Below are 72,089 nucleotides of genomic sequence, written 5' to 3'. Positions count from 1 at the left end.
GGTCTTGCAAGAACGAAGAATGTCGTCGACCACTTTAGACAGGAAGCAGCGGCCGCGGTCCGTGATTAACTGACGAGGAGCACCGTGGCGCCGGATGACGTCGTGAAGAAGGAAATCGGCTACATCAGTAGCACAGCTGGTGGGAAGTGCTCGTGTAACAGCGTACCGCGTTGCGTAGTCAGTAGCGACTGCAACCCATCTATTGCCAGTGGTTGACATGGGAAAAGGCCCTAGAAGATCGAGTCCCACCCGGAAAAATGGTTCATGAGGGATGTCGAGGGGCTGAAGGCTGCCAGCAGGCAGTAGGGCAGGAGTCTTGCGTCGCTGGCAGTGGTCACAAGCCGCAACGTACTGTCGCACAGAACGGTAGAGACCAGGCCAAAAGAAGCGCCTACGGATGCGATCATACTTGCGTGACACGCCTAGGTGTCCGGCCGTCGGTGCATCGTGAAGCTGGCGCAAAACAGTAGAGCGAAGATGCGCGGGGACAACAAGCAAGAGCTCAGCGTCGTCAGGCCGGGCGTTGTAGCGGTGTAAGGTGTCATTGTGGAGCGCAAACATCCCTAGGGAAGGGTCAGGGTGTGGCGAGTTGAGACCGTCTATAATAGGCCGCAAAGATGAGTCGCGGCGCTGTTCGTCAGCTATGTGGACGAAGTCTGTAATGGCCAGAACAAAGGTGTCAGATTCATCTTCCAGTGTATCGGGGGGACCGACCGGGTATCGTGACAAGCAGTCAGCGTCTTGGTGAAGCCGTCCAGATTTGTAGAAAACAGAAAATGAGTACTCTTGCAAGCGGAGTGCCCAACGGCCAAGGCGACCAGTGGGATCTTTGAGCGAGGAGAGCCAGCAAAGCGCATGGTGGTCTGTAATAACTGAAAAGTGCCTGCCATACATGTACGGACGGAATTTCGCGATGGCCCAGACGAGTGCTAAGCACTCGCGTTCTGTGATAGAGTAATTTTGCTCCGATGGCGACAGAAGGCGGCTTGCATAGGCGACCACGCGGTGGAGGCAGTGCTGCTGTTGTGCAAGGACGGCGCCTATACCATGGCCACTGGCGTCGGTACGAACGTCCGTGCTGGCTGACGGGTCGAAATGTGCTAGAACAGGTGGGTTCGTTAGGATGGCAACGAGCGATGAAAAGGCGTCCGCTTGGTCACGACCCCAAGTGAAAACGACGTCCTTCTTGATTAGGCCAGTTAGAGGGCGGGCCACTTCCGCGAAGTTCTGGACAAAACGACGGAAGTATGAACACAGGCCAAGAAAACTGCGGACATCCTAGGCCGACCGTGGAGTAGGGAACTGACTAACCGCGCGGACTTTGTCAGGGTCTGGCTGCACGCCTGCAGCGTCAACAAGGTGGCCGAGTACGCAGATTTGACGGTGCCCAATGCGACATTTCGACGAGTTAAGCTGAAGACGAGCGCGGCGAAAAACATCAAGGACGGTGGACAGGCGAGTGAGATGGTTTTCAAACGTAGTCGAAAAAACGATAACATCGTCCAGGTAGCAAAGGCATATGGACCACTTGATGCCTCGAAGAAGAGAGTCCATCATGCGCTCGAAAGTAGCAGGGGCGTTACATAGGCCAAAAGGCATCACTTTAAATTGATAGAGGCCATCAGGAGTCACGAAGGCGGTCTTCTCGCGGTCTTGGTCGTCCACAGCGATTTGCCAGTATCCTGAGCGCAGGTCGATGGAAGAGAAATATCTGGCGCCGTGCAAGCAGTCCAGTGCGTCATCAATACGCGGGAGAGGATACACATCCTTCTTGGTAATCTGGTTAAGGTGGCGGTAGTCTACACAGAATCTCCAGCTATTGTCCTTCTTTTTCACGAGTACGACGGGAGAGGCCCAAGGACTGCATGAGGGTTCAATTATGCCTTTGCCCAGCATTTTCTCCACTTCCTGTTGGATGACAGCACGCTCCGGAGCTGACACACGGTAAGGCCGTCGGTGAATAGGACTCGCATCGCTGGTATGAATGCGATGGGTGACGACGGAAGTCTGGCCCAAAGGACGGGTCAAAGATATCCTGGTAGGAAACCAGCACGCGGCGAAGGGCAGCGGACTGTGCCGGAGCGAGGTCTCCTGATATCATGCGGGCGAGGTGGTCGCAGGACGAAGCTAACTGCGATGACGGCGGTGAAAAATCCGGTGGAGGTTCTGTGGTCAGGGCAGAAACCGTGTGGCCGGCCAATGGGGTCAGATGAGCGGGTGATATGCCGCGAGGAAGAACTTGCGTCGAGTAGCCAAAATTGAGGATGGGAAAGGCGGTGCCGTTGTTTCTAACTCTCACCACCGTATAGGGTAGCGCGACGTTGCGTGTCATGGCGACCTCAGGAATAGGGCAGGCAACGTAGTCGCCGTCGGGTAGGGGCGGAAAGGCTGACAGCTGGACGTATATTGCGGCTTGCGGAGGCAGTCGAAGAAACTCGACGGAGCGTAGGCGGGGTGGGCCGGCATCAACGTTGTCGGGGCACGAAGGAAGTTCTAGCCGGAGAAGGCCCGCGGAGCAGTCGATAAGGGCAGCGTGTGTGGACAGAAAGTCGATTCCCAAGATGAGGTCATGGGGGCACTGTTCTAGAACAGCAAAAAGAACAGATGTGTGGCGACCAGAAATAGTGATGCGTGCAGTGCACATTCCAAGTACGGCAGGTGTACTCCCGTCGGCTACTCGGACGGTAGGTGAAGTCGCGGGCGTCAGGACTTTCTGGAGGCGGCGCCGGAGGCTCGAGCTCATTACAGAAATTTGTGCGCCGGTATCAACAAGAGCGGTAACTGCCACACCATCAACCAGAACTTCAAGAAGGTTGCATCGGGTATAAGGGACAATCAGAGGATTTTCAGGCCGGGTCGTAAATGCAGCGTCACCTCCGGGGGCTGCACTGGCTAGTTTTCCGAGAGGCGGCCAAAGGGAGACCGAGAGCAGCGAGGTTGGGGCGAGCGGGACTGGCGGCACTGGGGCGATGGTGAGCGGCTGATCTGGTTTTCCCTAGGAGGACGTTCAGCACTTGAGGCCTCAGGACGGAACGACGGGGCATATGGTGCATGGTCCGGGCGATTGTAAGTGTTTGGGCGATAGGACATGGGCCAGCGGCTGCGGCAATGGCGGGCGATGTGTCCAATCCTAGAGCACTTGAAGCAGATGGGCCGGTCATCAGGTGTGCGCCAATCGGCTGGATTTCGATAACGTGGCCTGAAGGTCGTGTTCGGTCTTGCAGCAGCGACGACAGGGGCGACCGGGTTGGTAGCAGTATGACCGTTATCAAAGGTGGGTAAAATGCCCATATTCGCGACCTCTTGGTGAACCACGGCCTGAATTAGCGAAATCGGAGCCAGGTTGTTGCTTTGCATACCGTCATGAGGTGTAACAGGTGCCATGGCCTCGACTTCTCGACGGACGATCCTGGTGACGTTTTCTGGAGCTTGCGCTTGCCGAAGCGTGGCTAAACCTTCGCAGGAGGACGTGGCAGCCGTATTAGGAAGTCGGTCGAAGCGGTGAGTGATACGTTGACTTTTGGCCAGCTCAAAACGACGACATTCAGCGATGACCGACTCCACCGTTGAGCAGTTCTTACACAGTAGCAGATTGAATGCGTCATCGGCTATGCCTTTCAGTACGTGGCCAACTTTGTCCACTTCAGGCATGTCCTTGTCGACCTTGTTGCACAGAGACAACACGTCCTGAATATACGAGATGTACGGCTCCGTGGACGTCTGAGCACGAATTGCGAGCTCCTGCTTGGCCGCTAGTTGTCGTGCGATAGGTCTCCCAAATAGATCGCGTAATTTCTGCTTACAGACGTCCCAACTCGTCAGATCTGCCTCATGCGTCTCGAACCAGAGTAGCCCAGTGCCCCGCAAATAGAAGATGAGATTCGCCAGCATTATGGTCGGGTCCCACTTGTTAGTGCGGCTGACGCGCTCATACATTGCCAGCCATGCATCGACGTCCACGCCGCTGGTGCCGTTGAATGTCCCGGGATCACGAGGGTGCAAGAGAAGTGACCGGTGACGGGTCTTGCTCACACTGGGTCGCTTGGTCGGTCATTGTGGTGGCAGCAACGCGACGTCCGCTGCGAAGATCCAGTTCCCGGTGTTGTAGCGAGCGTACCCCGCACGTCCACCAAAGATGTTACGGGGAGAATATATATACAATGAATATATTTACAGGGTAAGGCGCACAACGCTGCAGCAATCGTTCAGGGGAGCGCGTGCACACCAGAAAAACCACCCGTCGTCGTCGTCATCGTCCAAGCACCGAACCACAGGATCGCCGCTCGTGACAATATGCACCATAAGAAAAGCTACCACTTGTTAACTAACACCTTCCTGTAAGATTGAAGCTGTGGACGCCCTTCGTTGCTAGTCTAATTATTTTTGTTATTATTAGTCGCTTCTCGCAATTACAGCAATAAGTTTATCTTGAGCGATGATATGCAACACGAAGTATGCACGAGGTCCGTTAGAAAAGTATCCGACCTTATTTTTTTTGCGAACAGCTCACGTATTAAAGGGGAAACGAGACATCCACCCAAATATAGCAATTGCTACAAAGGATACCAGTACGGGTTCCTCGAAAAAAAAGCCTCGAAGTTGAAGGAAAATTCGTGCTGGTCCGGGACTCGAACCCGGCACCACCGCCTGTCCGGGGCAGCCGCTCTACCATCTCAGCTAACCAGGCTGCTAGCAGATGGCTGGGCGAAGTCGAATTAGTCAACAACTAATTAACAACAACAACAAGGCAAGTGCTTGACGTAATAGCTCCTGATGGTTTAACGTAATAACACCTGATGGATATGAAATAAGCGCGCTTGCATCAGCTGACCTTGAACGTTCATGCGCATGCGCAAATTTTTTCCCGCCTGCCGAGAGCGTCAGTCCCTGAAACGCAGCGTTTGAGTGAGGTAGTGCGCAGTGCTCTCGGTGGGGCTTTTTTATTGCAAGGAAAATGAGGGAGCGACTGGAGCAGCACTACTGCATCAAATTTTGCCAGAAACTGGGCGACAGCCAAGTGGAAACCATTCGGAAGATTCGGACTGCTTTCAGTGACGAAACAGATTAAGGAGTAGTACAACCGGTTTAAAGAAGGCCACACATCGGTGGAGAGTGAGCCACGCTCCGGTCGGCCATCAAAATGCCGAAATGACCAGGTCATTGCCGAAGTGAACGCAGTGGTGATGCGGAACCGTCGTGTGACTATCCGAGAAATTGCGGAAGAGGTGGGCATCTGCACTTTTTCTGCACATTCCCTTATGACCGAAGACTTGGCCATGAAGATAGTTGCAGGAAAATTCGTGCTGAAGCTGCTCACGGTGGAGCACAAGCAACTTCGTGTTGAAGTCTCAGAGGATATGCTGGATTCCACAAACAGTGACCGCGACTTCATGAACACCATGTTCACTGGTGACTAATCTTGCGTGTACGGGTACGACCCGGAAACCTAATCTCAGCCGTCACAATGGAGGCATTCCGCGTCACCAAGACCAAAGAAGGCCCGCCAAGTGCACAGCAACGTCTAAGCCATGCTGACTGTATTCTTTGACTCCCGTGGTGTGGTACACCACGAATACACACCATAGGGCCAAACAATCACCAAAGTGTACTACAGGGATGTCCTCCGTCGCCTACGTGATACTGTGCGGCCCAAGAGACCGGAGTTGTGGTCAACAGCAAATCGGCCGCATCCATCAAGAGAATGCTCCTGTACATTCCTAGCACTTGATTCAGACTTTTTTGGCAAAAAACCAGACTCCTGTAGCTCAACAGGCTCCTCACTCTCCTCATTTTGCACCCAACGACTTCTGGCTGTTTCCCAAAATCAAGATGCCATTGAAAGGAGCGCGATTTCAGAGATGAGAGGACATTATGGCTGCAACGACAGCTGAGCTAAACTCTTTTTCGAAAGAGGCCTTCTCGGAATGCTTCCAACAATTGCAGCACAGCTGGGAGAAGTTTGTGGAGTCCCAAGGAGACTACTTTGAGGGTGATTAGGTTTCCAATGCTCCAGTTATGCCGTTTTTTTTCGTCGGCCAAAGGGTAGATACTTTTCTAACAGACGTCGTAGTTATACAACCATAAGAAATTGGGGTGAACACTGGTGAATGCTGCACACTATTTGACCTTGTCCCGGGCCGCGCTTTCTGAAGAAAACCGTGGAACATACGCAGCGCAATGTTCTTACATTTTTTTAGATTTCTCTAATGAGTCTTTTTTTCTCTTGTGTACAAATGTGCCGGCCACATTAAGCACGTGTGTTAGGGGTTGCCCTTCCCCAACCCTCTGCTTTTAAATTCGCCCACATGCAGTGCACGTAGCGTGGAAGCAACATGTTCGTAACGTCGTCTCTACTATAAATCAATCTGGCTCTTGAGAAAAGAGCTCGCAGCATTGCGGTCGGGCATTCATTTCTATTATCAGATTATTTAGCGGTGTAGGTCTGCGCAGCAGTTAGCAAAAGGGATCGACGCATGTAGTTCAGTACGTGCTGTGACTGCGATGTAGTAATGCCCAAACCTGCCTTACCTTTCAAAAAATGTTAGGCAGCATGCAAGTTTGAAATTTTTAGAAACAATGTATGAAAATTTTGGCAGTATCGTCCCCATAGATCTTTTAAATATCACGAGTACTATTTCCTTTTGTGTTCGACTAAGTATATTCCTTTTATCTTCCAACAACAATGACCAACCATCCAAAATTTTCTGTGGAACCATCGCGCTAATGTTACCTTCCATGTGCAGTTAAGGAAAAGAAGGTACAAACCTCCATATGCTTACTTGTATGAGCGGGGTCAACAGAGATAGGAAGAATGATATAAATAGAGTGCGGTCATGCGCCTACATGAGGAAGTGGGCTGAATACCAATACCTAACCAGAACACGAACAACAAAGGCAATGCGCGGGAACAATACCGAAGTAGACAAAGCGCATCAGCTGTTTCTGTGTTGTTATTGCTACGCTATTTTATGCCCTGGTACATCAGATATATGCCAGAGTACAGACAAATTGGTGACAGCAGTGCTTCGGTTACTTGAAGGATTTCGAGCCTGGGTGATATTCAGTAAACATGTACCGCGCACGCACTCTCACGATATTAACGCGTTAGCTTTTCTTAGCCAATTGCTCAGTTTCTCGACAGTCGGAGCCTCTGCAAAGAGAAGGGTGAGCGAGAGAGGAAAGAGAATAGCCCACGCGAGCCCGCGTTGCTGAGTTTTGAGCTATATCGGCAATCCACAAGCTTTTGCAGTGCCAGAAATTGCTTTCATTGGTTGAAGCGGTCGCGATGACGCGTGCAGTTCTACTAATGAGAGAAGACAGCTCGGCCACGGCGACGCAAAGCTCAGCTTCATCGTTACCTAGAACACCGCAAGACAGAATAGCCCCCCGCGCACCATGGCCAGCGAAACCCACCGATTGCGCCCGTCGTCGTTGCATCGGCTTCATTCCTTCATCGTTATTTCACCGTAGGCTGCCATCATTTAAACGTGATTATGGCGCCAATGTCACGCCGTTGTCGTCATACATTTGACGTCTTACAGTGATCGTCATGCACTCGCTGTCAAACCACCGTCCTGAAGCCTTCGTGGTCATTCCATCTTCAGTCATTCCAGCTTTGTCATCCGAGTCTCGACATGCCGTAGCCGTAACGCCATAGTTGTCACACAGCCTCCGCCACGTCATCTCACGCCATCATCGTCATACAGTAATCGTCATGCATCCGTTGTCATACCACCGTCGTGAAGCCACTGTCGTCATAAAGTCGTCGCTGTCATTCAAGCTTCATCTGATTCTCTTCATGCCGTCGCCATCGCACAGTCGTCGTCACGCTATCTTCATCATGCGCTTTTTTAGATTTATCCCATTACATGTCATCATCATCACACCATCGTCAGCCTTTGGCAAAGCGAAATAGTTCATTCAAATAGAAAAAAAATCGTCAAAATATCTACTGCTAGCAAAGTCAAGTAGACTTGAATTTCCGTGATTGCCCGCCTCGCAACGTGAAAATAAAACGAGCGCAATTCCCATCTTAACGTTACTTCTAAGCTTGGCGTGGGCTTGGGAAGGGGTGGGGGGTTAACGTGTTCCTTAGCATTTATTATTGATTTTGCTTGGCGCTCGGAAACAGTGCAGTGTAGTGAATGCGAGAAAATGGCGAATCAAACTGCTTGCAGCCATTTTTGTCTTTCCGTAGGCGGAGGATGGCCGTGACCTATGCCAATGTGAATAAACTACTGCAATGTAACAATATTCGTTTCAATACGGCAAACAAAGCGAACCCGTAGATAATGTGATAATGTGATAGAGATATCACCCGTTATGAGTTTTGTCCTGCGTATCATTTGTCAAATAATCGCTTGCGACACCCATACGTTGCGGAGCGTGCAGTCTAAATGGGAATTTGTCAGCGCGTTGGACACAAGTGACCGCGACGCTTGCCTTCGTGGCATAGGACAATTGCTACCCTAAAGAACTGACAAAAATGCAATTGAGATATAAGCAAGCAATCTTTAATATGTGGTAGTAGGTGCCCGCTGACAGAACCGGATAATACGAACACGTATATGTGAGGTGGCAATAACAGAAACTGACCTAGGCGATAATGCACTGGTCATTGAACCGCACATTTCTCCTTACATAAAGCTAAGGGACAATGAGAAATGCCCACAATATAGCAACTGGTCGAAAACTTCAACTGGCCAGGATGGCATCGATGCCTGTGAGCAAGCTTGCAGCTGGTATTATACTGCTTTCGGCGCTTGCATTAGGTCATGGTGAGCTCTTTCATTCGCGTACTTTTTTATTATCGCGCGGTAGCTGTAAGATCTTCTCAAAGCACAGTGCTAAAGTGAACAGATAATGCAAGGCTTAGTTGTGAATTTCAGCGATCAGAGTTAAGCTCACCTGAACCAAGGTTCTCGTGCCGGGTTGTGTTGTCTTTTGAACAGGCTCTATCCTACCGACCTAATTGATTTCGTTTCGTCAGCCTTTCGTCAATTGTGTTGTTTGATTGATTAGTAGGCAAGATATTTGACAAGTTGTGCGAAGTCTCTCGTGTTCTGAAATTTTTTTGTCTAGCAGCGCTTCCCTATTCAGATATAATAAATACATTAGATAACTGATACATTACTGCAAAAGATTACTGCACCCATCGTGCTACATCCCCGTGAATTTTATTTTAAGATCCAAAGACGAGTCTGATATCTGAAAGCACACGCTTCTTGTATGATAAACAGGGCGATGACTATGGTTAAATGGCTCTGCAGAGAGTGGCATTTGCGTGCGAAATGTTTTGCCAGAACTTTCAAACCAAGAAATACTGCTTCTTCAAAAATAAAAATACTGGTGCCTGATTCTTTTAGACTTTCAGGTATGTCATTATTCGCCACATGGTATTCGCGCGAAAGGATCGAGGCAGCTTTCAAGTGTGGAAAAGAAAAAGTAAGGGATGAATGGGCCGCCGGTTACCTGGTCGACAAATAAATTGCTTTTTCTGTGAGTGCCGCGTCGCACAGGGTCATGCTCATATGTAAGCCGGTATAAGTTTTTGTGGTAACACATATTAAATGCAAAGAACGAGAAGAAAGGGAACCGAGGGGCCCGATGTTTATTAATCATGTCATAAGAAGCCTACAAAGAATGACACCAAGGACAACATAGGGGAAATGACTTGTACTTACTGATCGAATTAATGAAATGATAAATTATTGGAAATGAAAATGGATGAAAAAGCAACTGGCCGCAGGTGGGGAATGATCCCACGTCTTCGCATTACGCGTGCGATGCTCTTACCACTGAGCTTACGCGGCGCCGTTTTTCCATCCACTTTATGGAGTACTTATGTTGTACAGCTGGAACTAATCCTGGTAGTGTTAGCCAGCGCCACCACTCACAAACATAGGCGGCGGATGTGGAACATCCTTTCTGCCGCAGGCGACACAACTAGGTGATCTTTTTTGGGTGAAGGCAACTGTTCAGTAGACCCACATATAAAAATCGGGCCCCTCGGTTGCCTTTCTTCTCGATCATTACAAACGAGGGCTCCAATCCGGCAACATTCATGCCTTCAGGTGGCATAAGATGTCAATGATAGCCTGCTTGAGCACTCGGTCGACCCCCTCTGCAAATAATCATTGATTGAGAGAGGTTGTTGTGACGGTCAGCCGCTCGGCGGAAAGAATGGGTGGGAGGAATTTTTGTATGTGTAAAATGTTTAATGGCATTTTCATAGCATGTGTGGTGTGTTGGGGCAGACACTACAGTGCCCACTGCGAGGGGAATCTTTAGTGAGTAGGCCTTAGAGGAGGTTCTTTCTTGGGGGAGTGAGCACAGTGTTCGTCTTGTCGGTTGAATCTGCCCTGAAACCTTGTAATGAATGGGTGCAGTTATAGAATCGAGGTATACATAAGGTACACTATGCCCTAATCTACCCTGTATGGGTGCATATATGGATGGTCGCTTTGGGGAGAACAGTATGATTGGTCTGAGGAGATTGAAAGCCCCGAGTATCAGTATCGCATGCAACATGGTTAGCTCATTGATTTCTGAATATCACCTCAAAGGCGGGAAACCAGACAACCTCTGCTTGTCATCCCTGTAATTGTTTCGTGATATGTTTAAGTAAGCCGCCGTTTAGGAGTTTTCTACATGAGGAGATTGATATGCGAGTGTTGTGATGAGTTTCACTGGGAGATGTCTGGCTCTTACTACTGCTTGCACTTATGCAGTTGTTCTATCAGTGTTTGAGATTATGTTACGGTGTATGATACCAAGTGCGTGATCTACCACAGTTATTGCTGCGCATTTTCCTTCCACGCTAGCATCTGTATAAAGTATTATAAGTGCCATTTGTGTTGCGCCCTATGCGTGTTTTGACAACTGCGACCCCCTCTGTCATCCCAGCTTTATTATTCGCAAGGTGCATTGTCTGTGGAGTGGTGCGATTTGATGAGTAGCGTATAGTTTGCGGGATATACGGGGAAATGCGGCAGATGCGACTGTAGGGAATGGTTAAAAGCCTAAACTATGAAATATGTGACGACGCTTTGCAGTCTGTGCAGGTCGAAGTTTCTTGCCTGTGTTTGAGCTTGATAATTGTTTTGGCGTTACAATTGTGACAAAGCATTTGACCAAGCAATTGTGTGCTCGTGATGAGAGAGTTCTAAGGCTATTTCGGCAGCCTTTAGAATTAGCGCTTCGATGCGTGCAGTATCTTCTTTGCTGAGAGTGGTATAAGAGTAGTTTTTGAGTCTGCGTATAAATGGCGCGTCGTGAAATAGGCGCAGACCGGCTTGTTTTAGTCCATGGGTTATAGTCGATGCCCTTCGCATTGTGTGAAGGTATATTCCAGCTCTAGGGCACGTCAGCATTGCGAAATGGTCAAAAGGGTTTGTTCACGAGACTCGCCCGCGCCGTATAAGTGTTTATCAAGCACTGGCTAATTCTTGGCATTCGTCATGGCAGAATGGTAAGGAGATGGTTTCAGGGCTGGTACGAGAAACTCCTCTAAATGGAGTGTTTAGAAGGAATTAACGGCGAGATGATCACTTTCGCGAGGCTTCACGTGATTCGGTGCTAAACGCGTTGCAATAGACACCTGACAGCGTTTCCGGGGTAGTGCAAAGATCGATGTCTTCGCAAAGCGCAGGAATGCTATAGGTAGTCTACTTTCGCGCGTATGGCACTGAGCCACCCGAAGTCTTCCGAAGGGGATAGTGTCACCAAATGGAATCCCTCTGGAACATCGTCCTTGAGTACAACTTCCCTTTGCTCTGCAACCCATCCCATCACGGCTGGTGACTGTTACGGGATGCTTTCGTCGCTGAAAAGCGCTTTGCAATTATTATCGTCATGCGCAGACGTATCCGGCTGCCTCATCTAAGCGTCACTTGCACCGATTCTTCCGTTTCGGGGGAGCTGCGTAATCTTTTTTCGTCTGGTTTACACTGCATTTATATTTTAAAGGGAACTGTGAAGACAAAATGTGCAGCGTTGTCGATGCAACCTCCTGCTATTGGAATACAGCGGTTAAGTACATTGTAAGGGACATGATTTCCCAGCTCGCAGCGGAGACAGCGCACCTGAAAAAGCTATGTGGCATGTAAGTAAACACCGTTTACTGCTATAAACTATGAAATTTCAATTGGAAGCCTTGTTCGAGTGCATCTAAATGACGTAAATAAGAGCCATAAATTGTATATGTCTCCTTCCTCACCACAACTATAAGCTTTCTACTTATTCAAGAGGCCGATGCGCGATAAAAGCTGTATGGAAGACATAAATTAGATAATCAAAGTGGCGTAAGAAGCCGTCACTTACAAATTATCTTCAATTCGAAAAGAATATCCATATAGATGTTAAACATGTTTAAAGGAAAGTCGTACGTACATCAAAGGCAAGTGTGATCGTGATGACCTACGTAATCATACATTATAAATAAATAAATAAGTAAATAAAAATGAATAAATAAATAAAGTTATTTCGTCTATTTCCCAAACATACACAGGAGCGGCCAATATAAGCTACCATACGGCAGCTTGACGAGCCTGTTGCCTCCATAACAACTATACTAAAAAAGCCCCGCATTCTCCATAACTCCTATATCCAATAACATATGGGAAAAACGGGTTTTTATATGGGATCCTGTATGTTTCATATCGGATTATTGGATATCGGACCTATGGGGCATACGAATTTTTCAGTAGGGAAGGGTTCACAGCAGCAAATACATAATTATATATTACAAAACACGTACAAATAAACTTTGCATCCAAATGAACACGTAGTGAGAGATCACACCGTTAAAGTAACAATATGGCAAATATGATCACAATGCACAAAATATCTGTACTACTAAATTATGCTGTGGCATGTACAAATTTCACACGCACTTTGCTTGAAGCACAGGAAAACAAATCGAAATTATTAGATTCATAGTGATTCAGCAGACATGACAACGTATAGTACAAGCGTTGGATTCCCAAGTTTATGCGCCTGGTACCATCCATACTTCGCCTCTCCTTGTCTCATAACAATGTTTTTTTTTCTAAACAAGAAATTGTTGTGAAATAGGGACAATCTGACCACTTATAACGATCTCGTTAAGGCCTTTTACCTTAGCCACCGAACCTTCCCCACACCTCACCCCAAGTTCAGCCGGGCGCAGACTACCACCCTGCCTCTGCTACAAACAAACACGTACCCTTCATCCGCCCACCTCCACCTTGTATTCCCAGACAAGCGTAGCCGGTGCTGCGGCACTCACCCGGCTACGCTTCCGCATATGCTGTGGGAGTGCCCAGCACAGTACACACACATTAACACCCCGACCCTCTCGGCGAGGTTGCGGAGCTCCGCCCTCGACGACCAAACCTGGGCGAACCAGCACACCCGTGAGGCGGCGACGAGGCAAGCCCTCGACGTCCCCTCATGGGAGGCTTAGGCCCGGCCATCATAAAGTGCTGATTCTATAATAAAAGTTTAGTCCTCCTCCTTCTTTACTTTCAAGTTTAAATCGTGCACTTAATCTATAGTGGTACAACTGGTGGATTCTAATGACCCCAGCACTGGTATATATATCAGTAGTTTGTGTCCCAAAAGGGGTGTTATAAGCATACCGAATAAACCGTCTGTGCATTATGTGTTTTTTTGCAGGTTCTAAAACGTCGTAATACCCCAGACTGGTACAAAGCAGCTTAATTGAGAGTAAAATAAGGAATTATAAATAAGTAATTTCACCTGTGTGGGGAGAAGACGTTTCAGGCGACGAACTATTAATGTTATACGTGCGATCTTTTGGATTGGAAGATTTACATGGCTATCCCAGGCCATATTTGCAGAAAACACCACACCTAGGCACTTAACATGATCAACAAGTTCAATGCTACGACCGCTTAAAACTGTCTACATGGGCGGGAATTTCTTTGTTCTTTCGTATAAAAATTATCGCCTTTGTTTTGTTCGTATTATTTTCATGCCATTAGCTAATTACCCTACTAGCTAATTTTTGAAACTTTGGGTAACAGCGCAAACAGACGACCACAGGAAGGGAGACACGTACACACAAGCGCTTGTGTGTACGTGTCTCCCTTCTTGTGGTCGTCTGTTTGCGCTGTTACCCAAAGTTTCAAGATGTACCAACTCGCCCAAAAAGAAGTACTGCTAATTTTTGTACGGCGTCATTACAGATGCCTATAGGGTTCTGTATATTATTACCAGAAATGAAAATGCTGGTGTCATCGGCATATAAAATTACCGTGTTCTATTCAACCATCATGAGATGTTTAGGGACGTGGACGAAACATCTCACAGAGGTCAGCCTAAATTCGTGTCCTCTACATGGGATAGAGTGGAAAGCACATTTCGTGTACAAAAGAGATACAAGTTGCAGTTTGGACAAGAACCATAAAAATTATCGGCATGGTCTTGCATAGAACAATGGAGCTCGGAATTTTAACAATAAATTAAATATAATAAGTACTGAAAATTAAAATGTAAGACACTCATATATAAGCATAATGAAAAACATCACAGAAATCAGACCACAATGTCATGCCTTGAATGCAGAATACACCTTTTGTTAGCTAGCCTTTAACAAAAATTTATTACGCAAACAGACGAAGAAGAAGAAGCTGAGGTGCGGACGTCCCTCACATCGGCTCCGTCGTTTTTGAATGTTTGTGCAGCCGTCTTTACCACCATCACGGATTCAAGCACATCACTGGATTTGTGAAGTCACCAGGAATTGGTGGGCACCTTACTTTAAGGTGGGACTTCCATTTTTGGACTTTTAATGACCTTTCTTGGTGCATCGAACGTGTGCGGCTAGCAAGGCCCAAGTAGGCCTACTGGCCCCACCGAGCCGCAATGGCGGAAACGCGCATGGAAGACGAAGACGCCACCGGATTAGAAGAGAATGAGGAAGATCTAGGCTGGCAAATTGTGACAAGCCGAAAATCTCGCTCCACCAGAAGGATTTCTGGTGATGGGAAAACAACGCCGCAGAGCCAGCAAGAGCAAGGCAACAACAGCAAGAACAAGGGACCTACAACCACTACGTTCAAGAACCGTATTGTCAAGGCATCGAGGATGCCCCAGTTGCCGCAGGAGCACAGCAAGATCGTCATCCGCCCCCGAGGAGGTCTCAACTTGAGCAAAGTTAGCACCACAGCGATAGGCGTGGCGGTTATTGAAGCATCGGGCCTGACTCCAGAACAAGCCCGAGAGGATGTCGTTTGCCCTAACTTCACGCAAAACATCGTGGTGGTCAGTACACCAGATCCCAGTCATGCTGCCAGGTATGTACGAATCAAGTCAATCATTATAGTGGAAACCGAATATGAAGTTAACGCCTACGAGACAGCTCCGCACACCACGTGTAAAGGTGTGATTCGGAGAGTTGACCTCAGAGACAATCAGGCCACGATAACGAAGAACATTGTGCATGACTTTAACCCACTGGCATTGGCAGCCAAACGTATTAAATCGACTGGCTCGGTCATTGTTTTGTTTGATGGGCTCAAGGTACCCAATTATGTCAGATATGGGTCGACCCTTGTGAGGTGTTACCTGTATAGGAAGCAGTTTGATGTCTGCTATGCTTGCGGAAAGATTGGACATAGATCAGATGTATGTCCAACACCGGACGTGGTTCAGTGCAGAGGATGTGGAACTCAAAACCCGGAGGACAATCACACGTGTGTGCCTAACTGCAAATTCTGTGGAGGGGACCACCCAACTGGAGACAAGACCTGCCAAGAGCGGTACCAAATTCCATACGTGGTGCGAATTCGACGACGTGAACGCAACAGATCTGCATCGAGGGCGACATCAGCTGAGCGGCAATGGGATGCCCAAACGGGCGCCAAGGAGCGCTCACGCTCAAAGAGCCCCACACGGTCAAGACGCCGCTCGCCGTCGAAGGGCAGAAGCCGCTCCAGATCACGTGAAGTGCAGGTGCGCTTTGAAGGAGGAAAGCAGAAGCCTGGCGACAAGACGACATCTGGAACAGCCTGGGCCGACAAAGTGAAAGGTACTGTGAGGGCTGCAGAGAGCGGTGCGGGGCAGCCGGTCGGAGATAATGATGCCAGGATAGAACAGCTGATCAAAGAAGTAACATATCTGAGAAAGGCAAATGAAGAACTTACTAAGCAGGTTGTAGAACTTCGCAAGAACTCGCAGACTAGCTCCACAAAAGTAGCAATAGCCAAACCGGTGAATAATGACAACAGTCAGGAAGAAGAAAATTCACCAGCTCCAAAGAAGCGGGCAATAAGCCCAGTAGAAACGACAGTGTGCTCTGCTTTGGAAGAGATTAAGGAGGCGATTAAACAACTTAGAGATGCCACAGATAGAACTACCTTCAAAGTTGATAAGTTATGGAAATGGAGAGTGACGACAGAAAAGAGGCTTTCAAAAGTAGAAGCGCAAGGCGAGGACGACGAATACCTACCCTCAGAAGCAGAGAGCGTCAGATCGCTCCCTGGTGCGTCGGGGAGTTCTACGAAGCGTACTCTAGCGGGTAGCAGTAAGGCGGGTTCTATAAGCAATGGCTAGCAGGGGGAGCTTTACCGTGTGGCAATGGAATTGCCGAGGATTTCATCATAAAAAAGCACCTCTCATGCAGTTGATAAAAACATCTCCAGATAAACCAAAAATAATTATGCTGCAGGAAACCTTGGCGGATGAGATCAGCCTATCCGGATACAAAGCGACATGCAGGGGCAAAGAGCCGGGTAGGGGGCTAGCCACGCTCGTAGATAAGAAAATACCATTCATAGAACATGATTTGCGCCTTGGACTAAACAAATTAGAATACTTACTTGTGGAAATAATTTTGAAAAGGAATAGAGGCAAACCGCAAAGCCTCTTTTGTCTCAATGTTTACAGCAGCCCTAGCGACATGAAACAAAGTTTCAGGGCACTTCTTAATAAGACTATGGCTGTTACTAAGCACGCTCCACTCATTATTGGAGGGGATTTCAACGCCCCACATCAAACCTGGGGATATCGCTGGAATACTAAGAAAGGGGATGGACTCTGGCATCTAGCTACAGATCTTAATCTCTCCCTCATCACTGACCCAGCTTATCCCACTAGGTGTGGTACATCTACGTGCAGGGACTCCACCCCAGACCTTACTTTTGTATCAAATTTAGCGAACGCTGGCTGGAATAATTCCAATATTGATCTGGGTAGTGACCATTACATATTACAAATAGTATTGGAAACACCCAGTAATGAGATAAAGCACTTTAACTACATTGACTGGGATCTTTTTCGGAAAGCAAGGAAAAGCAGAGCTGAGACAGAGACAGGACAAAAGAAAACACTCCAAACTTGGACCACTCAGCTCAGGGAAGATGTAAAGGCGGCAACGAAGGCTATTACTACTGAGGAGGATATCGAAATCATGGACAGTAGGCTGGCGCACTTGATTGAAGCCAAACAATCTATGTTAAAAAGATGGAAAACGCAACGGCTGAACAGGAGACTCAGGAAGCGTATAGCATTGTTGAATAGGGAGATTGAGGAACACGCCAGATATTTACAGCAACAACAATGGGATGAGCTGTGTAATACCATAGATGGTCGAATTAAACGAGGTGGAAATTGGAACTTACTTAGACATTTGCTTCATGAGAACGACACGAAATCTAATAGGAGAACAGCAGTAGCACGACTCGTCCATCGTGAGAGTCAGGACACAACGGACGAGGCCATTCTTGATCGGCTCGCAGCTAAGTATTTACCACTTAAGGATAGCAATGAGAGTACAGACCAGCCTGAATATACAGGGGAAGACTGTGAGCTTATGGATCAAGAGTTCACAGAAAGCGAAGTTCGCGCAGCCCTGTACGACCTCAACAGTAGATCCGCGGCTGGTCCAGATGGCATTTCCAATAGGCTTTTGAAAAATCTGGACGATGATTCTATAACGTATTTAACTGAGTATTTCAATGAACTCTGGAAAAACGGTGATTATCCGAAGGAATGGCGAATTGCTAACACAATTCTTATTCCCAAACCAGGCAAGCAACTCAATCTAGATAACCTAAGGCCCATATCGTTAACATCATGTCTGGGCAAAACCATGGAGCATGTCATACTTAATAGACTGACTAAGTATGTAGAGAACAGAAATGTTCTTCCGCATAACCTGATCGGTTTCCGTCCTGGACTTTCGACTCAAGATGCAATGCTTTTAATCAAACATCACCTTATTCTTGCTAGCCCGCTACATACGAGAGCTCTCCTAGGCCTAGATGTAGAAAAAGCCTTTGATCGCATCAAACACAAGGCCATATTGGATATCCTCTCGGAGATGGGATTGGGTAAGCGATTGCACAATATAGTCAAAGCCTTTCTCGGTTGCCGTTCTGCTTGTCTCAGGTTAGGCGAACTCCAATCGACAACCCTGGAACTTGGGAATCGTGGGACACCACAAGGGTCTGTCCTATCTCCCATGTTATTTAATTTGGCAATGTCAAAAGTGGCTCGAGGTCTCGCGCAGATTGAAGGTATCCACTTTGCAATATATGCAGATGATGTAACAATCTGGAGTGCTGAAGGTAATATGGGACAAACAGAGACCAAACTACAGGAAAGCATTTATGTGGTGGAAACCATACTTGAGGGTATGGGACTGAACTGCTCTGCTAAAAAATCAGAACTATTGGTACTACGGAGCAGTAAGCGTGGGCGCAAGCCGAACGGATATATCCCAGAGGAAGAACCCCGCATTGACATATACGCCAAGAATGGAGAGCCAATCAGGCAGGTGGAGACTATTAGGGTGCTAGGCCTTCTCCTGGAAGCGAATGGATCTAATCGCAGGATGATACAACATATCTCTAAGAAGTCTGAAGAAGTCATTAGACTTCTGCGTAGAATTACAAATAAGCATAAGGGGCTAGGAGAAGACAGTGCCATAAGATTGGTACATGCATTCGCATTTTGCCACTTCTCGTACGTGGCAGGCATGCTACAATGGACACAGGCTGATAAGAACAAGCTAAACGCTTTAATCAGACGACTTATAAAGGCTACACTAGGACTTCCCATCAGCACTGCCAATGATAGATTATTGCGCCTAGGGCTGCATAACACGCTAGAAGAGATAGCTGAGGCTCAACAGGTGGCCCACCAAGAGAGACTAATGAGGACACGACCTGGAAGGGCGCTACTTGAAGAAATAGGCGTAGAAAGTAACAACCAAACCAACAAAGGAGAATTATTAACAGAATTGCAAGCGGGACTACGAGAAAAAATTAAGACCACCCCGTTCCCTAGGAACATGCACCCGACACATAACCTCGAGAGACGGAAGGCAAGAGCCAAGGCACTCCTTCAAGACATAGATCAACATAAGCAGCAGGCGGTATTCGTTGACGCTGCCTGGGTTAAAAATAAGGATGCGTATACCTCCGTTGTTGTAGACACTCAAGGTAACATACGGGATGCCATCACCGTCTATACAAAGGACCCAACAGTAGCAGAACAAGTAGCCATCGCCTTAGCCATCCGGGCAAATCGGTGGACACATATTTACAGTGACTCTAGAACAGCCATACGCAACTTTACTAACGGATATGTGACACGGATAGCAACCAAGTTACTAGACAAGGTCAACAGTGAGAGGATCGAAATTCGCTGGTTTCCTGCACATCTGGGGGTGGTGGACGGAACTCGGAGAAACCTCAATGAGGTGGCAAATGAAGCAGCACGAGGACTTTCTAGCCGTGCTCTTCAAGACCGAGCAGCTTACACTTCACATGGGGAACACAGGGATCAATTATTAACATATAACGAAATCACGAAACATTATTATTTAAGCAGACGGGAATACCCATTGCCACACAGTAAACTTTGCAGAGCCCAAGCGGTCACATTACGTTTGCTAAAGACAAGGACATACCCAAGTCCATATTTTATTAACAGGATCTATCCGGAGAGGGAAATTCAACCCAATTGTAATAAATGCAATGACATCATTACTCTTGACCATATGCTTTGGCAGTGCCCCGCGGCCTTCGCAGACTGTGACAAGGAACAAGAATGGTGACGGCAAATGCTACGAAGTGAATCACTCTCTGACCAATTACGGGCAGTCCAGAAGGCCCGCGATGTGGCTGAAGGGCTCGGCCTGACAGTCCCAACGTGGGAGCGGCCCGCGTCAACCCAGGGTTGACCTTCAGGACTCAATAAAGTTCTCCATACCATACCATACGCAAACATTTGAAGAAGACGGAAGTGATATCGTCGTAATATGCAGCCAGTTAATTGAGCATTGACGGCAACTGAAATTTTAGAATTTTATGTTCCGTAATTTGCGTGACACATATCGGCATTCCATTTTTTCATAATTTCGTGCGGGGTATGAAGTGTAACTATTACTTATTTCCACCACTTTAGCATAAGCGTAACATTTTTTGAGCAAACAGTTAAGCCGAAATGTTTATTTTTTGCAAAGTTCCTGCTTGGTTCATGAAATGCGCTTGTAAAGCTCTTGAGCAATGAGCTACAGTTGTATGAGTAATTTTCTTTAGAGATTTCATTGTCCAAACGCACTTTACTATATCTTAAACATAACCCAGAAAGTGGTTCTAATCTCCTTAAATAATAAATCGCTGGCACCTTTGGCTCTGCCAACAAAGCGGGGAAATATTGTCAGAGTTTTACATAGTTTCCATAAACAGGCATGAGCAATGCTTTCGCAATATTCATTTACTCCGTGACTTAAAAATTTCCCAGAGCATGCAAAAATTATGGCTACCATTTTTTCGAAATATCGAGTTGGCGGAAGATCTAGTTATTTCCGGACAAAGTAAAAGCCCGCATATACAGCTTCCCAACGCTTCAAGGTGCATTAACAGCCTGGCGGCAAGATAACCTTAACCTGACATGATGGACAATGCTAGATTAACTGGGATACGAATTTGTGTTTTTAATGCTCGTGGGTCTCTGCACTTCCCTGTAGAAGCAGCTTCTATCTAAAGTTTTGCGCATGAAAGCGGCGCCCACAAAACTACTCCTGTTTTGCTAATGCCGATGTTCAATCTCTGGATTATTCTGGAGGCCCCTCACGTTTGAGTCTTATGTGGGGATCTGTGATGCCCTTGATAGCTGCACATAGGTTGTAGCAACCCTAAAGACGACGTCAACAGGATATATGGCAGCTATACAGGGTCTTTCACTTCATCATCGTCATCGTCAACGTATATTTACGTCCACTGCAGGACGAAGACCTCTCCCTGCAGTCTCCAATTACCCCTGTCTTGCTCTAGCTGATTGCGAACTTGCCCCTGCAAATTTTTTAACTTCATCGCCCCACCTTGTTTTCTGCCGTCCTCGACTGGGCTTCCATTCTCTTGGTAACTAACTGTAACCCTAATGGTCCACCGGTTATTCATCCTACGCATTACATGGCCTGCCCAGCTCAATTTTTTTTCTCTTAATTTCCACTCTAATATCAGCTATCCCCGTTTGCTCTCTGATCCACACAGCTGCTATCTTTCTGTCTCTTAACGTTATGCCTAACAATTTTCTTTCCATCGCTCTTTGTGCGGTTCTTAACTTGTTCTCGAGCTTCTTTGTTATCCTCCAAGTTTCTGCGTCATATGTTAGTACCGGTAGAATGCAATGATTGTACAGTTTTCTTTTCAACGACATTGGTAAACTCCCAGGCAGCATTTGGCGATGCCTGCCGTATGCACTCCAACCCAATTTTATTCTGAAAATTTCCTTCTCATGATCAAGGTCTCCTGTGACTATTGACCTAGATAAACGTACTCCTTTACAAATTCTAGAGGCTGACTTGCGATCCCGAATTCTTGTTCCCTTGCCAGGCTATTCAACATTATCTTTGTCTTCTGCATATTTATCTACAACCCCACTCTTACACTTTCTCGGTTAAGTCCTGAATAATTTGTTGTAATTCGTCCCCATTGTTGCTGAATAGGACAATGTCATCTGCAAACCAAGGTTGCCGAAGGTCTTTCACTTAACTTGGGCCAGACATTAACTATATGCAAATGCCACGTAGCTGGACGGATCCAGGTTATTGTTCTTTGCCATCGCTTGGAAATACTCAGATTGATTTTTGCTTTCCGTCTAATTAGATAATTAGTCTTATTTATTTATTCAAGTTCTCAATTATTAAAATTAGGCGAAAAGTGTCCATGAGAAAATTGTAGAGCAAAAGAAAAACTCCCGATACAGCTTTCTGTTGCTCAATACGTGGTACATAAAAGTTTTTCCGAGTGTGAAAGAAGCCCGCGAACACACGCAAAATTACCGCGCGACTGGCCACTCGAGGCACTTGGCGTGTATTCGAGGCGGTCTTTCACGCTCGGAAAAACACTTTTACGTATCACGTATTGAAGAAAAGAAAGCTGTATCGGGAGTTTAGCATGTTGCTCTACAATTTTGTGATTGACCCTTTTCACCGAATTTTAATAATTGAGCAGTTGTGTAAATATTTAGTACTAATTATCGAATTAGGCGGAATGCAAAATAAAATCTGAGCATCTCTGAGCGACGGCAAACAAAATTACCCTGGTTCTGTCCAGCTACCTAGCATTTGCATATTTTTAAACTTTGGCCCAAATTAGGTGAAACGATCTGTATATTCTGCACCACGTTTGCCATTATCGACATAACCAGCTGTTTTGAAGGAGCACTTGTGCTATCATTTTAAATCATTATTCTTCAAGTTATTAGAGTGTGTTTTTATTCCAGGGCCTTTTGTTTTTTAAATCTACAAAATTCGGTCTCATTATGTGAAACACATGCATTGTCCGTCCAGGCGGAAACTATGGGCAAAAAGAACAATGTAATCAATTCACTAATTGAACTGAGGACAATAATTAAATTACAATTTTTACGGCACATGCTTATATTGTTGGTTTGGACGGAATTATCATAAACGTCTAGTTACAGTTCCTTTAATTCAGAACTGGCCATGAAAGCTGAATAACCGACGTAAAATTATTTATATAATTTATGAGATTACCGATGCTGCATCGCCAAGCACGGCACCCCATCCAACCCCTGCGGGACGACAAACTGCAGCGGACTTTTTTCATTGGCCGGTCCCGATTCACGGTTGGCTCAACCCACTATTGAATGCATAGTCAATTTAGCAACAGAGGCAAGGCATACTGCTTTATCGAGTGGAATGGTGGAGCTTTATTTTAAGCCGCCCAGATACTTGACAGGTTGGCTGCACACAGGGCCACGTTTCGTGGGCTCCCGTACGTAATCAGGTAAACTGAACAAATTTTCTGACGCCAGTTATTCCTTTCTACATGCCTGTTTTGAAATGTAGAAACACATAACGAGACTGCTAAGACGATGCCCTTCAGCAATTTATTGTAAACAGGTGCCGTCAGGCTTTTAGCTGACTGATTATTTCTGTAAATGGCACTAGCGTTAAAGGTGTATACAGACATAAGTACCGCTGAGTGGAGTTTCCAAAGAATTCTAATCGCAGCAAAGCATGTCCAACGGTCCGTTTCAAATCCGGATACAGCAGCCTAGTGCCTTACTCATTAGACCTCGAACTTCCCAGTAACCCAAGTTTAACAGCTTAGATCTACTGACCCTAGAAAGCTCGTAAAGTATCCTAAGAATGCTAATCGTATTATTAAAATAGTATACCAAAGGCCGTGTAATGCGTAAGGTAGATAACAGGTTGACCATTAGAGTTACCAATAAAACTTAAACGCATGTTAAGATATATCCGTCGAAACTTTTCTTCCGCTCCGTCATCATTAAAGTTAATTTTGTACAAGACTTTATTAGAAGTAAAATTTGGGACCCATATGCCGAGACACTAACCAAGGCTCTCGAACGTGTTAAAAATAATGCCTCAGGTTTCATCTTAAGCAATTATAACCGTACGGCAAGCGTAACTTCTATCAAAAACATCCTGCAACTTCCACCGCATTCTGCTCGTCGCAAATGCTTTCGCCTAGCTCTGTTTCATAAAATGTACTTCCATAATTCATCTTTGCCCGATTATCTTATTTCATCCCAACATGCATATCTCCTCGCATGGATCATCACCACAAAGTTTGAGTTTCGAAGTGCTGCACTAGGGCTTGTCATGTGTCTTTTGCGCCCAGGAACTGTCAGGAATGAAACCACTTTCCCGGCGCGTTCATTGCATTGAAGACCACGCACAATTTCGTACGGCCATAATTGACACCATCGCTTCGGTGACTATGACTACGTCACTTGCTGCCTTTTTTTTTCTTTGTTTTGTAACCTTTCTTTCTTTATTACCCCCTCCCCTTAGTAATACTTTGTGGTATTGAGGGTATAATAAATGAAATGAAATGAAAATGAAAAGTTACAGAACTGGTACAGGGAAGGGAATCGCGGTCAATGATGGCAGAAAATCGGGTGGGGAGATAAAATTAAGAAATGTGAAAGCGCAATTTGGAATCAGCTAGTGCAACTCAGGGATGACTGGAGATCACTGGGAGAGGCCTTCGTTCTGCAGTGGACAGAAAAATAGGCTGATCATGATGCTGATGTTGATAATCAGCTTTGGATGTGGTGTTTTCTATACTTTATCTAAGTACACTCGATGACTTTCTTTAGGACTTAAGCCTTAAGCCTTAATGACTTTCTTCAGCTCGCCTATGTTCCCTTAATTGTTATGTCAGCAGTGGATGTCACAATTTTAATAATAGCGCTGATAATCTTTCTACTTCCTACATCTTGTCTCCCTTGTGTGAGCGAATGAGATATTCACTAGTCAGACCTTTTTCTTGCTTGTTCGAATGAAAACAAGTATTCTAAAAATGTTAATAAAGCATGATTGCGTTTCATTTTAAGCGCTAACATGCTACAGAATATTCCCTAATGCAAATTTTATTTCAGGAAAAAAAAGTTGCCGCCTGTATCAAACTGCACGTTCTTCTATGCCGGATGTAGCGAAGATGTTGGAAGGCATTTCCAAGTACAAGAACACGGCTACCAGGTAGTGCAAAGACATCTTGTGGATCGCGCCAAATGCGAAAGTAAGAGCATCGCGTATGCACTGGGCACGCGTTTTCTTACTTCTAATGGAAATATACTTCAAACCCACAATACACGGAAGCCGCTATTTGATTTACAAAAGATGTCTTGAACGGCTAATTCAGAAGTCTAGTCGCTGTCTTGATGAAGACATTTTGTACCCGTAGCAGCCTAAAAGTACTTCCGTAAGCCCAGCTAACGTTACGCTAAAAGTTGGCTAACGGACATGTTAACAAGAACAACTGAAAAATTTTATTAGACATTCCATCAAATTTGTTTGGCAGCGGCTACATTAACACGAGGTTTGTCTACAGTTACTAATTTATTGTAAATGAGGCACGGATGTCAGAAAAAAAATATATTGTCGAATAGAGTGATGCACAGGTAGTTTTTTTGCAGATGTGAACCATGGAAATAGTGTAGCACAGGCCAGTTAGTCGACTAGTGGGTTTTGCTTAGACCAATAAATTGAATGCCGCCTGCCACAATTATATATATATATATATATATATATATATATATATATACCAACGCCTATGTAATGCCAATGTGCCCTCTGACTGAAACAAGGATGTCACCTCTGCATGAAACACATCGCTGTCGATGAAACTTTGCCCAGCTGGGTGTCCTGTAAACTGAAATAGCTTCTAGTATTGAAACATTTCCTTCGGTTATGCTGCGGTTCAGGGAGAGAAGACATCTTAGTTTCAGTTACAGTTGGCAGAATAGCATTACACAAGTATACGAAACAGAATGCTGTGCTACAATGAATTCTTAAAAATAATGAATGGTTCACATCTGGACAATAACTCTGCACACCACTCTATCCGGCAATACAAATATTTTCTTGTGATGTCCGTGCCTCATTCAAAAGTAAATTGTAACTTACTTTGTGAGTGCCCCTTGTTAAGTATCACCATGTTCTTGTAGAGCATCAAGCAGAAATGATGGCCAGTTCTTCAGCACACCATTCATTAGAGAATTCATTGCATATTGCATGTTGCCAGAACTGAAAGATAAATTACAATATGCTCTTATTTTTTACACACACTGTACGATGAGCTTTTCATGTAGAGCACTGTATAGGACATGATTAAAAGCTCAAATGCTGCAAAACATCTACTTCACAACATGTGACACAGTAAAACTACCTAATAAATGAGACAAGATACAGAACGTGTAATTAACAAGAGTGGCAAATAGCATTTATCTTGCAACTGCAGCGTGCACACAAGAAACGAGGACACAAGGCAAAGGTAACAGACAGGCGCTGACTCGCAACTCAGTTGGCAAATAAAGAACTTTGCCAGCAGGTTAGGTGTTCACGTTGTTTTCGTTGCCCCTGATAAGCTACAACGAATATGTCAAGCAGTGTCCAAAATAATTGACCAAACTAGCAAGAATAAGTGTGTCTGCGCTTTAAAAGAAAATTCCAAGCTCGTAAAATGCAAAGTTGCTGTAGTATACATGTTGCCAGTAACTTGCGGTAATGTTTACATTGGCCTGAGCGGCCAGTGTTTTCATAGTCGTCTAATAGAGCATAAAAATTCACACGACAGAGATAACCACTTACACCTAGCCAACCATTGCAAAAGCTGTCATTGTAAACCTGTCTATTCTGATACCATGATTTTGTTTACGCATAGAAACAAACTATCACGCAAAATAAGCGAGGCCTGCCATAGCAAAAGCGTGCTGATATGTGCGTAAGTGAGCCATCTATAGCCCTAACTGACCAAGAATTTGCCTTTTTGAGTGCCACCTGAAGTTGTGAAGATACGTAGAAGTTCTGTATATATATATATATATATATATATATATATATATATATTCTAGAAATGTCTTTATAATTTAATTTTTTAGTTCTATTCCGCATGCTCTTGGACATGCTCACTTTAGTCAGACTGGGTTTCTATATGTGTGTAATTTCCCTCCAAAAATAAACTGAGTTGCAAGTCAGCGCCTGTCACATTTGCTTTGTGTGGTCGTTTCTTGTGTGTGCGCTGCAGTTTCAAGATGAATAGCTACCAACTCGCCCAACTTCCAGTACCTTTACTATGAAAAATAGCAGAAAAGGTGGCCATGGATGGATCTTGAAGATGATTGCTGCCAGCAGCCATAGCAGGCCAGTCTTTGTATGAGAGAGCTAGCTGCCCACAAATGCTTCCTGTCGCAGCTCACGCTTGAAGGTTCTTGTAGACACAGGCAAGCAAAACCTGCACAGACTAGGAAAAAAGCGACAGAGGAAATGAGAATACGCGAATTGGAACTTCAGTTAGCAATATGTGCTAAGCAAGAAGTTTGACTCACAGTAAAAATAAATTTAAGCCCTCATTTGTCTTAAAGTACTAGGCTCTTAAGGTATGTATGTGATGATGCTTAAAATTAATGGTATGTTTCCTGGCACATAGTTATTAAAATTCAGAGCAGAGTCAGACAGAGAAGTGCCTCCAAAATAATAGATGGTGTTTCGTGGCTACAAAGGCACTTATCAACTTGTAAAATAAGTCTGAGAGCGTCTCTGCAAAATATAATCAGTTTGAAACAGTTAACCATTCTGCAGCTAAATGATCTGCTAGTGTGTATAAAAAGTTAAATAACATTTTATATTAAACCAAAAGCAAGTTTGGCATTTGCACTGTCTGGCTGTCGCCTTTTTGCATACTTAAACAAGCCATAGTACATGTTAAACAGGTAGCACACGAAGGATTGGTGATGCAGTATTACAATGCAATGCTTATGGGGTTGGGTCAATTATTTTTGTTGATATATTTACATCAGACCCTAATTAGCTTAGGGCAATACCCCGTGCCAATAACACGTCACCTTGGCAGATACCTCATACAAAATTGAAAGTATCTCATCATGTGATGAAACGAGAACATTGCCCCCTGTCTTAGAAGTGTTAACATACTAGTTACGACAGAAAGTGAAAAGTGATTTGCAGAGGTTGCAAGTTCATCGGTGCATCTATACCCTCAGGTAATTTTGAGCATCTCCATTGACTAGCAGTTGATAAGCCACCACACACAAAAAGCTGTATTCAAGTAATGGTCCACCTAGCAAAAGGTGAAACGAGAGGGCCAAGAAAAATAAGTTGCTAAATTCTGATAACACCTCTGATTTATATTATTGAAACATATGACAAAGAACATCAAAGAACAAAGAACATCAAAATTAGAGTTATGACAAATTTTTGCAAAGCCGTTCGGCACACTGCTGAAACCTACAGCATAGTGCCTGTTCTGATGAACCATCAGTACTTGGCTGATGGTTCTACCACCAGCGAAGCACTCTCAGCGAAGCACGCACTATGCTCCAAGGTTTGAAGCAATTTATAATAAAACACCAGCGCAATTCTAGATCAGCAGCCGATTGCATATGACATTATCTAAAACAAGTACGCGTTATTGTGGCAAGGCTACAAGCTGTATAATGACACATGTGTGCGTGCGCGCGCAATGCTGTAACGTACCTATGCAAGAACAAAATGACACAATATAGGGCGAATATAGTCTGGCTCATTATTGGCAGCGTGATTACTCTGAAAGCACTCACTTCGTTTATTTCATGCTACTTTAACCATAAAGCTATAAACAAGCAGAACCCTTGTATAGAAATAAAGCTGAAAAAAAAACACCAAGGCAGCAGAGCCGAACCATGAATAATTTTCGCGGTTAACACATAAAAAAATTCGGAAGTTGTCGACGAAAAACAAAGTGCAAAGTATTTCACTAACCGGAAAAAGTGCTATCCAAACGTGCGATGTACAAAGGCACATCGATAACGAAGCCATCGGCGAAAATGCACAATGCAGCCGATGTCACAAAGCACTGATGCAAAACACATGGTAAACAGCGTCGGCACAGCTAAATGACTGTAGTTGATATCAAATAAATGTATAGAACAGCTTAGAACGGCACACAACTAGCACAACGTACCAACCCATGAACTTCCTGCTGCCCAGTGCTGCGAGATCGAAATTGGATGTCTGGCAAGTTTAGAGCCTGTCTACAGGACTACCAACAAAGTGATCGCACCACGGTGGCTGTGACACCGCGGCGATCACAGCCACCGTGATGCGATCACTTTGACACCGGCGTTTCGCTCCTGCTGTCAACCCCTGCGTGCTGCGCGAGCATGAAATAATTGTTTCCAGGTGTGTGTGCGCCCTGGGTTGAAAACGATAAAACGCCTTTGATTGTCGAAGTTCCGGTATAGAATTATTCAACAATGAAGCCAGCTTCTTATGTTGCTTCTTACGAGTTCGTTTACCTGTGGCGTCTGTTGTTCATTAACGCCGACGGTAACCGTAAACTTAACATTCCGTATGCATTTTATGCACTTTTAGACAAAAACACCTCAAAAAGTTCTTGAATTAGACATTCTGAATGCGTTTAGCTAAATAGACTATGGTAACAGTACTAATGAATTGTTACCGCAAATAGACCATATACTAGTATATTTCAGGCACTTAGGCTATGTTTAGAAGAAATTCTATTTGCAGTCTTGTCATAGACCATGACGCCTATATCCATTTGTAGTCGTTTCCAGACGTTTTAAAGGTTTTCTGTTTCGTGGAACGAAACTCAGTTTTATGTGAAGATTAAACAGAAACCACCGGCTGCTTGTAGGGAAACTCCATCTAATCAAGTCAATTACTTCAATGGGAAGTATTGCGGATGTACACAACACAATGCGACAAATATATATCCATCTGCTACAAATCAGCATGTCACAGGAATGATGTGACATGATCAGGACAGCGTCCTACGGGTGTTTATAAAATATCATACCTGGTATAGATATAATTTCTAAGCTATTTGTACTCTATTTATTGCTCGTATCATATATCTATATATAATTATATTATATATAAATATTCAGGCACGTTCTACAATAAAAGAAAATACGCAGATGCAGTGCACATACTAGCGTCTATGTAAAGCGAAGATTTTGTGAAGTGGATAATAAAATAGGGGGGGGGGGGGGCTATAAATTTGCGCATTGCATTCGGGGGTCTTTGTTTAAACTAAACCGGAAAGCAAGCATGTGCTGTCGTACAACCATGCCGTCCACTTCGTGGAGCAACGTTTGCTCCAGTTGGTCCAGTTTGCTCCATTTTGCTCCACCTGGTGGAGCAAAATTCTTCGCGTGGCATTCATTCCCACTACACGTCGGATCTTCCATTGTTCAGGTGCACCGCGCCATAACGCCTTATCGCCGTCGCCACAGCTGGTATGACGGCATGCTCCTCCGCACCATCATGCTACCACCGCGCACCTTTCGAGTGCTACCTCAGCCTTTCCACTACTAACACAGATGACGTACACGAGCATTGGCTTAGCTACAACCAAGTTTAACCTCGACGTAGCCAAGTTCGACCTAGCAACAACCAAGAGACGCAATCAATCAGCCAGCTTCGCTGTGTCTTGAGCTTTGCTCGGAGCTTTGCAAGCTTTCGCCTCGTCCTATTTCTCCTGGCTCAACGCACCGCGGAGAGAAGAGAGGCGGGGGTCGGGAAGGGAGGGAACTGGCGAGGAGAAGACCGCGTGCGCATGCGCCGCGCCGCCCTCTTGGTTGTCATTGCTACGGCGCGGCAGTTTCTTGATACGAACCACACATTACTGCTGCTTAAGCAGCTTCGTTGTTAAAAAAGCAGAGGTAACGAAAGTAGCGATTGTTATCGCTCCTTTTAAAAATTCACGTACAACTGTAAGAGCGAACAAAAAAGGAATTTGCTGAAGGATTCAACATAGCAAACAAGGGGTCACAAATGTAGAAACCGAAAACATAAGAAAATAGAAAAAAAGACAGATAAGACTTTAGGAAATGGTTCTTATTTCATTTATTCTCGGTACATCTTGCTTAAAAATCGTAACTCTTTCACAGCAAACAGGTTGCACAAGTTCCAAAAATACCCAATAATACAGAGACAGTCAATATTTATTCAACTTTTCAAGCATAAGAAAGGCGTTAACAAAAGCAGAATATGTTACCAAAATTAGATATTTGCTTTTTTAAGCATTCTTCTTGCTTGGACATGGCCCGGCCATTCCAATATTCAACGTTAACGTGTAATTTACTGTGGCCCCCACTATAAGTTACACGTACCCTGTAGAGGAAGTACTGAGATATGTTGTCCAGACAAAGCTTTTGCTCAGGAGCTTTAATCATGGAGAGAAAGAAATCATTTTTCCGTCAAATCGCTTCACCTAATTCGTTGAGGTTTTCGTAATGTCGCGCAAAATCCTGAAGACTCGCGATCGCCGAGTTCAGATGACTTGTGTGGACGAGAAAGTTGTTTAGAAAGTGGAAAAAAAATTAAACGCAAGTGTCAAGTTTACAACACTGTAACTTGGCAAGAAACATGCACGATATCACAAATGTGTAGGCTTCATATTTTGCTACATTACTCCTGCAGACATTCCACAGTTCTGTCACATACTATGGGTTCCTAAGTGGGACATTCTCAGAACCTTCGTAAACATTGTAACAATCGGACGTAAGCTTCCAACACGTAAATGAAAATAGTTCGCTTGGTCTTTTATAACACGTGGTGTCTCTATAAAAAGAGATAGATCTATTTCGACTGAGCAATTCCTTTGGATATACTGTGCTTCAATTTTCTTTGATTTTATCGGGTTCCTGCAAAATGTGTGTACATATATATATATATATATATATATATATATATATATAGTACACACACATAAGCTACAGGCAAAAAGAGATGACATGGCTTCCTGAAGCCTCTATAATTAGCGTTGTTCTCCGAAATGCCACAAGTTTTAGTTCTCTTGACCCAGTTTTATTATGTAAACAGTTCTGCATATATTGACAAGTCGGAGTTGTTCCCCTAGCACATCTTCCTGTTAAGTTGCTGCAGTAATCAATGCATGCAGTTAACCAGAAAGCCGTTATTTATTAAGTTCTCATTAAATTTTTTCTACAATATCAATAAATAAAGGTGAACTGTAGTATAAGCCTACGTGCAATTACGCTGTGCCACGTCCCTTTTTTGTGTTTGTGCGCAAGTACCTTTTTAGGTAGCAAATAAGTGAGTTTAGTAAAAAATTTGCTTTATCAATTTTTGACTCACTCAACTTCACTGAAGGAGCAGCAGAAATCACTATTATTTGCAAATTTCTGTGAAGGTTTTTCTCTGTCCCCAAATGTGCACTTCATGATGAAGCTATCTAATATACTTCAGGTTTGGGAACAAAATATTTCACGCGCAGATTATATTATTTAACGCCAGCAATTTTTAAGTTCTGTATTTTATCAAAGAAGACCCGGAGATTGACCTCTAAAAGGTTTTTTTTTTGTTTTTGTGCCAGAGTCCAGCCATAATGGCGTACTTATGACATGCGGTCCAATAATAACCATATTTATGAAACATGTAACGTATATTGAAAGTGTGCATTGATTTATGAATTTTAATTAGCAATACATAAGAAATATCAATTGCCAATTAGCATATCAATAGTAATTAGCAATGTCAGCAAATATATATCCGGAAGTTATACACATACGATTGCACGCGCCATTATGTTGCCGGGTGCAATCGTATGTCTATACTTTCAGGAGGTATATTTAGGTGTCATAACAATCCAAAATAAAAACAGGTACTACTATTCTTGGGACGATTCTATGCTCTAGTTTCAAATATTTTCTGTTTTCGTTTTGAAGTTGTCTTGTTGGTAATCACATTTTATTATATATTGTTAAACACAATTCAGCTTACGCTGCAATAAATGTATGACTGTATTCTGAAAGGTAATTGAACTTATGGATTCATTTTCATCACCAACAGCACTGGGCATACTGAACTCCTGCATCGACACAACTTCATTGCTGCAAAAGTGCCGCATTAGCCTTGTCTTAGAGCCAACGGTTGAGAATGCTCGCAATAACGCCAAGTAAGTAGGCTGAAATCAAGATTACTTTTTTGGGCAGTTAGGCAATGATGCAAGTCACAGTGACATTTTTTTAATACTGTCACTAGCGTTAGTGCAAGCCGTTTGTAACGAGAACAGAAATGCTAACATGTAAAGTTTTTTGAGTCAAGTGTCACCGCAAACGAAGCACTAGTAGATTCAAGATGCGGCAAGTAGATTTTTGTAATATTTTAATGTCCAGAAGAAAAGGTTGTAATTAAAAGTGAGTAATCAATGCAGCCAACGTATCCTTCTAGGTATAGGTGTCTATCGTAGGTGTGTAGAATACACTGACAGTGAAATTTTTCCCGCGAAGCATTATCTTTGACACTAAGGAGTGCTCACGTAACTTGTTGGTGTTAAAATGTAAGAGCACACGAAGGAAAAAAGTACAATTGCATTGACTTAAAATTTACCATTTATTCTTTAAAAGCAACAATACAAACGCAAGATTATTAGATGAATTTACCCATATGTATAGTACAGCTATATGTTTGTTATGAGCCAAAAAGCGTTATCAACTGTTAAAAAAGGCCTTATATTTTATTTTTAAGGCTAAGAGCACCGTTCAAACACCAGTTTACTTTAAAAATGCAACTCTCATAAGTTTTACGAAACTTCATGCACTACTCTACCCATAACAAGCAAATCACACTTCAACATTTTACCGTTCAGAAGTTACAGGCTATAATTTGCACGATACACAAGGCTTGAGTAAACGGAAACTAACAACTTTCATTTTCCCAATCATTATCTTGTCTTTAAATAAATACATGTGACTTGTGTGGTATTCCTTGTTTACATCAAAAATACGTTATGAAAAATATGTATTTCCAAATACCTTGCTATTGTTCTGCTTAAAGCTTTGATAATGGAGCGCCAGAACAATCCCACCATCAGTTTACATTCACTGAGGTCAGAGCAGTGCGTTGCTTTTCCCGCTGTGTGTGGTACTCAGATTTGAAGTAAAATCAAATATCAGCTAAAGTTAACCTAATGGTAAAATCACAACACAAGGCATGGCCTGCACTGTCACTAATTGTTGTGTCACGCACTGTTGACACTAACACATTGTGAGCAGAGTGTTAGCTGTTGGTCGACAGGATAAGAAAAAGAAGGTAGTCCTCCCAAACGACACCCTGAAAAACGATGTCACGCGAGTCGCGTCCTCAGACTAGCTGTTGAAAAATAACTCTATTGCAAGAGAGAGTTCAAAGAAATGCATGAGTGGCCTGATTTGGCAAGAGGTTTCGAGGGACATGCACGTGAATCTGGGAGCCTGCCAATGCTCAAGTTTGACTGGTTTCGTGCTTTCTGCCAATTTAATAATGGAAGTCACGCAGCTTTATCTCCTCTTGCGAGAAACTCAAATTGAACTTGGTTCATTCAGTGTTGAAGCTTGTCATGTGAAACACCACTGTCACATCATGAAGGCGTCTTGCGGCCCTCTGATAGAGCAAAGCAAACAAGAAAAAGGGGAGATTAGGCAAACGGCAAACCTTGTTTGATTGCGTGCACCTTTATTATTTCAGCCTGAGAATATTTAGCATAAAAGGCATGCGCTGTCGGTGTTTTGTTTCATGAAAATTGTTTGTGGGCTGTTATTCTCAAAATTCCGAGGAATAACTTTGTAAAGAATGCAAGACAAAGTGTGAGCAACTTTAGTGGTAAAATATGTTTGAAAGGCCTGCGTGGTTGGAGATGACTTTCTCGGCCGCGGCAGGCATTGCCGACGCCGACGCCGGAAAACCAGTAAGCCACCATGACTAGTTCGCCTGTGTTTTTAGTGCAACACTGTATAACTATCCAAAGACGTATCCTACACGTGCATATTCTAGTTCATCGCATAGTTAATTGCCCTGCGTAAATTTCGAAACATTATGGACACCGCGATTGGTTTCAAATATACGAATGTGGGTGTGAAAGGACTAATTTGTCACTTTTTAAAACCAATCATTGCAATTAACATACATTTTTTCAGCGTTTAACCCACAAGAACACCATGAATACTTTGTTCCAAATAAGGGTCAGCCATAGCCTAATTTCACCCACCAATATAAAAGTTTTCATCTCGACGAGTGTTGTCACACCTTAATGTGATTAGCATTTTTTGCCTGCTTGAGGCACTTTGAGTGTATCTAGCCTCTTACGCCGAACCTTAGTGACCCAAGTTGTCTACTAGTTTAGGCTACAAGGTCTTGGTCTGTAGGCTTGGTCGTTTCAATATTCCTATTCCAAAGCTTTGTCATTCGATTCTCGTCGTCCAGTCGTCGTCACGCCTTCGCCGTCATGCCATTATCGTCATGCTGTTGTAATACCATCCCTATCGTTTCCCGAATTTGTCACAATTTCTCGTAACTGAAAACGTAGCATCTGATCATGTGCCCATTACATCAGGAGTCTCACAGGGCTCAGTATTGTAGTACGATTTGCTTGACAGCCACGGCAAATAGTACCCTTCACATTTTTACTACACCCTTATTGGCGACATGATAACTAGAGCTAAACAGCAGAGATATATTGATTTAACACTAACGTCTGACCTTGACTAAAGTAACAACAAAAAGCAACAACGTCACTTCCGGCGCATTACGAAAACTCTTTTTTTTCTTAAAAGGTGTAGCCGGAAGGCACCCACTAACATCAAACCTTTAGCTTACACTACATTTGTGACACCAATTTTTGAATATGCTAATGTCGTATGATTTCCTCACGCTAAAACCAACATACTAAAGGGGGAAACATTCAGAAAAGTGCGACTTGGTTCATTTACATAAAATATAGGTGCAGTGATTCACCTAGTCATCGCCTAACGCTGTGAGGACTTGCAACACTGACGCTTCGAGCAAAATGAGCTCGCCTAAACATCCCACACTAAATACTACGCAGCAGACTAAGAATATATGCATAATTTCTTTTTCTAGATCCCGCATAGCTCGTCATAGACTTCTATACACACTAAATGAGTTTCGTTGTAATTACTATACTTGTCTCTTTTCCTTCTTCCCCACTGTTGTACTCGAGTATAACAATTTAGCTTCGTCGACAACACAGTATGGCAATGTGATTTCATTAACTTATTATATCATGTTATAAATGATTAGAAAAATTAGTTTGCATCCATATTCATCTGAAGTTCCCCTTATAATATGTATTGTTGAAGGAATTGTGTTATTCTTGCGTATATTTATTTTTCCCTTCTAACATTGTTAAATTTCGTAGTAAAGAGTAAAAAGTGTACGGAACATGCTACTTTGTATTTTTAATTTAGAGTATGCGGGCACAATTATTGTTGTAAATGTTTACATTTAACTGGCTTTTAAATCTGCACATATTCACATATATTTATATATATGTACATGATCATTTCTTTATTGTAGTAATCCCACATACAGCCCGCCTGCTATGGTCGCAAATTGAGACTGGCAAAATTGGGAATAAATGAACAAATAACTTGCAGAAACGGCATACCATTGTCGTCATGCGGCCGTTGTCATACTGTCCAAGTCACTTTACTGACGTAATTCCTTCTTTGTCATTCCATCGTAATCATGTGGCAGGGATTACATCGTGATTATGCCGCAGTTATCGTGCTATCGTCGCTACTGAGTCGTCATCTTGGAGTCGCCGTAATACATTCTTTGTCATCCGTCGACGTGATGCCATTGTCGTCACAGAATCGGTGTCATGCCATCGTCCTCATCCTATTGTAGTGGTCACACCGTCGTCGTTATATTATCGTCATCAATTCAGAATCATCATCCATTGTCGTCATGGCAGGCTCGTTTTACCACCTTTGTTGTTCCGAGGACGTAATTCCTTATTCGTGGTTACCTCGTCATCACTGCGTTGTCGTCATACAGTCGCATCCTTGCGGTCATGGCCATAGTCGACACTGGTCAGCTAGTTTCAGCGATGTTGGCTGATCCGGGAGATAGTGCATGTCACAAATATGCAAATGAATGGACATGTCCGAATGAGCTCTAGCTATGCTAAGTAGAAATGTAATCATCAATACGGCGTGTGGCTGCATTGCGTGAATCATAATCGCTTTGACAGCTACAGTCATCGTGAGAGTACTTGTGCCCGAAATGTTTTTTCCATTCAATTTATCGCAAGGCTTATTTATTGCATACGTTCTTAAACCCAAGGGCACATTGCACTTCTAAATCTCAACACAATCCTCGCCTTTGCACCGGTAAAACGTTTTTCAAAATGATATTATTTTTTAGGTTTAGCGGCTGAAAGTAGTACGTCATTGGAGACGGTGCAGCGGAGGGTTCTAGGCTAATATTTGATCACCTGGGATTATTTACCTTGGGAATTACTTAATGTACACAAACGTTTTCGTATTTGGCTTGGTTGCAGAGCGATGTCCCATGAGCTCGAAACGAACAGGTTACTTTTTTGTTCTGTAGGATAACGCCGTATCATCAGATTAATCTGGGCTTGTAGAGTAGTCTTTGATTGTAGTTATGGCTTAGAATGAAAGTTCGAAACATCTCTATAATTTCGGTGATACAATGAAGCAGTTCATTCTTTAGTTGTGACAGACGTATTCATCAATTGAAATATGGATGCACTTCGCCAATGCGCCGAATACTTTAAGAGACAGGATTATCGCATTTGGTAGGCGTGAGCAGAGTCTGCACAATTAGGAATTGAGTAAATGGTGTAAATGTAAATGTTTGGAAGATCACTGCCACTGCAGTTTGTTGCAATATTGTAGATACTATATTTGCATGCATCCGTAAATGTACATAGGCCGGTAACGAAGAAGCCAAGAAAAACAAAACTGAAATAGTAAATACTTTCAAAGATTGTGGCTGCTGCGATAGCAGCAACAATCTTCGGTGGTCGTTAAATCCAACTGCACTGTGTTCGGTGGTGTGTAATTTGCAATTGTGACATTACGCTCAGTCAACGCAGTGTTGGCTAGCAGTCATGTTCTTGACCCTGTCGCAATCGTCTATGACCGCCGGCGAGCAGAGACAGTGTCGCGCTGCAACACTGTCAGTGTCGCGCTGCAAAAACGCATGTCTTTAAATCATTAAACTGTACGTCGTTTTCTTTTCAGCGGACACTCGGTCGAGCTTATGCCACTAAGAAAGTGTATATACGGTACCATTAGTTTACACATTTCGTCCGAGATAGTTATTTTACCATTGCAGTCAGAAACGTAATGACGGCGTTTACAAACCAATACGCTCCTCACGAAACGCTTTCATGTCTACAGCTTTTTTATAATTTTCTATAACCGCAGAGCTGCATCCAAACTGGGTCTTTGTCTACGGGACGTCCTGTCACCCTGCTCGAAGGGAGAGCACCAGTATGCCAAGGACCACGTCGTCAACTCGTACACAGTGGCCTTGATGGCATTCTTTTGGCATGACAGTGTGACCGTGCCCCATGTCTTACCTTCGACCTGGAAGCCAAGGACATTCGAGTTTAATGATACTGACGGCAACCCTACAACAACACCAGCATCACAGAGTGGTGCTGCTGTAATGCTGCCCCTTGGTGCCTTGCTTCTCCTCCTGATCACCCTATTGGGGACATATACCGAGTTGTCTGGCGCATTGCAGTAGGGAATGTATTTACTTTAATTTTCTAGTATTCCTAGCGCTTATGAATTGTATGCTCTGCCGAGATCTTCCTGCGCCAAAAAAATGAGCTGAATCTCCAAAACCACAACATTAGCGGCGAAGCCAAAAATGTGTTTCGCGGTTGGGGGAGGCACCCACTTGACTGGAGACGACGGGGTTGAGGATGGAGGGAGGGCTGGGTAGGCCCCATACTAACAAATATGTTTATCGGGGGTGGGGTACGTGCCCAGTGTGCCAACCCGTGGCTACGTAACTTAACAGCAAGCATTTCATTTTGGAGTCTGGTTATGTACATTTGTTCCTGTAGGCCTCGAACCTAGTGCCCTTGTTTCCTTTTTTCCGTTTATGCGGAAGGACCGTGAAAACGTAAAATGCACGTGTTTTTATAAAGAAAGATGTGATTGAATAAATGCTTCGTTTTACAGCAAATCGCTGATATGTGCTAAAGCACAGCTTCTTTCGGTTTTAGAAAGAAACGGGCTACGATGGCGGATCCGCACATGATATTAGTAGCAAAGTGAAAAAAACTTGCTACCTGAGAAACCAGTCCCAGCGTTAGCATGCGAAACATAGAACGCTCTCTAGCGAAGCGGATCTAGCGCAGACCGTAAACTGTCGTGGATTAGCAAACCTATCTGCGACAACCGCTCCGACGTCCGTGAAGCGGGAAACGACGTGGAGCTTGAAATATTTTTGGTTTCTCTAACAGGGAGATCTTGTGGGATGGTATCTGTTAGTCCCCGCGTTCTGAGTGGGTGCTACGCGGCCGAGAATGGAGGCCCTAAAGGCGCAGCTTGCCGTTCTTATCCAGATTGGAGTGATGGGTATGAGAAAATACTGGAGTCGAAGGATCGAAAACCTGACGCGAGGAAGTACTACTGTCTAATGTAGGCAGTCAGCTAGAGCCATGCGGCAGTTTAGAGTACATCTTGTTTTACAGGCTTTTACATGGAGGTATATTTGGGCATAGCACACCACAAGGGTTGAATACTGGTGCTGCATTTTATGTCGCGTCAAGAAATACCATGAAACCTCCAATGACTGATTTGTATTTCAATAAATGTGTGTGTCTTTCCCTCAGTTTGTTGGGTGTATGTATTCTTCAGCTGTACATTCACTCAATTCTGTATGTTAATAACTGCTAGCTCTTGCAGGTTCTACGATAAATACCAAAGCTCTAAATAGGCCGGGAGCGATGAAAAAAATATCGCTACCCCGAAGAGTGATTCCCTTTATTCACGCGGCTCTCTCAAATGGTCCTTGGCGCCAAAAACAAATACTTTAAACCCGGAATATTAGCATTTGCGAAAACTCGTCGACCATGACAAGGCATACAAACGAGATCGTGTTATTACTGTCAGTGTCGAACTCACAATACGGCCTCCTATGTCATTTACGAAGAGCCAGATCGGAATGGACATGGAACACCCGATTTCAACAATAGATATATTTGCAGTGTTTAAGTACCTTCTCTGAGCCTAAAAAAGCAAACAAGTAACCTCAATTTTAAAATGGGTTGCAAACACATTGGCCATAACCTTCAGCCTGTCATTTATTGTAATAGCACTTGTACGGAAACATGAGGTGCGTTCGCCCCGTTGGTTCCACTGCCACCACCGTCGAGGTGTTCAGGCATCAACGGCGCGTGCGCTGCCGTTGTGTGCAGCAATAAAAACCATCGAGAGGCTAGCTGTGCGTTTAGTTTCAAAAGCAAACCAACGTGATCGCACCGTCACGCTCTCCTGAATCGTCACTGTTGGAGCTGGGGCAGCGTTCTTATTTCTGCTTGAATTAGCGTTGTGTGTGCATGCATTATCGTCCCATGCTGAAGACTTGTGTGCATACACAACATGGTGCATACACTGGTCCGGGCAGAACACACATGAAACGTGAAGCCAAATATTTCTCATACTTGCACTGGGAACTGACGACCGTCGCTGTGATCTCGTGCCTGACCGAGGTGCAACACCTGTGCCACCACTGCTGTCATTCCTCATCTCATAGCGCTGTGACCGGCCTGGGTGCCATTCCTGCAGCGCAGAAGAACTTAGTTCCACGTGCTGCGTCACGGTATGCATGTCACCTCCGCCTTTTATACCTCCTGATGAGAAGATCAAGCGCCACCAAAACATTGCTGTAGATTTAAAAATGCCTCTTTTGGCGAATCTCCCAATATTTGGGAGATGTCCATATCAATGTACAGTTTCACTGACACACGCACGCAAGAGAACCACCAGATCCAGTCCAGCATTTTCGCATGGATTGCTTCATTTTCTTAATGGGAATGTAGTGTTTTATAATTAATTCGAAGTTGACGCGTACTAGGCGTGAAAACAAAACTGGAGATCACCAGGACAGGAAAGAGTTTCACTCAATTTTGTTTTAATATTTTGCATAAATTTATCTTTCGCCCCCATTTCGAATGAGGTAATAAGTAAAGATAAGACTTTTTTAGGGGTAATTGGTTATTCATGAAGAAATGAAGGCTTGTAAAATATGCTGACAACTACGCAAAGATCGGCGGATCCAACGGTTATGTTGCAATCAGTGTAAAGCAAACCTTTACCCTACGATTGCCAAAAACGTGTTTCGAATTTATCTCTCATTGTTTATTCTCGTAGATGAATATCGCTCTGTGAGAGCGAATGATCAAGTGCACAAGCGTAATGAAACAACCTCTGACCTCTCATCAATTCAGCGAAGAATTTTACTATCTCGTTTTGTGTGAAAGAGAGACCAGTTTTAAGTGTTTCTTCTATTCCCGGGTTAATAAAAACCGCCATGTTGCTTCTGTTGATGTCGATGAACACCATGACACTCTGCGTCCTGGAATAAATATGGTGTTGCCCCACATCTCCTTTTGAAAGAGAAGGCACGTTTTATGAGTTACAAAACAAAATTCATCCGCCCATTTGCTCCGCGAGTATGGATAACCAGCGAAGCTGAAACGTGCGCCCCAGTGTTTATCAATGGGTTAATCCCGAGGGTTCAATAACGTATTTCTCAATTATGAGATTACACCCACGTTCGGCTGTGACGGAGAGAACGACGTCAGTGACGGTTTGCCAGCAGTCCGCAGTTGTCGCTTGCGTTCGATGTCTTGACTTTGCTCGGCGGCGTGGTTACCAGCATTCGCACGCCATTGCCGCTGGCGATTCGTCGAAATTAAATTGCTTCAAAATTAAATCAGTTGGTTATGCAAAAGAATCAATGGCTCATACCCCCTTGAGCAATGGCTCATACGCCTTCAAGGAATGGCGTATACCCCCGTAAACGCGGCCTCCCCATTACGACGACAGCAGATAATTGAAATTATACGCTGGAATGATGAGCGGCAACGCAGCCAGCTGTAAAAGCAGACCACGACGACGAACGCAGTGACAGTGGCACGATGGCGTGCCGAGCACGATCGCAAACCTAGGGGCGCCTACGAGCCAGCCGCGGAAGAAGACGACGATGCTCGAGGCAATGCTGATGACGTTAGTTTTCTTTTACACAGGCGACTTAGCATAGCCATATAAAGCTTCGCCTTAAACAGGCAGCAGCCTTCAGCGATGCCTTCGGCTCTGCTCAAATTCACTGCGAAAGCAGCGTTATGCCACAGCGAACACGAGCATCTTATTTGTTTGTTTGCTTGTTTGGTTGTTTATTTATTTGTTTAGTTCTGGTTGCCTGCTCCTTCCTCCCACAGTTGCATCCAGCTACTACCTGGAACTAGAAGAGAATACATGGCTTAGGGTGGTTTTTAATGGTATATCGTGTCCTTGTATAAAAAATGACACCATCTTCCCGTACGGGAACCCTGAGTAGTATGCGAAGCAGCCATGGGGTCGACTCAAGGTAGTTTTATCAGCTGTATAAACTTGGACATGCAACAGCACCAGCAATGCGTAGAACTGTTGTCGACGCCGTCGGCGTTTTGCCCGCGTTCGCACCGAACGCGCGCTGCGTTGGTGACTGTTGCCGGTGCCTCTAGGGCGCCTGCCGTCGCGCCTCTAACCTAAGCTGCTTCGCATTATCGCGCGCGGAGCCGCAGGTTTTGCCATTCGTTGCGCAATCCGGAGAAGAGAGGAGGAATGCCGAGAGGAGAGGAGATGAGACAAGGAAAGGAGGGGGAGGAGGGAGGAGAGGAGACAATGAGAGGAGAGGAGCGGGAGGAAGATGCGCATGCTCAGTAGGGGTGTGGACGCCGCACGGCGGAGAGAGGGAGGGAGTGACATAGCCCCGACCATAAGCTGCTTCGCATCTAAAACTGATATTACAATGTAACAATAAAGAACGAATGTTTTACAACACTTGAAATGTACTTAGAAACTTTATAGTATGAAAAGGGTGGAATAGATAAGTCCTGACGTTTTCTTTTCTGCGATATACGCAACCTTTCTATATGGCATATTAATGCATTTTGTGAAAATGTAGCTACACATATAGGCAAAATTTATCATTCTGAGGCCCCCTTGTTTAAGTAGGCTATATTTTTAGCTAAGCTATATATATTGCTTTATAGGACTTTTTCTCGCCATAATTCGGCCAAATGCTAATACTAATCTTTTTTTCTATGTCCGCAGAGGGGGAATATTTTACAATTTAAAAATGTTTGATTTAAATAGTCTTGGTACATCTTGTGTAGTTTCGTTTATGTTATGGTAAACAGTCGCATTTCCTTGTGTCTATAATGCACTATGAAAACGTCGAAGCACCAACATGCCCGCCGTGACTGTAGCGTGGTATCTCAGATGACCTTCAAATTTTGTGCCTATTTTAAGAAATTATTGTATTCAGTTTTAGGGGCGGAGCTCCTTAGGGTCGAGCCTTGTCCGTTGTCGCGCCGTCGTAGCCACGCTAGTACTCACCGCTCCCGCTAGAGGCGCAGCTGTGCTCTTGTTCTCTCTCGTTCCCGACGCGCGCGCTCTCTCTCTCTCGTCCGTAGCTAGGGGCGCTGCCGTGCACAAGGGCTATATAAGCGCTGTATATACCGTACACATGTACAGTATATATATATATATATAGATATATATATCTAATTATATATATATAATTAACCCATGGCCCTCAGTTCTCAGTGGCTGCGGAGCACCTGACCAAGGCGGCGGTCAGACCTGCTACGCGGCAGAGGGTGCTAAGAATCTCTGGGTCAAGGCAGGCCGCCAATGGAAACTGAACCTGGCAACGTTCAACACGCGCACCCTCTCGAGTGAGGCTAGCTTAGCAGGACTATTTGAAGAATTATCAAGCATTTCCTGGGATATTATTGGCCTTAGTGAGGTTAGAAGAACTGGTGAGGCTTACACAGTACTGACTAACGCCCACGTCCTCTGCTACAGAGGTCTTCCAGATAAGAAAGAATCCGGGGTGGGATTTCTAGTGCATAACAACGTAGCGGGCAACATTGATGAATTCTACAGCATTAATGAAAGGGTAGCAGTCGTCGTAATAAAGCTGAATAGGAGGTACAAAATGAAGGTAGTACAAGCCTATGCCCCAACCTCTAGTCACGATGATGAAGAAATAGAACAGTTTTATGAAGATGTTGAACTAGCAATGAGAAAGGTGCAAACTCAGTATACTTTAGTCATGGGCGACTTCAATGCAAAAGTGGGGAAAAAGCAAGTTGGTGAGCAAGCTATTGGCAACTACGGCATCGATTCTAGGAATGCAAGAGGAGAGATGTTAGTAGAATTCGCGGAAAGGAATAGGCTTCGAATAATGAATACCTTCTTCAGGAAGCGCAGCAACAGGAAGTGGACCTGGAAAAGCCCTAATGGAGAAACAAGGAATGAAATAGATTTCATACTCTCTGCCGATCCAAGCATAGTGCAAGATGTAGAAGTGTTAGGTAAGGTTAAGTGCAGTGACCATAGGTTAGTGAGGTCTAGGATTTCTCTCAATTTGAAGAGAGAGAGAGTGAAATTAGTCAAGAGGAAACAGGCCAACCTAGAGGCAGTAAGGGTAAAAGCAGACCAATTCAGGCTGGTGCTCGCAAACAAATATGCAGCTTTAGAACAGGAAGATGAAGATAACACAGAGCTAATGAATGAAACCGTAACTAGGCTGATCTCAGAAGCAGCAATTGAAGTGGGAGGTAAGGCACCAAAGCAACCTGTAGGGAAGCTCTCCCAAGAAACAAAGGACCTAATAAAGAAACGACAAAACATGAAAGTGTCCAACTCAAGAGATGAGATAGAATTCGCTGAACTGTCAAAACTGATCAACAAGAACAAAGTAAGGGATATTCGAAATTATAACGCGGGAAAAATTGAGGAAGCCGTAAAATATGGACGCAGCATGAAATCAGTAAGAAGAAAACTAGGCATAGGACAAGGCAAGATGTATGCACTGAAAGATAAGCATGGTAATATCATCAGCAATTTCGATGACATAGTAAAAGCAGCAGAAGAATTCTATACTGATCTGTACAGTAGTAAAACAGCCAAGCTACTTTCATTCGAAATACTGATGAACCGGATACAGAAGCTCCTTCTATAACTAGCGATGAAGTTAGAAGGGCCTTGAAAGACATGACCAGGGGAAAAGCGCCTGGAGAAGATGGAATAACAGTAGATTGAATCAAAGATGGAAGAGATATCATGCTTGAAAAGCTTGCGGCCCTTTATACGCAATGCCTCACAACTTCAAGTGTACCAGAGAGCTGGAAGAACGCCAACATTATACTTATCCATAAGAAGGGAGACGTTAAAGAATTGAAGAACTACAGACCCATTAGCTTGCTTTCAATATTGTATAAAATATTCACCAAGATAATTTCCAATAGAATCAGGACAACACTTGACTTCAGTCAACCAAGAGAACAGGCTGGCTTCAGGAAGGGATATTCTACGATGGACCATATCCATGACATCAATCAGGTGATCGAGAAATCTGCGGAGTACAATCAACCTCTCTATATGGCTTTCATAGATTATGAAAAGGCATTCGATTCAGTAGAGATATCAGCAGTCATAGAGGCATTGCGTAATCAAGGAGTGGAGGAGGCATACGTGAATATCTTGGCAAATATCTACAAGGATTCCACAGCTACCTTGGTTCTCCACAAGAAAAGTAGAAAGATACCTATCAAGAAAGGGGTCAGGCAAGGAGACACAATCTCCCCAATGCTATTCACTGCATGCTTAGAAGAAGTATTCAAGCTCTTAGACTGGGAAGGATTAGGAGTGAGGATCGATGGCGAATATCTCAGCAACCTTCGGTTTGCAGATGACATTGTCCTATTGAGAAACAATGGAGAGGAATTACAACAAATGATTGAGGACCTTCATCGAGAAAGTGCAAGAATTGGGTTGAAGATGAATATGGAGAAGACAAAGATAATGTTCAATAGCCTGGCAAGGGAACAAGAATTCAGGATCGCCAGTCAGCCTCTAGAGTCTGTAAAGGAATATGTTTATCTAGGTCAATTACTCACAGGGGACCCTGATCATGAGAAAGAAATTTACAGAAGAATAAAATTGGGTTGGAGTGCATACGGCAGGCATTGCCAATTCCTAACTGGGAGCTTACCACTGTCGTTGAAAAGAAAAGTGTACAATCATTGCATTCTACCGGTGCTAACATACGGGGCAGAAACTTGGAGGTTAACAAAGAAGCTCGAGAACAAGTTAAGGACCGCACAAAGAGCAATCGAACGAAAAATCTTAGGAGTAACGTTAAGAGACAGGAAGAGAGCGGTGTGAATCAGAGAACAAACGGGGGTAGACGATATTCTAGTTGACATTAAGCGGAAGAAATGGAGCTGGGCAGGCCATGTAATGCGTAGGATGGATAACCGGTGGACCATTAGGGTTACAGAATGGATACCAAGAGAAGGGAAGCGCAGTCGAGGACGGCAGAAAGTCAGGTGGGATGATGAGGTTAGGAAATTCGCAGGCGCAAGTTGGAATACGCAAGCGCAAGACAGGGGTAATTGGAGATCGCAGGGAGAGGCCTTCGTCCTGCAGTGGACATAATATAGGCTGATGATGATGATGATGATATATATATATATATATATATATATATATATATATATTTATATGTATATATATAGTGGGGGCATTTCTTAGTGACTGCTTCGATGGGTGCACATGTTCATCATCGCATCGGCTTCGCCGTCTTTCTCGCTTGTGGGGACTCATCTTGAGACTGATCGTTGCCTTGAGTGTGATCAGTCCGCCGCGTCTTCGGGGCGTATTAAAGGTCGTATTAACGCTACGTCACAAGTGGTGTTGGTTGCTCCTCCGTCCCCCGTCTCCTGCTCGCCCGCTCTACCTCCTGGAGCTTCGCTCAGGTCGCCGTTTGTGCCAGCTGTCCGCCAACATGCCGCAGGACGAGCCATCTGGCACTTCTACGTCTACAATCTCGGCTCCGCCTGCCGCAGCCTCTCCATCTTGGATCGTCAGTGGGCCCCAGTGCGACCCCCATCTGTTCGCTGGCTTTCGTGGTGAAGATGTGGAGGATTGGCTTGACAACTACGACCGGGTGAGTTCTGCTAACCACTGGGACGAGGTGATGAAGCTACGCCACGTCTCCTTCTATCTCACGATGACTGGGTTTTCCAACCACGGGATCGACCTCACCGACTGGAGTAGTTCCAAACAGCAGCTCCGACAAGTTTTTGGTACTCCGGCTGTTCATTCCGCCATCGCGAAGAAGACACTCGACACTCGCAAACAACAACTCGGTGAGTCATATACCTCGTATATAGAGATGTCCTCGCTCTTTGTCGACGCGTCAACGCTTCCATGGCTGAATCAGACAGAGTACGCCGCATACTGAAAGGCATTGGCCCTCTCGCCTTCAATGCGTTGGCCATCAAGGACCCTGCTACCGTCGCTGATATTGTAGCTACGTGTCAGCGCCTCAACGAACCCGAATATGTACGATTGCCGCCCCCGGACACCCCTGACAACAACCCTACCACCGATCCCTCGTTGCGCGCAATGGTCCGCGCAATCATACCAGAAGAGCTGCAGTCTCTTGGCTTCTCGGCAGGTCCCATTCCTGCCCACGCCCCCGTACCACTTTGCGTGACGTTGTCAAGGAGTAGTTGGCGTCTATGGCGGGTACTGCGTATACGGACGCTCTAGTCCCTAAGCCCCCACCAACGTACGTGCAGGTAGCCGCAGTTGCCCAAGCCCTCGTGCCATCGATGCCTCCGAAACCAACGCAGACGCACTTGCTTCGATGTCTACCAGCACACCTAATCAACCTTACTTTCCGCAATGGCGTCCAACCCGACCTATTTGTTACTACAGTGGATATCGTGGCCACATCACACGTTTCTGTCACAAGCGGCAGCAAGACGAGTGGCGCGGATTTGATATCTACGAACGGGACAACTTTTCTGCTGGGGCCTCTTTCCAACGCCGTCCTTATGCTCCGCGTTCCGACCGCTCTCCATCGCCACCTGCAACCTCCGCGAATGCTCCTAGCTACCGTCCGGCCAGACGCCGCTCGCCGTCACACTTTTGTCGCTCTACCTCGCCACTTCGACCAGCCTCTCTATTAGCCGACCGTCGGCCGGAAAACTAAATTATGCAGCTTTTGGAGGGAAAGCTGCATTTCTCGACAGGACAGAAATTACTCCAGCGCGTCCGCATAATATGCTATCTGTTGTCGTAGAAGGAGTACACCTGGAAGCCTTAATAGACACTGGTGCTAGTTTGTCAATTATTCACCGTGATTTGTGTTCGCGTCTCAGGAAAGTTACCACTCCTTATGATGGACCTACGTTACTCGCTGCTGAAGGGAACGCGATTCGACCTGCCGCCATGTGCACTGTTCGTGTCTACATTGATGGAATTCTGCATTATATACAATTCGCAGTGCTAAGTTTGTGTACCCAGCAGCTGATATTAGGATGGAATTTTCTTTCTACGGCGTCCGCTTCCATCTGCTGTCGGAAACGTGTTCTCCACATGAACGGCACCGCCTATTTGCTTCATACAGATGACGCACCACTTCGTTTGCTTGCAGAAGAAGACACCGAGCCATCAGAGAACTGCTGCAATCGCGTCGGATGTCATTGACCAAGGTGACGTGTTCGTACAACCATCTGCGCACTGTCTCAAAAGAGGGATAGTCTTTGCATCAGGGCTGGTCCGGTTTAAGAATGGCTCCGTATTCGTCTGCGCTAGCAACCCGACACCCGAAAAACTTCTGATCCCTAAGGGCACTACGTTGGCTTGCATCACTAAATCCGAGCATCTATCTGTTGTTTCTGTGGAAGTGGCTTCCTCTGAAGCTTCTTCTATTGGACGTTCCACATCTCTATCTGCCCTTGAAGTTGCCATCAGTTCCGACCTGACCTCTTCACAGTCACAACAGTTGCTCGCTTTGCTGAAAAAGTATGAAACTTCGTTGGACGCGCATGCCACTTCATTGGGACAGACTTCCGTCATCACTCATCGGATAGAAACAGATGGCGGGTCCATTGTTCGCCGTCGACCATATAGTGTCTCTCGCCGAGCGGAAAGTCATTGAAGAAAACGTCGACGACATGCTGCAACGGAGGATAATACGACCCTCCGCTAGTCCTTGGTCATCCCCCGTCGTTCTAGTTCGGAAAAAAGACGGCTCTGTCCGGTTTTGCGTCGATTACCGGGCACTCAACAAGATCGCGCGCAAGGATGTGTTCCCTATGCCTGGCATAGACGATGCCTTGGATTCACTGCAGAATGCCGAGTACTTCTCGAGTCTTGATCTGCGTTCAGGCTACTGGCAGATACCCATGCATGAGGACGATAAAGAAAAAAAAACAGCGTTTTCAACACCAGATGGGCTCTACGAGTTCAATATAATGCCATTCGGCCTCTGCAGTGCACCCACAACATTCGAGCGCATGATTGACACCGTTCTGCGTGGCCCAAAGTGGAAGAATTGCTTGCGTTATCTCGACGATATTATTGTTTTCTCTTCCACCTTCTCTCAACACCTGCAACGACTGGACGAAGTTCTCACGTGCCTTGCCAACGCTGGCCTACAGCTGAACACGAAAAAGTGCCGTTTTGCCAGCAAGACAAATAAGGTATTGGGTCACATTGTGAGCAAGGACGGAATTCGTCCTGATCCCCATAAGGTTTCAGCGGTTCTTCACTTCCCTCGCCCCGAACGGACCAAAGATTTGCGCAGTTTCCTTGGCCTCGCTTCCCATTTTCGCCGCTTCATACGTGACATCGCCTCAATAGCTGCCCCGTTGCACAATTTACTCGGGCCTGGTGTTCCCTTTCAGTGGTCTCCCGAATGCGTCTCAGCGTTTACCCATCTAAAAAACTCCCTCACATCTGAACCAGTACTTCGCCATTACGATGAAACCGCACCCACACTCCTGCATACGGACGCTGGTGGTCATGGCATCGGTGGTATTATCCTACAGTGAGATGAGTCTTTACGTGAGAGGGTCGTCGCCTACGCAAGCCGCGTACTGACGCACACCGAGAAGAATTATACCATTACTGAGAAGGAGTGCCTCGCTGTCGTTTCGACAGTGCCTCGCTGTCGTTTGGACCGACACGCGACTTGGAACAACCTTATCAATTTCTCGCTGGCAAGTCAGCGCGTTTAGACGCCTAGCGCGTTTCAACGCAGCTCGCCAACAGGGTGCCGCGCGCTAAGCAAACAAGCAGCACGGCCGCCGTCCCGCAAATCCTGCGCGTTTCGCTGTAGTGGACATGCTGCAGCAAACATGCAAAAGATCCTGCGAAGACATGTTTCACATTCGTGTTCTACCAATTCCTACGAAAAATGGATGAACCATCATTTTTTTTTATTTTGCAATTTCACCAATTTTTTAAAAAAGGTGACGGCCAAAAATTATTTAAAATTAGTGTTATCACATTTGATGCAGCCAATACCTAGAAAGAGGATTTGTCCGATCCTACGTATTTATATAGGAGGTAACAATTTTATTTCTTTCTTTGAATTCGAATGTTTACCCCACAGCATTATAAGGTTGTACAAAGAAAATATCCTGCTGCCAAATTCTGTAGAACATTTTCTAGATTTGAATTACAACTCTCACCTTGGGCCAGCCGAATGCGCTCCACGCCAGAGAAATAATATGCTCCTGCACCTTCTAGGTTCTGCTCACAGTGCTGTTTTATGTAAACCCCCTTCGCTACTAATCGCAACAAAAGAACTGCACAAAAAGGTAGTGGGATGGGGTTCATATAACGAATAATGTGCATTTCAGTATCTCTAACCACAGGTATACTTCTGGCTTCTGGTATATTTAGGAAAATAACTATGTAGAATGCTATTGTGCTGCATGAAAGTTACACACAGGTGCTGCGCTATTTGCATGATGGGTTTTGCGTAAATTTAGCCCTGTTTTGTAGTAACTGCAGTAGTAGACCGAAGACCAGAGGGCAACTTTGGGCTCCGAGTACCAGGTGAACTAGTATCATTGGTGGATGCAGCTCATGTCGGCAACGCACCTTCAGCTCCCCCTTTGCTACTGGTTCGTAAGGGATTCGAAACGCCTTAGTATACCATTTTTAAGGACACTTTTCGCTGTATTGTCACCACCGATGATACTTACTGGGCAAGCCAATGCAACTACAGCAGGGACCTTGTGTGGGTGCAATTTCGAGGGTGCTATGCTATGCTGCGTCTTTGTATTGAGTAGCGTAGGGCCTAAAGTATACACAAGAATGACCTATGAAATAACAATTACTTCCAGCAATGTTTTATCTCTAGACATGCCGATATGGGATTTCTCAGTATCGCATGACATGTGCGACAATAATTGTTTCCTGAGGAATGCAAGTTCCGTATCACTGAGAAATACAGGGGATAGTGGGCTCACGTAATAAGCACTCGCGGTTTGGGCTTTCAAAATCTCCATCTTCAATGATAACTCTATAGCTTGTCACGAGTTCTCCGTTAACAGAACTGATGTTAAATCGTGGTTACCAACTACAAGTTCTCGACTTCAACTAAGGTTCGCAACTACAATCGCCGTTGGCCGATGGGAAATTTCCGATCCAGAGCTTGAGTAGCCAAAGAACAAACGTGCAACTGGTAGTCTGCCTCTGAGAGCCTCTGCGAGTGGTTGCTCAAATGTAAGGCATTTCGTGTTCACACAACTTAGCTTGATCCTGGCAGAAATGAAGGTTAACAAGGCCACCTTTTACTAAATTAGAATAGCAGAACAATAGGGCCAGATCGGCTTGTCGCTACGTGGCTGCTTTGGCCGACACGTACAGTTTGAGTGAAAAGATGTCAAGAAATATAATAATATTGCCGGCAGGCTGCTCATATCTGAATGGTAAGGGTCTAAAGACTCTTAATGAAGTGAGAAGCAATGTTCAGAGCGCACGGTTGGTTTACGTTAGGGCTTGTGTCGAGCAAAACGAAGTAGTGATCTGCGTATCTGAAAATTTTTGTCAAGTTAAAGCAGTCAAAGGGTGCAGATATGAACACGCTTAGAAATCTTACCCAACCATACATAGTGACACTCTTCGACAGCTATAAGCAGTTGGCCACGAGGAATAGAAGAATGCAGGTCTTCCACGCCAATTCCAAAGCGATGACCACTTTTGTCTGCACAAGGTTTAACGAGTCCCGGGAATTTCTCCGAAAATTTTAACATAACAGAGTCATCTAATGTAAACTAGTAAAGATTTCCTTGTAGGAGGGCGGCAATGAAATTGCTACCACATTTCACGATATCAAACAATTACTCGAAAGGCATTTCCTGATTAAGTAGTAGCACGCTAAAAAATGGACAATAACGTGTTTCTTGCAGTTGGTAATATAATTTGCTACTCTAGAAACCTTTAGTCTGTGCAAAGCTTTATTCGACCTTGACTTTTGAAAGGCGGCGCTAGGGCTAGCGAAGCAGCAGATGTAAGTGTAGGATAGAAGCTGAGAGCCATGACGCAAATACCGGAGTCACCAATAATGCGTTAGCACTAGGAGAGTCAAAGTGGAAAAAAGTGTGTATGTGTGAAGCCAGTCACCTGGTGCATATATATATATATATATATATATATATATATATATATATATATATATATATATATGGCACGTTAAACACATACTCATCAACACACACACACATATATATATATATATATATATATATATATATATATATATATACATGTGTGTGTGTGTGTGTGTGTGTGTGTGTGTGTGTGTGTGTGTGTGTGTGTGTGTGTAACGTGCAACTAGTGGTGGTCTGCTCCGGACCGCTGTTAGCTGCACTTCGTTCTTCGATGAGACAGGGCGTTTGTCAATTCCGCTCCTGAACAAAACTTTGCAATGTGGCGAACGCGGCTTCATTAGTGGATCCGAGACGGTGGTGGGAAACACTGCTAACGTTTTCCTGTCCTATAAACAACCTGTGAGGAAGAAGATGGGCACGCTGAAGAGACACGTTGCCATCGTGTGGCTCGTACCCAGTTCGCTCTCTGGCTACGCCCTACCTGCTGGTGCGGCGTTTCTCGCTGCCGCTCTACGACCCAAATAAACGCCCTTTACAATTGGTGGAAGTGCTGGGGTATGACCGGAAATCTGAAACTTCGCAACCGGACACTACAGCCTGTCTTCATTATGCCGGAAGAAGGACCACCACAACCACAACCCGCTGCCTCGGTGCCTACCTTGGTCTGCCCTGGCCCGTTACGTCAACGTGACCCACCCATCTTCAGTGGTACAGAAGATCATGACGTAGAAGACTGGCTCGCTGAATACGACCGGGTGAGCACCCACAACCACTGGGACGACACCCAAACGCGGAATTACGTATCGTTTTACTTGAGCGGTGTCGCTAGCATGTGGCACCGAAACCACGAACGTGATCTCACGACGTGGGCGGCCTTCAAAGCTAGCGTAACGGAGGTATTCGGGCGCCCCGCCGTTCGCAAGCTTTGCGCCGAGCAACGTTTTGCGTGGTCGTGCACAACAGAGCGGGGAGACATTTACCAGTTACATAGAAGATGTTGTGGACCTCTGTAACCGCGTTGACGCCGCAATGGCTGATGCCGAGAAGATCAGGCAAATCTTAACGGGCATTGAAGACGACGCCTTCCAGATGCTGCTGGCGAAAAACCCGGCAACAGTGTCAGAACTCGTCAGTCTCTGCCAAAGCTTCGATGAACTACGCAAACAACGCGTAGCCACCCGCCAATCTCTACCACAGGCCACTTGAATGTCGAGCTTGGCTGTTGCCCCGGATAGCACTTCGCTGTTGGCACAGATCAAGGACGTCGTCCGTGAAGAAGTTGCCCGTCAGCTTTCGCTGATGCCGCTTACACACGGCCCGTCGAGTTCTCCATTGGCGCCTGCTCTGCAATATGTCATCAAGGAGCAGTTAGCCGACCACGTCCAGCCATCGTTTCATCAGGCTCCGACTGCCGCTCCCCTGACGTACGCCGAAGTCACTGCAAGACCTGCACTGCAGACCTACGGTACACTTCTCCCGCCTTTGCGCCCGCCTGTATCCCCTCCCACTCGACCAGTGGTACATCGTGCACGACCTCAAGACCATTGGCGCACGGATGACAACCGTCCCATTTGTTTTTATTGTGGCCGTGCTGGACACGTGGCATGCCACTGTCGCCTGCTTGCACCGAACGTCTCCAACAATGTGCCTCCATATGCGCCACGTTTCCAACAACGGTGCAATTATTCGGACAGCTATGATTCTCCCCCTGCCAGTGAGACCGCCTTCTCCGCTCGCCGTTCACCATCTCCTCGCCGGCGCTCCGTTTCGCCCATGCACCGTCGGCGGAGCCCTCTGTGCCAGGAAAACTAAATATTGCAGTTCAGGAGGCAAGAACTGCGGTGTCAGCAAAATGTACAAGGCCTCATAGTTCACCGAAAAACCTTATTGAAGTCGCAATAGAAGGAATATTGAAGCTAGCCCTTGTCGACCCCGGAGCTGCACTTTCAGCGATAGATGCCCGTCTTTGCCGCAAAATTGGGAAAGTGACGACACCGCTTTCTGGATTATCCCTTCGGACGGCCAACGCGCAGCACGTCGAGCCATCCGGTGCCTGCACCGCTCGTGTCGTCATTCAGGAGGATCTCTATGTCATCGAATTCATCGTGTTGCCATCATGTTCTCACGACGTCATATTAGGATGGGACTTCCTCGCCACACATCATGCGATCATCGACTGCGCCCGCGCCGAAATTGAGCTGTTTCCGTTTTCGAGAGATATTATCCATGCCAACGAGGACTCTTTTCGCAAAATCACCGTTTCAGAAGATACCATTATACCTGCCTGGTCTTGTGCTCTTGTCAGTGTATCTTGTGCCTCTGTAGATGCCGGAACAGTACTCTTCACGCCTTCTGAACTTCTAGTTCACCGCCGATCACTACCACTGGCGTTCGCCCTTCTCGAGTTCATCACTGGTGTCTCTCTGATGTGTGTGTCAAACCCGTCGGCCGAACCAATTACTTTACGCCGCCGTGAAAGCTTTGGGAGAAGAAGCTCGAGCGAAGAAGCTCGAGAACAAGTTAAGGACCGCACAAATAGCGATGGAACGAAAAATCTTAGGACTAACGTTAAGAGACAGGAAGAGAGCGGTGTGGATCAGAGAACAAACGGGGATAGCCGATATTCTAGTTGACATTAAGCGGAAGAAATGGAGCTGGTCAGGCCATGTAATGCGTAGGATGGATAACCGGTGGACCATTAGGGTTACAGAATGGATACCAAGAGAAGGGAAGCGCAGTCAAGGTCGGCAGAAAACCAGATGGGATGATGAAGTTAGGAAATTTGCAGGCGCAAGTTGGAATACGCTAGCGCAAGACAGGGGTAATTGGAGATCGCAGGGAGAGGCCTTCGTCCTGCAGTGGACATAAAATATAGGCTGATGATGATGATGATGATGATGAAAGCTTTGGGCGAGCAGAGTCACTGGCTTCACCTTCAATCTTTGGCACAATGGACGACTCCTCTTATCTTGCTGCACTCGGAGAATCGCCCCCTCAGTCGCTGCCGCGTTCTTTTACGCTGTCTATTGCCAGTGACCTTACGACGACGCAGCGAGCCAAACTTCTTCACTTGCTCCAAGGCTTCTCTTCCTCTTTTGACTGTCAAGCAACGTCACTCGGCCGCACAACGACTGTTTCGCACACTATCGACTCCGGAAGCCATGCACCCATTCGACAGCGTCAGTGCCGAGTATCGGCGAGCGAAAGACGCGTTATCGATGACCAGGTGAACGATATGCTCAAACGCGGTGTCATCCAGCCTTCTAGTAGTCCCTGGGCATCACCAGTCGTCCTAGTTAAGAAAAAAGATGACACCATACGATTTTGCGTTGATTATCGAAGGCTTAACAAGATTACTCGAAAGGTTGTATACCCGTTGTCACGTAAAGACGACGCACTTGACTGTTTACAAGGAGCGGAGTTCTTTTCCTCCTTAGATCTCCGCTCTGGCTACTGGCAGGTGCCCATGCCTGACACTGACTGTCCAAAAACCACGTTTGTAACACCAGACGGCTTGTACCAATTCACTGTCATGCCGTTTGGTCTCTACAACGCACCCGCCACCTTTGAACGAATGATGGACGGCATCCTGCGTGGCCTCAAGTGGCCTACTTGTCTCTGCTACCTCGAAGACGTTGTCGCGTTTTCTCCAGATTTTCCGACCCATCTTCGCCGTTTACATCAAGATTTGACCTGTCTCCGGAATGCTGGTCTCCAGCTTAACTTGAAGAAGTGCCTATTTGCAGCTATAAAACTGACTATACTAAGCCACGTTGTCTCCAAAGAAGGCATTCTTCCCGACTCTGCTAAACTTCATGCCGTATCCGAATTCCCGAAGCCCACTAACTTGAAAGCACTACGCAGCTTCAGTGGACTATGCTACTATTTTCGACGATTCGTTCGCAATTTCGCTACTGTGATCGCACCCCTCAACGAACTTCTCCAAAGCGACGATGCACTTTCTAATTGGTCGGAAGCCTCTGAGGAAGCGTTTACCACTCTTCGCCGCCTACTTACGTCTCCGCCAATTTTGCGCCATTTGGACCCACGCGTACCTACAGAACTTCACACTGACGCCAGTGGTGTAGGCCTTGGTTCCGTGCTCGCACAACGTAAGAACACTAATGGCGAATGGGTGGTCGCTTATGCCAGTCGTGCCCTTACAAAACCTGAGGTCAATTATACAGTAACCGAAAAAGAGTGCTTGGCCATCGTATGGGCACTTCAAACATTTCGCCCATATCTTTACGGTCGACCCTTTGACGTGTTGGCGGATCATCATGCTCTTTGCTGGTTATCTAACCTCAAAGACCCGTCGGGTCGCCTCGCTCGTTGGGCCCTCCGCCTCCAGGAATAGGATATCCGTGTCGTCTATCGCTCTGGACGCAGACACTCTGACGCCGATGCCATCTCGCGTTTCCCAGTTACTTCAGACGCCAGTACTCCTACCGACAGGCATGATATCTCCCCACTTGACATCATGGACATGGCCTCGGAGCAACGAAAGGACCCATGAATCGTCACAATATTCGATATTTTGTCCAACCCTCCGGCGGCTTCGGCAACTCGGGCGTTACGCCGACAGGCCCATCTGCGCCATCCGCGACGGACTTTCAAACCGCCGCAACTACCACAATGACGGCCGCACATGGCTCTTAGTCGTGCCCCGCCACCTTCGAAACGATTTATGCTCCGCTTTTCACTCCGACGGAGTGTCGAAGACCTATACGCGGCTTCGCCTACGCTACTATTGGCGCGGCATGTACACCTTCATCCTCAAATACGTACGCTCCTGCATTGCCTGCCAGTGACGCAAATGTGTCTCGCACCTCTCCAGCCGCTTCCTTGCCCAGCTCACCCATTTGACCGTGTCGGCATTGATTTATACGGGTCTCTTCTATCTACTCGCGCTGGTGACCGATGGATTGTCGTCGCCGTATATCATTTGACACGATATGCTGAAACCGCCGCCTTACCTGCCGCATCAGCAAAAGACGTCGCCTCGTTCATACTACAGAACTTTGTTCTCCGCCATGGCGCACCTCGTGAACTGCTGAGCGATCGGGGTCGCGTATACCTCTCGGACGTGCTGCAGTCACTCCTATCGGAATGCCGAATTATTCACCGCACAACTACCGCTTATCACCCACAGACGAATGTCTTAACTGAACGATTCAACAGAACTCTTGGTGACATGCTATCAATGTATGTGGCGTCAGACCCTTCTAACTGGGATGCTGTACTTCCCTTTGTCACGTACGCATATAACACTGCCTCCCAAGCCACTACCGGGTTCTCACCATTCTTTCTGCTTTACGGCCGCCAGCCCTCCAGCACCATTGATACAGTTCTCCCCTACCGGCCGGACCCTACCGACTGCTCACCTGTTGCTACGGTCGCTCAGCACGCCGAGAAATGCCGACAGCTTGCCCGTTCGATCACTTCTGCTCAACAGTGTCGCCAAAAACAGCGTCATGACCTCAAATCACCTCCTCACCCATTCGCCATCGACTCCCTCGTGTGGCTTTGGGTCCTGCCTATTGCTGCTCCTGGTCTTTCGTCAAAGCTCCTTCCCAAGTACCACGGGCCCTACCGCGTGGTTGCCCAAACATCACCAGTTAATTACGTGGTTGAACCCGTGTCGCCATCTTTCGATCTCCGTCGTCGCGGGCGAGAGACTGTACACATTGACCGGCTCAAGCCGTACTACGATCCACTCCACTCTCCCTAGGTCGCCACGATGGCTATTATTCCATACCGGGGGGTGATTGTGAGGAAGAAGATGGGCACGCTGAACAGGCCCGTTGCCATCGTGTGGCTTGTACCCAGTTCGCTCTCTGGCTACGCCCTACCTGCTGGTGCTGCGTTTCTTGCTGCCGCTCTACGACCCAAATAAACCCCCTTTACACACCTAATATCCACTGAATTTTATTGGTGTTTTTTTATGAAGGGGTTTTACGTGCCAAAACCACGATCTGATTATGAGGCACGCCGTAGTGGGGGACTCCGGAACTTTGGACCACCTGGGGTTCTTTAGCATGCACCTAAATCTAAGTACACGGGTGTTTTCGCATTTTGCCCCCATCGAAATGCGGCCGCTGTGGCCAGGATTCGATCCCGCGACTTCGTGCTCAGCAGCCCAACACCATAGCCAGGTTCTCAGCAGCCCAACACCATAGCCAGGGAGCAACCATGGTGGGTAATTTTATTGGTGTGAGGACGACGACATGGCAAAGAAACCAAATCTTTAGCAGATGACGTCGAAGTTCTAAGAATAGGATTTACCTACCTAAGTCTAGGAATTGATTTGCCTTATATTGGTGTCTCGACAAAGGCATTTCAAAGAGCGCAAAAAGTTATCAAACAGCACACGAGTTCAAGGAACAGGGCCAGTGTACGCAAATTTATCGAATTTGATTTACCCTTTCTGAACGTGAGGACGATGGCATCGCTAAGACGACAAAAGATTACCTGAAAGCAGTACGGTTCTAAGAACAGGGGAGGTTTATCCAAACTCAGGAAATCCAACTTGCCCCTTGTTGATGTTATGACGACGGCATAGGCTCCGCTCAGTGAAGTTTGCTGGGATTGCTGTGCTATCTGTAGCAGCGCCGCCAACAATAATGAGACGGCCAAAGCGCGCGGGCGTATTCGTAGGCGCGGCGTCGATGGTGCTGTTCAGTCTTTTCTGGCGTTGTGACAATGTCATCCTTCATCTCGACTAATTCTAATCCATCGACTGAAAGCGTACGGAAGAGGAACAAGTGCCGGTACTGCTGCGTAAAAAACTGCCACAGCCACGAAGTGCCACAGCCACAGCCACGAAGCCACGAAGAAACGGCGTGGCTCCAGCCTGGCCTGAAATTGTACCGATTTCCTTCCTGGCCGCCCGTGGGAGCAAGAACAACGAAAAAGATGGATTGTTGCTGTTCGAAGAGTTAAGCAAGTAATAGTTTTGTGAAAAAAGCGCTTTCCTAGTGTCATTGTAACTATATGCTTTAAGGTCTAGCCAGGTCTATCTGCTTGATGTTCTGCAACTGTATTTGTGTGTTTAGCGCGGTTGTAATTGTATGAAGCACGTTTTGCACAGCAAGCTTTCGTAGCGCGAAATTTTACGCGTGAACTTGTGCCTCAAATGCTCTTGTAGGCTACATGCAAATCTTTGTTGATTTGCTTGCATGCGTGTAGTCCGGTTTTTAACTGTAAAATTGCGTTTTTCTGTTATACTTTCAGCGAAGTAAGTAAACTCTGTGTTGATTTTGGGGGTAGCGGTGGGGCTTGTAACATCTAAACTTCAAAAGCCTTCACCAAGTGGCGCCTGCCGTGAGACTCCTCGCTCTCATCAGCGCTTTGTGGCGTGTTTGGCTCGTTTACCGTCTCGTGAAGAAGTCATTCGGTTACTGCATGTGCGCTCTTGCTTGCGGCCGCATGCATAGGGCACTGGGTCGTCAGTATGAACTGCGTAGTATTCGCAACCGTGCTCCTCTTGTTTTCTTCAGCGAGAACCACGGCTCACCGTGGATGCCGAAGCAGGCGCGCAGGATCTGCTCGAAACACTTCGTGAACGGCGCAAAAAGCCCGATAGCAAGGAAACGTCCTACACTTGTTTCCCTTGCTGCGAGTGACACTTCGCCCTCAAGTCGGTGCCGACGGTCTCCTACATGTCGTAAACGTGGCCCGCCACATACAGCTTCTCTCCTTTGTCGAGTATAGGCGCACGAAAGTAATTTTCAATACAGCCTATCGGCTTAAAGCCGCAAAACAACACACGCGACGTTTTGAACGTCACGCACGCGTTGGAACACGTTCAGTCGCTGCCGCTGGGGTCAAAGTGGCCGTCTCAGTGTTTCACATTTCCTACCACCATTGGCGCTGCAGGGTGTTTTGCCGTATTCGGTTGTAGCGCCCTCTGTCCACTGGACGGAGCCTATAACAAAGACGGGAAAAATTCACGAAGTCGTAGAAATATTGATAAAAGGCTGACAACATGCTACAACCCGCGAATTGGATTTACTTTTTTTTTGCGTGATGTCGATGGCCCGGCGGTAACGACGGCTACCGGCTAAACGTTGAGTAAGTGTTTCAACGTTACTGGATGCTTTGAGGAAGTGGCTAAAATATTGTTACGGGGAGAATATATATACAATGGATATATTTACAGGGTAAGGCGCACAACGCTGCAGCAATCGTTCAGGGGAGCGCGTGCACACCAGAAAAACCACCCGTCGTCGTCGTCATCGTCCAAGCACCGAACCACAGGATCGCCGCTCGTGACATTACCCGCCGGCGGCAGAAGCACCGTCCCGGTGCAATTAGGGCCCGGGCCGAGATTGGTACGGTTTAAGACGCGAGACATGGACTATGTCACTCGCGATTGTTGCAGAGGCCGATGTAGGATTTAGCGGAGCGATTTCATAGGACACATTAGTGACTTTGCGTACGACGCGGTAAGGGCCAGCATAACGAGAGAGGAGTTTTTCGCATAGGCCAACGCGACGTGACGGGAACCACAACAAGACAAGCGATCCTGGAGGGAAGTTCACCTCCCGGTGTCGGCGGTCATAGAGACATTTTTGTTTGACCTGTGAAGCCGACAAGCGATCGCGGGCAACCTGACGGGCGATGTCAGCACGGGCAAGAGCATCACGAGCATAGGCAGAAGATGTGTCTGCGTGAGGATGAAGTATGGTGTCCATAGGTAATGGTGGGTCGTAGCCAAACAGTAGATAAAAAGGTGAATAGCCAGCTGTGTCGTGACGAGAAGAGTTGTAGGCGAAGGTCACAAAAGGCAAGTTAATGTCCCAGTCTCGGTGGTCCTCAGACACATCCATAGCAAGCATATCTGTGAGAGTACGGTTGAGGCGTTCAGTAAGGCCGTTTGTCTGTGGATGATACGCAGTGGTGAACTTGTGATTGGTCTTGCAAGAACGAAGAATGTCGTCGACCACTTTAGACAGGAAGCAGCGGCCGCGGTCCGTGATTAACTGACGAGGAGCACCGTGGCGCCGGATGACGTCGTGAAGAAGGAAATCGGCTACATCAGTAGCACAGCTGGTGGGAAGTGCTCGTGTAACAGCGTACCGCGTTGCGTAGTCAGTAGCGACTGCAACCCATCTATTGCCAGTGGTTGACATGGGAAAAGGCCCTAGAAGATCGAGTCCCACCCGGAAAAATGGTTCATGAGGGATGTCGAGGGGCTGAAGGCTGCCAGCAGGCAGTAGGGCAGGAGTCTTGCGTCGCTGGCAGTGGTCACAAGCCGCAACGTACTGTCGCACAGAACGGTAGAGACCAGGCCAAAAGAAGCGCCTACGGATGCGATCATACGTGCGTGACACGCCTAGGTGTCCGGCCGTCGGTGCATCGTGAAGCTGGCGCAAAACAGTAGAGCGAAGATGCGCGGGGACAACAAGCAAGAGCTCAGCGCCGTCAGGCCGGGCGTTGTAGCGGTGTAAGGTGTCATTGTGGAGCGCAAACATCCGTAGGGAAGGGTCAGGGTGTGGCGAGTTGAGACCGTCTATAATAGGCCGCAAAGATGAGTCGCGGCGCTGTTCGTCAGCTATGTGGACGAAGTCTGTAATGGCCAGAACAAAGGTGTCAGATTCATCTTCCAGTGTATCAGGGGGATCGACCGGGTATCGTGACAAGCAGTCAGCGTCTTGGTGAAGCCGTCCAGATTTGTAGAAAACAGAAAATGAGTACTCTTGCAAGCGGAGTGCCCAACGGCCAAGGCGACCAGTGGGATCTTTGAGCGAGGAGAGCCAGCAAAGCGCATGGTGGTCTGTAATAACTGAAAAGTGCCTGCCATACAGGTACGGACGGAATTTGCGATGGCCCAGACGAGTGCTAAGCACTCGCGTTCTGTGATAGAGTAATTTTGCTCCGATGGCGACAGAAGGCGGCTTGCATAGGCGACCACGCGGTGGAGGCCGTGCTGCTGTTGTGCAAGGACGGCGCCTATACCGTGGCCACTGGCGTCGGTACGAACGTCCGTGCTGGCTGACGGGTCGAAATGTGCTAGAACAGGTGGGTTCGTTAGGATGGCAACGAGCGATGAAAAGGCGTCCGCTTGGTCACGACCCCAAGTGAAAACGACGTCCTTCTTGATTAGGCCAGTTAGAGGGCGGGCCACTTCCGCGAAGTTCTGGACAAAACGACGGAAGTATGAACACAGGCCAAGAAAACTGCGGACATCCTTGGCCGACCGTGGAGTAGGGAACTGACTAACCGCGCGGACTTTGTCAGGGTCTGGCTGCACGCCTGCAGCGTCAACAAGGTGGCCGAGTACGCAGATTTGACGGTGCCCAATGCGACATTTCGACGAGTTAAGCTGAAGACGAGCGCGGCGAAAAACATCAAGGACGGTGGACAGGCGAGTGAGATGGTTTTCAAACGTAGTCGAAAAAACGATAACATCGTCCAGGTAGCAAAGGCATATGGACCACTTGATGCCTCGAAGAAGAGAGTCCATCATGCGCTCGAAAGTAGCAGGGGCGTTACATAGGCCAAAAGGCATCACTTTAAATTGATAGAGGCCATCAGGAGTCACGAAGGCGGTCTTCTCGCGGTCTTGGTCGTCCACAGCGATTTGCCAGTATCCTGAGCGCAGGTCGATGGAAGAGAAATATCTGGCGCCGTGCAAGCAGTCCAGTGCGTCATCAATACGCGGGAGAGGATACACATCCTTCTTGGTAATCTGGTTAAGGTGGCGGTAGTCTACACAGAATCTCCAGCTATTGTCCTTCTTTTTCACGAGTACGACGGGAGAGGCCCAAGGACTGCATGAGGGTTCAATTATGCCTTTGCCCAGCATCTTCTCCACTTCCTGTTGGATGACAGCACGCTCCGGAGCTGACACACGGTAAGGCCGTCGGTGAATAGGACTCGCATCGCCGGTATGAATGCGATGGGTGACGACGGAAGTCTGGCCCAAAGGACGGGTCAAAGATATCCTGGTAGGAAACCAGCACGCGGCGAAGGGCAGCGGACTGTGCCGGAGCGAGGTCTCCTGATATCATGCGGGCGAGGTGGTCGCAGGACGAAGCTGACTGCGATGACGGCGGTGAAAAATCCGGTGGAGGTTCTGTGGTCAGGGCAGAAACCGTGTGGCCGGCCAATGGGGTCAGATGAGCGAGTGATATGCCGCGAGGAAGAACTTGCGTCGAGTAGCCAAAATTGAGGATGGGAAAGGCGGTGCCGTTGTTTCTAACTCTCACCACCGTATAGGGTAGCGCGACGTTGCGTGTCATGGCGACCTCAGGAATAGGGCAGGCAACGTAGTCGCCGTCGGGTAGGGGCGGAAAGGCTGACAGCTGGACGTATATTGCGGCTTGCGGAGGCAGTCGAAGAAACTCGACGGAGCGTAGGCGGGGTGGGCCGGCATCAACGTTGTCGGGGCACGAAGGAAGTTCTAGCCGGAGAAGGCCCGCGGAGCAGTCGATAAGGGCAGCGTGTGTGGACAGAAAGTCGATTCCCAAGATGAGGTCATGGGGGCACTGTTCTAGAACAGCAAAAAGAACAGATGTGTGGCGACCAGAAATAGTGATGCGTGCAGTGCACATTCCAAGTACGGCAGGTGTACTCCCGTCGGCTACTCGGACGGTAGGTGAAGTCGCGGGCGTCAGGACTTTCTGGAGGCGGCGCCGGAGGCTCGAGCTCATTACAGAAATTTGTGCGCCGGTATCAACAAGAGCGGTAACTGCCACACCATCAACCAGAACTTCAAGAAGGTTGCATCGGGTATAAGGGACAATCAGAGGATTTTCAGGCCGGGTCGTAAATGCAGCGTCACCTCCGGGGGCTGCACTGGCTAGTTTTCCGAGAGGCGGCCAAAGGGAGACCGAGAGCAGCGAGGTTGGGGCGAGCGGGACTGGCGGCGCTGGGGCGATGGTGAGCGGCTGATCTGGTTTTCCCTAGGAGGACGTTCAGCACTTGAGGCCTCAGGACGGAACGACGGGGCATATGGTGCATGGTCTGGGCGATTGTAAGTGTTTGGGCGATAGGACATGGGCCAGCGGCTGCGGCAATGGCGGGCGATGTGTCCAATCCTAGAGCACGTGAAGCAGATGGGCCGGTCATCAGGTGTGCGCCAATCGGCTGGATTTCGATAACGTGGCCTGAAGGTCGTGTTCGGTCTTGCAGCAGCGACGACAGGGGCGACCGGGTTGGTAGCAGTATGACCGTTATCAAAGGTGGGTAAAATGCCCATATTCGCGACCTCTTGGTGAACCACGGCCTGAATTAGCGAAATCGGAGCCAGGTTGTTGCTTTGCATACCGTCATGAGGTGTAACAGGTGCCATGGCCTCGACTTCTCGACGGACGATCCTGGTGACTGTTTTCTGGAGCTTGCGCTTGCCGAAGCGTGGCTAAACCTTCGCAGGAGGACGTGGCAGCCGTATTAGGAAGTCGGTCGAAGCGGTGAGTGATACGTTGACTTTTGGCCAGCTCAAAACGACGACATTCAGCGATGACCGACTCCACCGTTGAGCAGTTCTTACACAGTAGCAGATTGAATGCGTCATCGGCTATGCCTTTCAGTACGTGGCCAACTTTGTCCACTTCAGGCATGTCCTTGTCGACCTTGTTGCACAGAGACAACACGTCCTGAATATACGAGATGTACGGCTCCGTGGACGTCTGAGCACGAATTGCGAGCTCCTGCTTGGCCGCTAGTTGTCGTGCGATAGGTCTCCCAAATAGATCGCGTAATTTCTGCTTACAGACGTCCCAACTCGTCAGATCTGCCTCATGCGTCTCGAACCAGAGTAGCGCAGTGCCCCGCAAATAGAAGATGAGATTCGCCAGCATTATGGTCGGGTCCCACTTGTTAGTGCGGCTGACGCGCTCATACATTGCCAGCCATGCATCGACGTCCACGCCGCTGGTGCCGTTGAATGTCCCGGGATCACGAGGGTGCAAGAGAGTGACCGGTGACGGGTCTTGCTCACACTGGGTCGCTTGGTCGGTCATTGTGGTGGCAGCAACGCGACGTCCGCTGCGAAGATCCAGTTCCCGGTGTTGTAGCGAGCGTACCCCGCACGTCCACCAAAGATGTTACGGGGAGAATATATATACAATGAATATATTTACAGGGTAAGGCGCACAACGCTGCAGCAATCGTTCAGGGGAGCGCGTGCACACCAGAAAAACCACCCGTCGTCGTCGTCATCGTCCAAGCACCGAACCACAGGATCGCCGCTCGTGACAATATGCACCATAAGAAAAGCTACCACTTGTTAACTAACACCTTCCTGTAAGATTGAAGCTGTGGACGCCCTTCGTTGCTAGTCTAATTATTTTTGTTATTATTAGTCGCTTCTCGCAATTACAGCAATAAGTTTATCTTGAGCGATGATATGCAACACGAAGTATGCACGAGGTCCGTTAGAAAAGTATCCGACCTTATTTTTTTTGCGAACAGCTCACGTATTAAAGGGGAAACGAGACATCCACCCAAATATAGCAATTGCTACAAAGGATACCAGTACGGGTTCCTCGAAAAAAAAGCCTCGAAGTTGAAGGAAAATTCGTGCTGGTCCGGGACTCGAACCCGGCACCACCGCCTGTCCGGGGCAGCCGCTCTACCATCTCAGCTAACCAGGCTGCTAGCAGATGGCTGGGCGAAGTCGAATTAGTCAACAACTAATTAACAACAACAACAAGGCAAGTGCTTGACGTAATAGCTCCTGATGGTTTAACGTAATAACACCTGATGGATATGAAATAAGCGCGCTTGCATCAGCTGACCTTGAACGTTCATGCGCATGCGCAAATTTTTTCCCGCCTGCCGAGAGCGTCAGTCCCTGAAACGCAGCGTTTGAGTGAGGTAGTGCGCAGTGCTCTCGGTGGGGCTTTTTTATTGCAAGGAAAATGAGGGAGCGACTGGAGCAGCACTACTGCATCAAATTTTGCCAGAAACTGGGCGACAGCCAAGTGGAAACCATTCGGAAGATTCGGACTGCTTTCAGTGACGAAACAGATTAAGGAGTAGTACAACCGGTTTAAAGAAGGCCACACATCGGTGGAGAGTGAGCCACGCTCCGGTCGGCCATCAAAATGCCGAAATGACCAGGTCATTGCCGAAGTGAACGCAGTGGTGATGCGGAACCGTCGTGTGACTATCCGAGAAATTGCGGAAGAGGTGGGCATCTGCACTTTTTCTGCACATTCCCTTATGACCGAAGACTTGGCCATGAAGATAGTTGCAGGAAAATTCGTGCTGAAGCTGCTCACGGTGGAGCACAAGCAACTTCGTGTTGAAGTCTCAGAGGATATGCTGGATTCCACAAACAGTGACCGCGACTTCATGAACACCATGTTCACTGGTGACTAATCTTGCGTGTACGGGTACGACCCGGAAACCTAATCTCAGCCGTCACAATGGAGGCATTCCGCGTCACCAAGACCAAAGAAGGCCCGCCAAGTGCACAGCAACGTCTAAGCCATGCTGACTGTATTCTTTGACTCCCGTGGTGTGGTACACCACGAATACACACCATAGGGCCAAACAATCACCAAAGTGTACTACAGGGATGTCCTCCGTCGCCTACGTGATACTGTGCGGCCCAAGATACCGGAGTTGTGGTCAACAGCAAATCGGCCGCATCCATCAAGAGAATGCTCCTGTACATTCCTAGCACTTGATTCAGACTTTTTTGGCAAAAAACCAGACTCCTGTAGCTCAACAGGCTCCTCACGCTCCTCATTTTGCACCCTACGACTTATGGCTGTTTCCCAAAATCAAGATGCCATTGAAAGGAGCGCGATTTCAGAGATGAGAGGACATTATGGCTGCAACGACAGCTGAGCTAAACTCCTTTTCGAAAGAGGCCTTCTCGGAATGCTTCCAACAATTGCAGCACAGCTGGGAGAAGTTTGTGGAGTCCCAAGGAGACTACTTTGAGGGTGATTAGGTTTCCAATGCTCCAGTTATGCCGTTTTTTTTCGTCGGCCAAAGGGTAGATACTTTTCTAACAGACGTCGTAGTTATACAACCATAAGAAATTAGGGTGAACACTGGTGAATGCTGCACACTATTTGACCTTGTCCCGGGCCGCGCTTTCTGAACAAAACCGTGGAACATACGCAGCGCAATGTTCTTACATTTTTTTAGATTTCTCTAATGAGTCTTTTTTTCTCTTGTGTACAAATGTGCCGGCCACATTAAGCACGTGTGTTAGGGGTTGCCCTTCCCCAACCCTCTGCTTTTAAATTCGCCCACATGCAGTGCACGTAGCGTGGAAGCAACATGTTCGTAACGTCGTCTCTACTATAAATCAATCTGGCTCTTGAGAAAAGAGCTCGCAGCATTGCGGTCGGGCATTCATTTCTATTATCAGATTATTTAGCGGTGTAGGTCTGCGCAGCAGTTAGCAAAAGGGATCGACGCATGTAGTTCAGTACGTGCTGTGACTGCGATGTAGTAATGCCCAAACCTGCCTTACCTTTCAAAAAATGTTAGGCAGCATGCAAGTTTGAAATTTTTAGAAACAATGTATGAAAATTTTGGCAGTATCGTCCCCATAGATCTTTTAGATATCACGAGTACTATTTCCTTTTGTGTTCGACTAAGTATATTTCTTTTATCTTCCAACAACAATGACCAACCATCCAAAATTTTCTGTGGAACCATCGCGCTAATGTTACCTTCCATGTGCAGTTAAGGAAAAGAAGGTACAAACCTCCATATGCTTACTTGTATGAGCGGGGTCAACAGAGATAGGAAGAATGATATAAATAGAGTGCGGTCATGCGCCTACATGAGGAAGTGGGCTGAATACCAATACCTAACCAGAACACGAACAACAAAGGCAATGCGCGGGAACAATACCGAAGTAGACAAAGCGCATCATCTGTTTCTGTGTTGTTATTGCTACGCTATTTTATGCCCTGGTACATCAGATATATTCCAGAGTACAGACAAATTGGTGACAGCAGTGCTTCGGTTACGTGAAGGATTTCGAGCCTGGGTGATATTCAGTAAACATGTACCGCGCACGCACTCTCACGATATTAACGCGTTAGCTTTTCTTAGCCAATTGCTCAGTTTCTCGCCAGTCGGAGCCTCTGCAAAGAGAAGGGTGAGCGAGAGAGGAAAGAGAATAGCCCACGCGAGCCCGCGTTGCTGAGTTTTGAGCTATATGGGCAATCCACAAGCTTTTGCAGTGCCAGAAATTGCTTTCATTGGTTGAAGCGGTCGCGATGACGCGTGCAGTTCTACTGAATGAGAGAAGACAGCTCGGCCACGGCGACGCAAAGCTCAGCTTCATCGTTACCTAGAACACCGCAAGACAGAATAGCCCCCCGCGCACCATGGCCAGCGAAACCCACCGATTGCGCCCGTCGTCGTTGCATCGGCTTCATTCCTTCATCGTTATTTCACCGTAGGCTGCCATCATTTAAACGTGATTATGGCGCCAATGTCACGCCGTTGTCGTCATACATTTGACGTCTTACAGTGATCGTCATGCACTCGCTGTCAAACCACCGTCCTGATGCCTTCGTGGTCATTCCATCCTTCATCATTCCAGCTTTGTCATCCTGAGTCTCGACATGCCGTAGCCGTAACGCCATAGTTGTCACACAGCCTCCGCCACGTCATCTCACGCCATCATCGTCATACAGTAATCGTCATGCATCCGTTGTCATACCACCGTCGTGAAGCCACTGTCGTCATAAAGTCGTCGCTGTCATTCAAGCTTCATCTGATTCTCTTCATGCCGTCGCCATCGCACAGTCGTCGTCACGCTATCTTCATCATGCGCTTTTTTAGATTTATCCCATTACATGTCATCATCATCACACCATCGTCAGCCTTTGGCAAAGCGAAATAGTTCATTCAAATAGAAAAAAAATCGTCAAAATATCTACTGCTAGCAAAGTCAAGTAGACTTGAATTTCCGTGATTGCCCGCCTCGCAACGTGAAAATAAAACGAGCCGCAACTCCCATCTTAACGTTACTTCTAAGCTTGGCGTGGGCTTGGGAAGGGGTGGGGGGTTAACGTGTTCCTTAGCATTTATTATTGATTTTGCTTGGCGCTCGGAAACAGTGCAGTGTAGTGAATGCGAGAAAATGGCCGAATCAAACTGCTTGCAGCCATTTTTGTCTTTCCGTAGGCGGAGGATGGCCGTGACCTATGCCAATGTGAATAAACTACTGCAATGTAACAATATTCGTTTCAATACGGCAAACAAAGCGAACCCGTGATAATGTGATAATGTGATAGAGATATCACCCGTTATGAGTTTTGTCCTGCGTATCATTTGTCAAATAATCGCTTGCGACACCATACGTTGCGGAGCGTGCAGTCTAAATGGGAATTTGTCAGCGCGTTGGACACAAGTGACCACGACGCTTGCCTTCGTGGCATAGGACAATTGCTACCCTAAAGAACTGACAAAAATGCAATTGAGATATAAGCAAGCAATCTTTAATATGTGGTAGTAGGTGCCCGCTGACAGAACCGGATAATACGAACACGTATATGTGAGGTGGCAATAACAGAAACTGAGCTAGGCGATAATGCACTGGTCATTGAACCGCACATTTGTCCTTACATAAAGCTAAGGGACAATGAGAAATGCCCACAATATAGCAACTGGTCGAAAACTTCAACTGGCCAGGATGGCATCGATGCCTGTGAGCAAGCTTGCAGCTGGTATTATACTGCTTTCGGCGCTTGCATTAGGTCATGGTGAGCTCTTTCATTCGCGTACTTTTTTATTATCGCGCGGTAGCTGTAAGATCTTCTCAAAGCACAGTGCTAAAGTGAACAGATAATGCAAGGCTTAGTGTTGTGAATTTCAGCGATCAGAGTTAAGCTCACCTGAACCAAGGTTCTCGTGCCGGGTTGTGTTGTCTTTTGAACAGGCTCTATCCTACCGACCTAATTGATTTCGTTTCGTCAGCCTTTCGTCAATTGTGTTGTTTGATTGATTAGTAGGCAAGATATTTGACAAGTTGTGCGAAGTCTCTCGTGTTCTGATTTTTTTTTGTCTAGCAGCGCTTCCCTATTCAGATATAATAAATACATTAGATAACTGATACATTACTGCAAAAGATTACTGCACCCATCGTGCTACATCCCCGTGAATTTTATTTTAAGATCCAAGACGAGTCTGATATCTGAAAGCACACGCTTCTTGTATGATAAACAGGGCGATGACTATGGTTAAATGGCTCTGCAGAGAGTGGCATTTGCGTGCGAAATGTTTTGCCAGAACTTTCAAACCAAGAAATACTGCTTCTTCAAAAATAAAAATACTGGTGCCTGATTCTTTTAGACTTTCAGGTATGTCATTATTCGCCACATGGTATTCGCGCGAAAAGGATCGAGGCAGCTTTCAAGTGTGGAAAAGAAAAAGTAAGGGATAATTGTCTGAATGGGCCGCCGGTTACCTGGTCGACAAATAAATTGCTTTTTCTGTGAGTGCCGCGTCGCACAGGGTCATGCTCATATGTAAGCCGGTATAAGTTTTTGTGGTAACACATATTAAATGCAAAGAACGAGAAGAAAGGGAACCGAGGGGCCCGATGTTTATTAATCATGTCGAAAGAAGCCTACAAAGAATGACACCAAGGACAACATAGGGGAAATGACTTGTACTTACTGATCGAATTAATGAAATGATAAATTATTGGAAATGAAAATGGATGAAAAAGCAACTGGCCGCAGGTGGGGAATGATCCCACGTCTTCGCATTACGCGTGCGATGCTCTTACCACTGAGCTTACGCGGCGCCGTTTTTCCATCCACTTTATGGAGTACTTATGTTGTACAGCTGGAACTAATCCTGGTAGTGTTAGCCAGCGCCACCACTCACAAACATAGGCGGCGGATGTGGAACATCCTTTCTGCCGCAGGCGACACAACTAGGTGATCTTTTTTGGGTGAAGGCAACTGTTCAGTAGACCCACATATAAAATCGGGCCCCTCGGTTGCCTTTCTTCTCGATCATTACAAACGAGGGCTCCAATCCGGCAACATTCATGCCTTCAGGTGGCATAAGATGTCAATGATAGCCTGCTTGAGCACTCGGCCGACCCCCTCTGCAAATAATCATTGATTGAGAGAGGTTGTTGTGACGGTCAGCCGCTCGGCGGAAAGAATGGGTGGGAGGAATTTTTGTATGTGTAAAATGTTTAATGGCATTTTCATAGCATGTGTGGTGTGTTGGGGCAGACACTACAGTGCCCACTGCGAGGGGAATTTTTAGTGAGTAGGCCTTAGAGGAGGTTCTTTCTTGGGGGAGTGAGCACAGTGTTCGTCTTGTCGGTTGAATCTGCCCTGAAACCTTGTAATGAATGGGTGCAGTTATAGAATCGAGGTATACATAAGGTACGACTATGCCCTAATCTACCCTGTATGGGTGCATATGATGGTCGCTTTGGGGGAGAACAGTATGATTGGTCTGAGGAGATGAAAGCCCCGAGTATCGTATCGCATGCAACATGGTTAGCTCATTGATTTCGAATATCACCTCAAAGGCGGGAACCAGCAACCTCTGCTTGTCATCCCTGTAATTGTTTCGTGATATGTTTAAGTAACCGCCCGTTAGGAGTTTCTACAT

At 46.4% G+C, this 72,089-nt stretch overlaps 1 protein-coding gene across 1 annotated transcript; it reads left to right on the top strand.

The window, feature by feature from the left end:
• The first annotated feature begins 11,972 nt into the window (after positions 1–11,972).
• On the top strand, positions 11,973–38,766 carry LOC125940771 (uncharacterized). The gene is made up of 4 exons (XM_049657318.1): positions 11,973–12,103; positions 24,892–25,031; positions 32,846–32,951; positions 38,233–38,766. Exons 1-4 carry the CDS (start codon positions 11,985–11,987, stop codon positions 38,555–38,557), a joined length of 690 nt encoding a protein of 229 aa, XP_049513275.1. The 5' UTR covers positions 11,973–11,984; the 3' UTR covers positions 38,558–38,766.
• The last annotated feature ends 33,323 nt before the right edge of the window (positions 38,767–72,089 follow it).

Source organism: Dermacentor silvarum, chromosome 10 (genome assembly GCF_013339745.2).
Source record: "Dermacentor silvarum isolate Dsil-2018 chromosome 10, BIME_Dsil_1.4, whole genome shotgun sequence".
NCBI lineage: Eukaryota > Metazoa > Arthropoda > Arachnida > Ixodida > Ixodidae > Dermacentor > Dermacentor silvarum.
The sequence above is the reverse complement of the archived record's forward strand: the minus strand, read 5'-3'. Positions and strand labels throughout refer to the sequence as shown.

Bases quoted from the DNA above. Each gene is read 5' to 3' on its own strand.
- LOC125940771 (XM_049657318.1), top strand. From the start codon at position 11,985: ATGTGCAGCGTTGTCGATGCAACCTCCTGCTATTGGAATACAGCGGTT. The intron at 12,104-24,891 runs GTAAGTAAACAC...ATTTTATTTCAG, and splicing joins CTGAAAAAGCTATGTGGCAT to GAAAAAAAAGTTGCCGCCTG. The intron at 25,032-32,845 runs GTAAGAGCATCG...CATCACCAACAG, and splicing joins GGATCGCGCCAAATGCGAAA to CACTGGGCATACTGAACTCC.